Source organism: Polistes fuscatus, unplaced genomic scaffold (assembly GCF_010416935.1).
Source record: "Polistes fuscatus isolate 324 unplaced genomic scaffold, CU_Pfus_HIC Scaffold8, whole genome shotgun sequence".
NCBI classification, from domain to species: domain Eukaryota; kingdom Metazoa; phylum Arthropoda; class Insecta; order Hymenoptera; family Vespidae; genus Polistes; species Polistes fuscatus.
Genome location: NW_025113162.1, coordinates 3,436,862 through 3,498,632, shown reverse-complemented (window position 1 = coordinate 3,498,632; position 61,771 = coordinate 3,436,862). Strand labels below are relative to the sequence as shown.

General features: G+C 34.7%; 4 protein-coding genes across 5 annotated transcripts; 1 reads left to right on the top strand and 3 right to left on the bottom strand.

Annotated features, from left to right (window-relative positions):
• Positions 1-4,212: 4,212 nt before the first annotated feature.
• On the bottom strand, positions 4,213-38,765 carry LOC122524744 (arylalkylamine N-acetyltransferase 1-like). 2 transcript variants are annotated; one of them, XM_043647161.1, is made up of 5 exons: positions 38,308-38,765; positions 37,693-38,198; positions 37,201-37,445; positions 36,378-36,496; positions 4,213-4,385 (listed from the first exon to the last, which is right to left on the bottom strand). In XM_043647161.1, exons 1-3 carry the CDS (start codon positions 38,443-38,445, stop codon positions 37,253-37,255), a joined length of 837 nt encoding a protein of 278 aa, XP_043503096.1. In that variant the 5' UTR covers positions 38,446-38,765; the 3' UTR covers positions 4,213-4,385; positions 36,378-36,496; positions 37,201-37,252. The 2 variants fall into 2 exon arrangements, with proteins under 2 accessions (XP_043503096.1, XP_043503097.1); XM_043647162.1 differs by lacking the exon at positions 4,213-4,385 and having other exon boundaries at positions 35,000-36,496.
• An 855-nt stretch (positions 38,766-39,620) lies between these two features.
• Positions 39,621-42,234, bottom strand: LOC122524743. Its single transcript, XM_043647160.1, has one exon. The coding sequence runs from the start codon at positions 41,838-41,840 to the stop codon at positions 40,947-40,949; it is 894 nt and encodes a 297-aa protein (XP_043503095.1). The 5' UTR covers positions 41,841-42,234; the 3' UTR covers positions 39,621-40,946.
• A 9,622-nt stretch (positions 42,235-51,856) lies between these two features.
• Positions 51,857-52,582, top strand: LOC122524941 (histidine-rich glycoprotein-like). The gene has a single exon (XM_043647461.1). The coding sequence runs from the start codon at positions 51,857-51,859 to the stop codon at positions 52,580-52,582; it is 726 nt and encodes a 241-aa protein (XP_043503396.1).
• A 4,740-nt stretch (positions 52,583-57,322) lies between these two features.
• Positions 57,323-58,138, bottom strand: LOC122524940 (histidine-rich glycoprotein). Its single transcript, XM_043647460.1, has one exon. It carries the CDS (start codon positions 58,136-58,138, stop codon positions 57,323-57,325), a length of 816 nt encoding a protein of 271 aa, XP_043503395.1.
• Positions 58,139-61,771: the final 3,633 nt, after the last annotated feature.

Genomic DNA, 61,771 nt, shown 5'->3' with positions numbered 1-61,771 from the left:
TAAATTGGAAATCTCCGATGGAAATATTCTATTAAAACGATCGAGAAATCTATATCTCTTATGAAAACACAACGTGATGGCTGTTCATTGATTTTGAAAAATCCACAGGAAGGTAAATATCTATAGGCGCTGAAAACAATCTGAAAATTTGCAGTACACCCGATCTCATTTACATCGATCGGTTTTCGTTTTTCACATATTCGAGTACGAGCTCGAGTTCGCATGCATGCCTCTACCTACGAATTGTATATCAGTCTAGATGCAATACTCTTTCGCAGTTGTATCCCATGCCGACACCGTTTCGCGTATACACGAAGCTTAACGAGTTTTGAAAATTGATGAGCCACCGCTCGTGATTATTGCGGCTCTTAACAGGACTCGAAACAACATTCGCTATCGAGTCGTCGCTAAAATTCAACATCCGCACCGTCACCTTCGTTAAAAGCATTAGTTACGCTTACGGGGCAACTTTTTTATGAAACATATTTTAAAAAAACCAAACTATTCGGAATAAAGGTGATGGTTGTAGGATGGAGGTATAAATATTTAAACTATTAAAAAGTTCTATGCAATTGTTTCGGAATATAATCGATATGTTAAAAACAATGAATGAATTTACGACATTTTACTTTTCAGATCAAGTAAAAATTCCATTAATAATAAGAGTACAAGTCGTTGAATAAGTTTATCGACATATTGATTGAGCCTACTATTTCATCTTGTTAGTTAGAAGTTCTTTCTCCCTAAAAATTTAACCGAACTTCGATTTATGAATAGTTCAACTTTTGACCTCTTTACCTATTCGACTCCACTCTATTACTTTTCGTCATTAATTCTTTAGCGAAATGAATTCGATAGGAATTCTTAAACCTCATTATAATAATTGAAAATTGACTTTAACAAATCTTTACGTTCACCGATATCAATTTTCTCTCGATATATTAGTTTTGAAAATAAATTAAGTACTACCGATTTAATTTCAATAGGTGCTTGAAAGAAAGTCTTTTTCCATAGAGGTTCGTTGTTTTATTGTTCACGACGAAATAACACATTTTCAGGTCGAGAGAGAGACATTAGTGCAATGTCGGACGATAAAAATTCGTTACACGCATAGATCGTTATTGTATCGCGTGCGTGTCGTGAAAAAACACATTTCTTTTTTCCTACCCACCATTTTCGTCGGCTGTCCAGTGAAAACGTTGATGACACAGCGTAACGATTAATAACGCGGGCATCGAGATTGATGGCCGTAACGCAACGAGACACTACGCCGGCGAATTTGAGAACCTGAACGATCATTTCGCGCTGAAGAAATAAACTGGCGCTTTTTTACGACGTTACAGAAGGCTATTTCTTTGTTGTGTAGTCAAATGAGATTGCAAAAAGCCACGCCTATGGTGGCTTCGTTTTTTCTTCTATTCATATAAAAAAGTTTTGATTAATTGTCCTGTGAAAAAAAAACGGACATATTCTCATCGTTCACAAAAATTCAGGATTAACTCAAAATTAATCGTCAGTCTTTTACACTTTAAGCGCATAAATATGGATAAACATTTGAGATCCCCCGTGCATGTTGATTTCTCGGATTAGAAAATTTGTTTTTCTTTTTTTTTTTTTCCTTTTTTTTCGAACTATAAAATTTAAGAGAATGTAACCGGAGTGTTGAAACGTTGACGAATTCTAGAATTATCGATTTTTATCAATGAAACAAGGCGAGCTTTTGTATTTTGTATTTGCAAAAATAATAAACAAAAGAGTGAACTGAATGGAAATCTTGTGGAATAAAAGCGGTTAGCGGTGTTACTGTATCTTTTTTTTTTTTACGTAAGCATAAACGATAAACGATGATGAAACGAGCAGCAAGAGACGAGTTCGTGTTGGACGGACAAGAGAAACCAAATTTTAGCGCGAGTAACAAAATCCATATGCAATGCAAACAGACGAGAGACTTTTTAAAACATGCGAATGGTACCGTTGGTTTTCAAAATGTTATCTCCTACGGTCACTCCATTTGCCGGATTGTCATAAACAACGTGCTTTTCTGTAACAATATTATACGATAAATAAAAAGACAGTGGTACCTAGCGTTTTCCTGCAAATTTTGTTAAAAGACTCGACCGTTCAATTTATTACATGTATACGCGTTTACTCTGACATTTCTTTCAAAAATATTGTTATTATCTAACGTTGAATTCATAAAACTAACGAGAAATTACCTTATTTGAGTAAATATCATTACGTTTATTTTTTGTCTCTTTCATGTAATTTTCACCGATGACAATAGAAACAGAAGAGAGTAGATATAACGACGTTGAATAAAATTCATGCAGGTCGCGTTTACGTTCTATTTGTCCAGGTGCTAACGAACTATGAATTTGTAAAGAAAAAAAGGAATAAATGCCGCGGGGAGGGAAAACCGTGACGGTGGTCAGAAAAGATAGACAGAGAAAGAAACGAGAGTTGGATGGGTAGATAGGAAAAAAGGAGGGGGGAGGTGGGGGAAGAGAAATAAACAGAAAAGACAGGCAGAGACTATGAGTAGGAGGGGTGCGGTGTACGGGAAGGGGAAATGGAAAGGAAGGGTGGATTTGTTCGAACAACGTTTTTCGTACGAGCCGCGAGCAACCGCAAGTGCGGATGAAACTCGATGAATTATTCACCTCTGTTCTTTTCCAACTCTCCTCTCTACTTCGCTCGAATTCTCGCGCACGCGTATCAGCAAGCGAGAAGTAACGAGGAAACTATACGTATGTATATTCGCGTGTATCGACGGTGAATGACACGACTTCGTTTCAGTGGCCAACACTTCCGAACTTTCTTTTCCATCTCATTGAGATCCAAATCTTAATCATGTTAGAAAAGATCGATAGGGTTCAGTTTCCTACACTTGATTGTGAATTTTAGTGAAAATCCAAACTTATCTTCAAATTGTCAATGGAAATAAGTAGAAGGAAGTTTTTATTAAATCATACCTCGTTAAAGGCAACCTTAACTATCATCGATCCTACTTCGTTTTATCTTTTATATAGATAGGTTGAATCGTTTAATAATTATTGAAACCTTGAAAATATCTCTAACTGTTAGAATTTGGAAGAAATTTTATATTAACATATTTTAATTTACATTGTCTACGAACTTTGACTAAAATGATGCAGTCAATATTTCTTATTTCAACTTTTATTCGTGTATTTTATCCTTTATCGTACTATTTATTAAATATTATTTGAGATATATTTCTTCTCAATATAGAATTCAAAGAGAAAGGGAAAGAGTGGGAGAGAGGGGGTTGAGTTCGGACGATAACGCATAGATAATGGTAGGAATCGCGCGTTCGTGCGTAGTCACGCTCGATTCCGCGTGTAGTTCGAGGAGGTGGGCATCCCCGATTTATCCCGTACGTGCAACCTGACGACCTGTATTAATAGTCGTCGTCAATCAGAGAAGGTCCCTCTCGACCGATGGAATGCGATTAATCTCGATCAGCTCGTCCACTGTGAACGTACGGATTCAACGCTTAACCGAAACACAAAATTGAGTTGGTTGTTTTCGAAAACATACCGACATCGGCATGTTCTTATTCGCGTATAACTTTGTACCTGAAAACAAAGAAAATAGTATTTGTATCTTAGTCAAATTTTTACTAACTTTTAAAACGATGTTTCAGTTTTTTTGGTTTTTTTTTCTTAATAATTAAATACGTATATACTTACGTACGAGTATAATTTTACTTTTTATTCTGATTTCCACGAAAGAATTATAATTTCTTTCGTTCCTAAGTAAGAGAAGAACTTTCGAAGAAGTTCGTGAAAAGTCCAATGGAAAGTTCTGGAATCTTCTAATTGAAAAGCCATCTCTTCCCTCTGATTCCTTAGCCTTGTTATCGAGGTTACCGATAATCCTTTTCATATCTTCACCGGCCAACCAAGACGACGACGAAAAGCTCGATCATATCTTAGAATCTTGAGATATGACGAAAGGGTTCCATATTAAAATCTGTTAGAGAGTACTTAGTCTCTTCAATCGACATGAAATAAACGGACCATGGAAGCACTTAGCCCGCACACTTCAAATTCGAAAGCTGATTAGGCTCGATTCACCAAAATTATCCCTGTAATCCGTTGCAAGTCTGGATTAAAGGGATCGCATTCAAATGGGATTTCGAATTCGAACATCTCAGCGTTTCGTTTCGTTCTTCTGATCTCCCTTCTCTTCTTTTTCTAAGCTCCATCTTCTTTTCCTTCCCTTGTTCCTTACCCCAATCTCTATCAAAATTCTCGAGGGGCCACAGATAGAGATCCATTTGTCATATTCTCGAGGATTCCGAGCGCGAAAATGAGACGCCGGTGAACGCCTTCTGGCACATGGCTTGAACGGCTTCTGTGATTCTGAAGAAAAGAATCTTCTTTGAGATGGAAAGAGTAATAGATAGATAGATATCTAAGAAAGAAAGAAGGAGACGGAGAAGGAAGCAAAAAGAAGGGATTCGTGCCAAGGTAAACTAATGAGTTACGTGTCGACGAATTTTCCTTCGAACTTCAAAATCCAATTACGGATATATGATATCTACAAGTTTTATGTCTGCATTTTATTTAGAAGAATTTCTTATACGTGTGAGTTAGAATCCGAAATAATCTTTTGGTAGTACAGTAATAAGAAAATTTCTAATACTAATTTAAATTTTTCCTGATTTGCTAGCTGTGTTTAATACGTAGAGAGACATATTTATACTATTGGATTGGCAACTAAGTGAGTGCGGATTTCTTGGTTGGCAACTAAGTGAGAATGGTTACCTTTAACGAAAACCTATTGAAAACACAGGCCCCCGGGGCCTTTAAAAGTTTAAAAGACTTCCTCTTTAAAAGTAGGAATGAAAGTGAGAAAGATTCTGGAGGAGATGTTTCTCTCGGTAAACAAAACGAAACGAAAACAAATCAACAAATAATGAAAAACATCGAGAAAGTAAATATTGTTTAAATTCTTAACTGATATTAAAATGTGCTGATCTTTCGGTTTTCAAATAAACAAGGGTGTTTATTTTAACAAAAATCTACTGAGAAGCGGCCGCTGGCTTAAATTGGCACATTTTAAATTTATTTTAATAATTTCTTTATATATGTAAAATTATAAAAATTATAAATTTATAAAATTATAAAATTATAAATTTTTTATTTTTTATTTTAATAATTATTTCTTCGTAAGTACTTATTTATAAAGATATAGAGAGATATATAGATAGATAAAAAAAAAGAGAGAGAAAGATAGGTTCCTCTAGGACTTGTAGGTTTCTATTAAAGTAACCATACTCACTTAGTTGCCAACCCAATAGATGAAGCATAATTGTCTTTAATAGTAAGCATAATCAAAAAAAAACAAAAGTTACTAGTCATTTAAAAAACTAAACTAAATTTATTGTTAATAAAACAATGTTAAACAATATCCGGCGCTCGTACTGAAAGGATTTAGATTGAACCCCCACGATGAAACGTAATAATTCTAATTCTTATTACGGAATTATATTATTTCCATATTTATTGAAATTTTTAAAATGACTTATTTACATGATACATATTAAATTCAATTAAAATATTATTCATCTTTTACTTTAATCTTTCATCCCATATTAATTTTATTACGTTTTAAGAGAAATTGGAAAGCTGTTTGAATAATAAATCAGATTTTAACAAAAATTATAAAAATAGGGGCTACTATCTTTACCTTTATATAATATTTTCTATAACTTTATGATTTTGTGTTTTTCACGACAATTTATTTCTTTTGGTAAAGAATTATATATAAGCCGCTTTTGTACAATAAAGCTGAAAATCCTCCTACGTGGACATTCGTTTTTCAATGGTTATTCGTATTACGCTGTGCAACAAAATGTTGTCCGTGAAAAGAGAATGGTTACATTTTTCAGTTAACTATGAAACTTTTTTAAAATGAATTATCTATTATTTTAAATTAAAAATAAAGAAACGCAAGATTCTTTTTTATCAAATCATGCATAGTAAACAAAAGAATGATCAAACAAATTAAATTCTTCGATTAGACTTTCAAGTTCGTTTTCAAATCTTGGTCAAAATAAAACTCGATTCGCGACGAACGGAAGAAAGCACTCAAAGAGAGAGAGTATAATCAAGATGGTCTAATGAGAGACGTGGCATGAAATTTTTATTTGCATCTCTTTTACTTTCCCTTTCTCTTGCTCTCTCTTCCTTTCTTTCTCTCTAAAACTGAATTACAAGAACGAGAACAAGAACGTTCCTGACATTGAGTTATCCCAACCAGATCCACCCTTAAGTTTTCTTCTTTCTACCCTGAAAATAAGATGACGACGTACTTCTTTTTGTATATCACCCATAAAAAGGAGGACTGCGGTATTATTATAAAGTTCGTATATTTTTCCATGTATATTACGCGAAATATTTCTCCATTATCGTTTGACGAGACTTAATAATTAAGATATTAAATTTTTCGTAAGAAAATGAGATATAACAGAGAAGGGGAAAGAGAGATAAAAGATGTTGCTCATTCTGCATGCTTACGTGAAGAATACGCAATAGGACTATACATCTACTTTATATAGCTTAGCTAACTTCTCATTAACCCAGATATCTTGGCAAACAAACCAAACTTACCGTACATTCTATACGGCCAACGCGTTCAGTATCGGTGTACTTGCATCTCGAGCATACGTATTTACGCCATCGTGGATTTGGTGTCCCTCCTTCCTTCACCCCGAACTCTTTCACCCCACTTCTTCCCCTTTCTCTCTTTACACGAGTTCATGTGCATTACTGAGCGTATTCTAGCATAAAATATAACTTCCTAGTTGAGAATTATTTGCCAAGCAACTTTCCCTTCCCTCCCCCCACCCTCCCCCTCCCATATTTTTCCTCTGTTGCTAATTAAGATACCAAGTGACTACGTACACAATCTACATAGATACGCATATGTATATTACTGCATATGAAAGAGGATAACTTACTGAAATAACAAACTCTTAGTAGAATAATGCACATTTAACAGCTTTGTCTTCTTCTTCTCCTTCTTCTTCTTCTTCTACATTTCAAATTTATTATTTTACATTAAAAAATCGAATAACGTGCATTGATAGTGGGTAATTTAAATGTTTCTGAAATACTGATTTATGTTTGCATAATTCTTGACACGAGCGATGATCGGACTTAGTTCGTGTCATCGATTTTATCCGATCCACCATATTCTAAATCCCGTGGACAAAGTTTCGTTCAATCATGTGTTCTGTTTAGATTATAAGTTCTATACTAGTTGTTGGTCTTTCAGATCCTGAGTCTGCGTAGATATAAGGAAGATGAATTCTAAGTTTCCGAATCTATATTTGATAATCCATAAGTTAGATTTCAATGTGTACATTTATCTTATATATGAAATATTTTTTATATTCTTTAGATCATGAATCATTTATCATCAATCAGCTTGACGGTTCGAGAGCTTCCAGTAATTTTGAATCCTGATTTGTTCCTTATTAACATAGGAAAAATTGTAAATAAATTATTTCCAAAAATGGCCGATATCTGATTTCACAGAGCGATCGAAACGTTTTTTAATTTACCACGAATTCTCTCTTGGCAAGCCATCGAGTCGCCAAGGACAAAACTAACAAACTGTGAGATGACCGCAAAAGAAGGGAAGTAGGGATGGTTCAGGGAGAAACGCTAAAGTTATAAACTATAATAAATTGTACGTAATGTAGGTTAACGCGACCAGTGGAAGAATTATCAGCCAAATTTACGACGAGCTTGTTGCCAAAACCTCCATCGTAAAGAAAAGAAGGAGCAATCCGTGTGACTGGTAGGATAGTATCTAACCGCGACGATAATGGTTTCCTAGAACGGAGTAAAGAGAGAAATAGAAGGGTATCTAGACGAAAGAAGCTTGAGGAAAAGCATAAGACGCGCCCGCGACAACGAAGAAGTTAATTTCCGAAAGAGGATTCCGTTCCGCAGGAAACGTTTTGTAATCCCTAACAAAAGACACTTGGGCCGTTGCCCCAAAATCTCTCCCCTTTTTTTACTTTCTACATTTTCTGCATTGATTGTTGGATAAAAATAAAAAAAAAGAAACAATAAAATTTTAGAATAGATATTAAGTAACAGTTGAAGCTATTTAATACAAAAACAAAAGAAATTTTAATTTAATTATGATAAATATGAGATAAACAAATATTTAATTTAAGATCAAATATTTAAATCGTCAATGAAATTGAATAGATAATGTCTATGATAAATAATAACCTTTAAAAAATATGACCCCATCAATAAGCTAGATTATATAATATCTGATAAGAATTATTTGTATCTTAATTGCTCTTTAGTCATAGATTGTTATATCGGTAAATAAATGAGAAATAATTGAATAAATCTATGCGGTATTTGAATAATTCACGTAGGCTTTGAAATCCTGCTTGATTTTAATGCAACGATCGAAGCCAGCCGAGCATTAACGTTATTATATCTAAATAACATGGGAAAAGCTGCGAACCGAAACAGGAAATAAACGCGAGAATCGATCACGCCATCATTGCTCGATAGCGCACGTGATTACGCGTAATACTCGCAGATAATTACGCACAACATCGTGTTTGTCGTTCGCTTAATCAAAGATTAAAAACATTTCCACCAAATCGTTTCTTCCATGTTATTAATTTTTTTTACCTTCCATCCTTTTTTCAAAATAATGTCTCGGGAAAATGAACCGACGACAAGATGACCAACGATATCATAAAAAATAATTATTAAATATTCCGTTCGCGTGTTGATCATTCGTAAAAGAAAAGATTATTTTACGTTTTGTTATTTTTCCTACGTTTGGAAACTACCACCGAGATATATTATATATATGTATATAATTGGAATTAAAAAAATACGCAAAGATAATAATCATAATACCCATCTGACAAGTGGATTTTTCATGTTAATATATATAAAAAAAAAAGGCAAAAATAACAATATAAATGGAATATTTACATTGTAAAACGCTCCGAAATAATGCGCGTAAAATGAAAAATGTTAAAGAAAAATAAATCATGCTCGTTGAATATTTATGTGAAAATTACACGATGTGTACTTAAAAATAGTGGACAGCCAAATAAAAACGCTTTGATACTATTTAGAGTTAATTTAGGAAAGCATATGAGTAGAAAGAATTTAAATGAAAGAAAAGTAAAGTTAGAGGGAGAGAGAGAGAGAGAGAGAGTGGGAAAAACGATGAAATACAAAGAGAATATGAAAGGAGAAAAGATTAATCGACTGAAATAGAGAAAGATAAAGAAAGGCAGTGTCAAATATGGAGAGAGGTTGAAAGGAAGTGTGAAAAAAGTAGATAGATAAATAGATAAATAGATAGATAGAGAGAAATAAACGTAGTAGTCATTGTACATAAATAACGAAGAACTTATACGCGTTAGCAATAAATCATACAGCGACCACGTACAACAAAGAGACGAAAAAAAAGGAAAGAAAGTAAGAGAGAGAGACAGAGAAAAGGGAGAGAAAGATCATGTTGCGTGCTACAAACTCATTTTTATATGCGACTCATCGATGGCTTATTCGATGGCTATTTCAAATATCGGATTTCAAAATAACCATACGACCGACGGAGAGTCAGTCCGAAAGATCTGAAAAATTGGAATTTTTTGATATAAATCACGATCCAATTGAATTACGAAGAAAAACTCATCAAACGGTGTATTTTTTTTTTATATTTCTAAAAGTAAAATTAATCATCATGAAAAATCGTAAATATAAAAAAATTAAAATTATCACTCAACATCAGGAACATTCAGCCAACTTTTATCGTGTGAATCCATTGCAATTTTTTTCTCTATCTGCAATCCGTTTCCCATACGTCTTTCTCTCCATTTCTCTTTTTTCTTTTTTCATTTTTTATTCTTTTCTACTTCCGTACATCGTCATCCCTTCTTTCGAGTATCCTTAAATTTTGTTTTCATGGTACAAGGGTTGTATGGTAACCAGAATAAAGTCGACCAACTTGAAACTTTCTTTTGGAATATACCTATTTTGGTTGAGAACTTTTTCAAGCTTCTACGATGCCACTTTCTTTTCCTCTATTTTTTTTCTTCTTTCTTTTATTCTCGTACTTTGTTTCAACATACGGTGGCAGGGTCACACGAAACACGTCGAACTTTATATTGTCGGTCATTAAAAATGATGCACGAGCTTCGAGGAGAAACACACCGAAAGAATGGTGGTCGTAGAAAAATCGATTCTAGCAACATTGCAAGCTCGTGCCGAATCGCAATCTCTATCGATGCCGGTGTCTACTCCGAACGTTGGTACTTCGAGTGCCGTACGATTTAGTTTTTTGCGCTCATAAAATAAGCGCCGTGCTTTGTTTCAAAGCACACGCATATACCTACTCAAACCACCATGCCCTACAGCCACGCCGCACTATTAATCATAACATTTTTCCCCCAAAGGTAAAAGCTTCCAATGAGATGCAAAGCTCTATCAAATCGCATTCTACGTTTCGAGACTTAATGATTATAGTCTTGGGAATATGAAAATAGTAGTCTCTCAAGAAGTTATCTGAATTTGAGAACTATTATTTAATTAATTAAAACGTTTACATCTTTATTATATATATCTTTAGACATTTGTTTGTCCCTACAGTTTTAAATTCATACGTCCATTTTGATTTTGAATTGCATTGTTTTGATATGGATTTGCAGAAAATTTACATCTTCGGATAGTTTTGCAATTTTGAGTAAAAAGATTATAAATGAAGTATCATTATTTATTGGTGAGTTTTTGAGAAAACAAATTTTAACGATACTTCATGATTCGATAACGCAGAAAAATATAATATATGCGTATTTTGTTCTTGTTTTTTGTTTACAATGACTCGATTTTAAGAGGCAGAAATTACCTCTAGTTTTTCATCATATTTTCATATTTATTATTGCATTTATAGTGAAAACATCGTAGATAACCTACAGGCTATTGTCTTTTTGATAGAGAAATATTTTGAAATCGGTTTACGCTAGGAAAAAAATCCGTGACATTTTTGAAGCAATCAAAGCATGCGAATAGTTCGGAATTGTTTAATTGACATGCCACACGCACTGTCTGCACGCTTTGATTGCATAGTCAAAATTATGGATAGAGGTGGAAAAATAGTTGTACTTTTTTTTTGAAATAACGAACAATCACGGAAACAAAAATCAATCATCTAAACGAACTAAAGTTAGATTTTCAATATTTCAAGTGATCCCAAGGAGGATCTTTAATCGATGCACCGATCCAGTTAAATCGTTTCAAGATGATTCGAAATTCGATGATCTCGATGAAAGCTTCCTTTTCTCAAGAACAGTAGTAGTTGGCTACCTGGGCTAGAACATGAAACTATGAAAAAGAAAATGAAGAAAGGAAGATGAAACGCAAGCCAAGGAGAGAAACGTTTTATTCGTTCATTAGTCACATCGACCAGATTGAATTCCTCTCGTGTCTTCTTCGAAGCTTACGATCCTGGATAGAACGCGATGGTAGTACGAATGCTAGAGCCGGAGGTTACGAGAAAATCCTTCGTCTTCTCCAGTTTTACGGGCTATAGGGTGAAAGCTAACCACCACCGCTACCAACACAACCCAAGATGGAAATCGATTTTTCCAAAGATTTTCATTAGCTAGGCTCCTAGGTTCGTTCTTCTTTCATCGACACTTTCTCTTAGCCTCCTCCTCGTCCATACTATCTACCTTCTTTCTTTTATTCTGTTTCTTTCGGTCTATAAGTTCCGAGAGTGACGCAAGACGAAGGTGAACGTGACGCTTCGTAGATCGATAAACCCAATGCATTGTTATAGAAAAGACGATAACGCCTTCGAAACCGATTCTTTAGAAACTGAATAGACTGAACTATGCATCGATGGACCAACCTTCTATTATCCAGAATATAGAAGAAATTTAAGCTTTTTATGAGCAACTTTAAGATAAATCTTACCCGGTGTATACTATCGAACAAAAAATAAAAAGTATTAATAAAAAAATATACGATATATTAAATTCATTAAATTTTTCTATTCGTGATTTTTTTGTTTCATTTTTTTTTACATTATTTGACCGTTGATCCACGCGAAACATATTTTATTCTTTCTTGTGACATATTTCTTTTTAAATAATATTTAGTGCAATATATAATAGTAAGAAAATTACTGTGTTGTTTTTGAGTGTAGCTAAAAGCAACTAGTAAATTACCTTACGTACGTTACGTTTTACGCAAAAGAGTATGATCAAACAATTTAATTTTCACTTACGCGAGACAACCTTGTGTAAGTTATTTTTGCACAAACGACGCGTCATAAAGTACTTTTTTACGAATTTTCACGATATTTAGTAGTTTGTAACCTTTCAAAAAACTATCAAAAGGCAACCGAACGAAGGGAAAAGAACATGGGTTGGGGGTTCGAAGACGAATAGGCAATGATGAGGAGGGAGAGGAGATGAAGGAAAAGGAGGAAGAGTAAGCAGAGGAGTAGGAGGAGTAGGAGGAGGAGGGGAGAAAAAGTAGAAGCGACGTTTGAAACACAGAGAGCCGCTAAGATGAAAAGTTCGGCCTTCTTTCCCTTTGAAAAGTTCGTCATCCGATTACAAAACTTTCCCTGGATACTCGCGCGGAAGAAAATTCTAGAAGCGGCCACTGGAGGTAATAAAAAGGCGTACATAAACGCTCAAAGATATTTACATGATGTTCCTAATAATAACCAGAAACTTTCAACTTGTAAGCGTTGGCGTTCCGTAGTTACCATCAGAAAGAGACCGTCTTTTCATCAAATTCCCAAGAACGAGAAGATGAAACTTTACGACTTTGTGTCTTACTTTTTGTCGATAATAATATGAGGCGAAATAAATTACGTGAAATGGCTTACTTCCATTGCGAATGGAATATACAAGAGTATTAAGAAATGTCCCCTTCATTATTCAATTATTTCATGGTCTATATAACGATTCTTTTTCGTGGGCGTATTTTTGGTTATGCGGAAGAACATATAGATATGATAAATATCTACCTCTAAATTATTTCAAAATATCTTTTGCCTCGCTGAAATACATAGACTACCAAGGAACAATAAATTAAGATAAATTGCTAACGAATCTAGAATGGAAAGAAATAATTAGACGATAGATCGTTAGAAGGTTTATATGATACATTGTGAATGAGTTACTAACGACGTATCTTATATCAGAAAGAGTAATTAAATAAATGCAATCGTTATTAGAACGCTCATCACTAATGAACGAATTTTGTCTTCAATTGATGACGTCGTATTCGTTAATACGAAGACAATATGTTCTAGTGATATCAAGAAACAGCGGTTGCGATAGTAAGCTAGATTTTGGAACGACCAATGTAGACCAAATATTTCCAGCTGACGCCTTTATTGCGCGCAACGTCACGTATGGATTAAAACGCCCTTTACGCGGACGTTAACAGTCGCTCGTAAATCACGTCTTTTATAAAAGGCAAGACGTTGAGACAACCCTTCGTACCTTTTTATTTATGACAAAGTAGCAGATAAAACGTAGAGAGTCAAGAAGAAGAGTTTCGGATTAAACGTGAAAGATGAGATTTTATACGATTTCATCTATCCTTAAGAACCTTCATTTTTTTTTCCCAATAGTTTGATATTTATATGCATCTTATTTATGTCTAGTATCTAATACCGTAACAAATTATACCCCTTAATAGAGAATAAAATAGTTCGTAGGTTCGATTCAATCGAAAGACCGAACTATCGATCGTCCGCAAGCTCGACCAATATTAACAGTCTCTAGGAAGCAAGCTTCCCAGCAATTAAAACCCGCCGATAAAAGAGCCATTACATTCAAGTCGACCGTTCTCGATCCAAATCCGTAATTACCAAGAACGCGTCGCATACTATTGAACTTGGTACGTGGTTTCTTTATCGACAAGGGTGACAGAAACAAGAAAAAAGAAACAGTAAAGGAGATGGAATACACCCGACTCAACGAAATGAACAAAAAAAAGTCTTGAACAGGGAAAAGGGTTAAACGGAAGGACGAGATACTCCTTTTCGAAGTAGGATGTGGACGACGACAAGGGGCTTCGTGGTTTTCGTGGTCGAAAAAAAAGGGGGAGAAGAAAAGAATAGGAAGGAAGGTGTACTGGTGGCTTTTCATCCGATATATCGAGCCACGGTGGCCACGACCGAACACGCAAGACTTCAAGCAAAAGGAAAAAAGAAATAGGAAAAAGAAGAAATAAAGAGGCTACGAAAGAACTGAAATATCAGAAGAATAGAGTCAATTATTTCTTTCTCTTTATTTTCTTTTCTTCTTTTTTTTTTTACTTCATTTCTTTTTCTCAATTTTGGCAATACCGATTATCATACTTAAACGAACGTTCTGAACGTATTTTGCATTGAACTGGGGATTTTCATGATTTTCCTAACTTTTCTATCGAAAGTTTCGAGTGGAAAATATTATATTTGCTTACCTACCTATCTACCTACCTACCGTCCGTTTTCGATTACTACAATTCAACCGTTTTTCTCAACAACTTTTTCCCTAAATTTTCTCTTGTGTTCTCTTTCACCCGCTAAAGTGACTTCAAGTGGAAAATTTTTCGAAGGTAATTAACGGAGCTTTCGACCTTCTCGGTAGAAGTTTCACGATTTTTATCATGCAACTACTGTAATACCTTCCGTCGTCTTCGTTCATTACAAACCGTGTATTTTTACCAAAATACAAGAAACTTGTGAAATTAATTTCAGATAACGAATGAAAATTAAAATTAAAAAGAAAACAGAAGTTAATTGAAGAGCAATTTTATTCAAGTATTTTAGTTACTTTAATTTCCCTTCTTGGATATTGTTACTTTAGTTCGTGAAATCTTTTCTCTTTATTCATTCCCTATTATTAGCTGAATAAGATGGATTCACAATTCATTTCTAATCCTTTCGTAGTCACACATATAGAAATTTGCCCGCGGCGAAACGGACCGTCGTCCTTTTTGGCACTACCGCTCACGGATATTTGGTATCTGCAGCTGACTCTGCACAAAAACGTACTCTAAATAATTCACATTTAATTACTGTTCTCCCTTTATTTTCACGAAGCGTAACACACTCGAATTCGCAATGAAAAGCAAATCTTGCTGTTTCTCTCTCTCTCTCTCTCTCTCTCTCTCTCTCTTTCTCTCCTCCTATTCTCCTCGGCCTCTGGTCGTCTCTCCTTTCCAACTTTACGAAGAAATTCTCTGCCTTCTAAATGTACTCATTGACTTTATGAATACAGATATTTAACAAATAGTAGAACGAAACAATTGCATCTATAATTAATAATATTTAGGCATTTTATTCTATTGTTAAGGAACGTGAAATTTTCGTAACGATAATAAGGCATGAGAATATTACATTGTCAATAAATCAAATATAAATGTTGATAGCCTTTTATACCTGTATAAAAATGTAAAGAAGAATAAGTATTCAGGACGATAAAATCGAAAGATATTTAATGTCTTGATAGAGATATTAGCATTTTTATATGTCGCAGAATAACGCTAGAAAAAATGACTGTACATGTAAAAAGAAAAAAAGGATCGTATCGCACTCTCCTGTTCGATATACATATAATATGATTTCCCACGGAAATGAGTTTTGCGTCACGTTTTCAAGCTACTCTCTTTCTCTCTCTCTTTCTCTCTCTAGACCGGACTCGTTGTTATCGTTGTCGCGAAATCTCCATATCGAAATTCCGTAAATCGTTCGACAAGTTACGCGCGGACCTATACAAAATATGTAGATCTGCTTGGAGGATAATGTTTAATGACTGTATTTCGTGTTTATTCCGTTATCTGATTTTACACGAAGTTTAACGGGATATTAGTTTACAATCAGTTGGAAGGATCGTACTAGTCCGCCGTCTGGAATATCCTGTATCTGTCGCAGTCAAAGTTTCCGCCATTCCAACGTGGAATATGCATTCTATATAGACTAGACAATATGCATGGGAAACCCAAGAGACGTTCTCTCTTTCTCCTTCTCTCTATCTCTCTCAACGACTAAGTTTAAATGCTTTCAAGGTGTTAGTTCTGACCCAGTTTTGACGACGGGATATTGGTTTTATCCCACGGGAGATCGTCAACGTTGGATACTTTCCGCTTTGCTAGACACAATAAAGGTGCGCGTGACATTAAACGTTTAAACTGTCGAACCGGTAAAAGCATTTTACGATAATTCGAAAACGTAGTTTCTTTCATCTTAGTACGTCGACATCTGAAGACGCTTATGCAATATCATCATACAACTTATAGAATCTATATACTAGTATATTATTCGAATATACGTTCGACAATGCATCCCTGTGAAAGTAAAATATACGATGTAGTTAATATGAACGAAAGAATAAATGGACGATCATTTTGATAGGTGCGAATATTTACAACAAATACACACATTCGTTTTTCTTTCTATGCAAGTATTCTTTCGACATTTTGAAATCGCATGAATCCGCGTTTTTTGTAATTACAAAGCTCTACTCTACTCTCATTGCTAACTCTTTTATACCAGCACATAGAAAAGCTCACTATGTACAACGGCCGCAACTTTAGCACGAAACACGCATATTTCGAATACGGCTTGTTAAAAGTTTGCTGGTTAAACGGAAATGGATTTTGCGTCGAGTTGTAGGCGAACTATGAAGCTACCGAGTAAGCGAGCAAGCAAGCAAGTACGCGAGTGGGACTAGGAGACACGAAACCACTTCGTGATCTCGACTCGCACATCTGCCTCAAACTCCGCTCATCATAGTTTGCGAACGAGTAAGGGAAAAATAAAAATCAAAGAAACAGACGGGAATAAATTCGAAGCAAAAAAAAACACACTAAAGTGTTTTCTACAATTTTCTACGATTTTTCCAGCCTGACTTTTAGAAATGCACGTGACACGTTCTAACGACAAGAAAACAAGATAATAATTTGGGAAACAATGCATACCCGACTATTTGAACACTTTTCTCTTGGCTGTTTCTCCTATCTCTTATATCGAGAAGATTTAAATTCCCTGCACTTTTTTTAGGTTTCTTTATTATCCTTAATTTTTGAAAATTTTTCTTAAATAACATTATTACATCGGTAAACGCACTCTCTCTTCTAAAGTACAAAAGGATTTAGAAATCAACTTGATAAAGAAAAATCTAAGAAAAATTGCAAAAATCAACTGTATGAAGTTTACTTAAGTTTTCCGAAAAAAAAAAAAACTTTACAATCTCTACTCTAAAGTTTAGATCGCGGTAAGAAGATTGAATTGATCATTCGCTCGGTTGCTTGACATACGTCTAGCGTCCGCCAACTTTTACAATCATTTTTACCGTCGAAATAGTCGCGTTTTTATCTCGCACAATCTCGGGGACAACGGTAAAACAACGCCGAACCACTGATCTCTGTCTCTGTCTCTGTCTCAAAGCGGAACATGCTACAAACTTCTTCGTTGCGCTCGAGCGAACGAGCAACGAAGAAACGAAGATAAAAAGATAGAAAAAAAGAGAGAGACAGAACTAGATAAGGGCTCTTCGCTTGAACGAATGATACAGGGAAGCCGTATTTTTTTCCATCGAAAGTGACAGAGAAAAAGTTGTGTTCACGGAGCATCCACCGGACCTCGTGCTCGTAAAATCCTTGTTGAACGACGAGATTTATTCGTGAAAAAAGAAGCTGAGAGAGAGAGAAAGAAAGAAAGAAAGAAAGAAAGAAAGAGAAAGAGAAAGAGAGAGGGAGAGAAAATAAAGAAGAGGGGTTGATGCGCAACACAAGGATTATCATATTTTCCTCGACGCTCGAAGCTTGAGAAAGTCGACCGAGATTGTACGGCATTATCGTTCGCGAAAAAGAGGTGACGAGGAAGAAGAAGAAGAATAAGAAGAAGCGGGGAGGGATGCTGGCGGCGATGTTAGTAAAAGGGGAGAGGGCAGATGGTAGAACGAGGAAAACAGAAGAAGATAGAAAGAACTAACAAGCAGCCACAAGAAAGGGATGAAGGTAGAAGAGGTGAAAGCTTTTAATGCACCTCTCAAGAGCCACTGGCACGGTCTTCAAAAAGAGTAATCGCCCGGGAATGGCCTTATGATACTATGCCATGTAACATCTGGCTAACTATTTCAAGGTTTAGTGAGTTTTCAACTCATATTAGAAAAACAGGAAATTGTTTTCAGAAACGTGAGAGATAGTCAAGAAAAATAACACAACATGGAGGAATATAAATAATTAAAGGTGTTGGAGGTATTTTCTCGAATTTAAGCTCGAATAATAATCGATCCTATTGTTTATTCTACTACGTAAAACCAATCGATCTTGACGGTACGCGCGAGAACTTAAGCGGAATTCGATATATTCCGTAAAACATCGTCCCTCGTTTTTCATCTCCGCTTCCACAGTTTTTTCTAATCATTTGTCCATTTTATCTTTATCCTTCGCACCGCGTTTACACGGTCAACTGTCAAAGGGCAAAACAGAACAATATTTGAAATGGCGAAAAACAAGTCAAATATACATTATCGACGAAAAAGTTTGGAGCAAATGGAAAGAAAAGAAAAAAGAGAAACGAAACTTAAATAGTGTTATAATTGAGATCAAGACATATCTATGGTATATTATTACAACGGAGAACATTTTTATCGATCTTACAACTCGAGGACGTAATTTGTACGTTTAGAAAAATAAATTTCTCGTTTTAAGACGAAAAAATTCATTGAACCATATTATGACTTGTAGAATTCGTTCTATTCTTTTTACGAGGTTATTCAAACAACGAACGTAGTGAGATCGATAAATCGTACTGCTCGAGGAGAATTTTCTTTTCCATTTCTTTTTAGGCTATACGTTTCCCCCGATGCAGGATGAAACAATAGACAGGCATGGGAATTGGCTGTAATTATGGAAAGACGGCGCGACGTGGCGAGTTGATATGTTTGCGCAGTAGCTGGTCTTCAGCTCATTCAAGAAGACCCCTTTGTCGAATGAGCGCTGTTTAAACGATAACTCGATTAAAAGAACCAAGCTGAACCGAACAACGGCATTTAATTAACAAAAGTGCTCGCCGAAAGTTTTACTGCCACTCTCGGCCCCGTCTTCTCTTCTCAGCATCCTACCATCCATTCCCTTTCTCTCTCTTTCTCTCCCTCCGCTCTCTGACGTCACTACCACCAACGGCTATCCAAGGGAGAAAAACGAGAGGAAGAAAGATAGAGAAAAAAGAGAAATGTAGAAATAGAGAGAGAAACGGACGCTCTTTCCCAATTCTCAGCCCTTTTACTTCCTGCTATTCCGTCTCTTTTCTTCTTCTCTTTCTATCTTTTTCTGTAACCTTAACCCGCACCCTCTTCTCGCACCACTGTCCCTTCCTTCCTTCGGTTCTTCCTTGTCTCTTCCGCCAACTGCCAGAGAATAATTGCGAGAATGTATTTAGTACCACGGAGTAGTCTCACTAGGTTTGCCTTTCTTCCTTTTTCTCTTACCCTCTTCGTATTTTATTATTCTTCTTGTCTTTCTCTTTCCCTCTGACCTCGCCATCCGTCCTGATTCCTTAATGTCCGTTTCCGTTTGAACTTCGACAATGTTCGCGTTAATTTCACGAATTCAAATATTTTTCTCTTTTCTTTTCGTCGCCCCCGTCGTTGTCAGAGCAAATCGCGACACATTCTAATCATCAAGTTCAAACTCACTCATCGTAACTTCCTGTAGCTGTTAAATCGTTCATTAAAATTTCATGATTTTATATACACATATGTACATTTATTATTTTTATAATACAATAAAATGGAATTTATTACTTAATACAATTACTCATTGATTTAAATCAGAATATTTATATATCGTGTAAATTTAATTATTAATTTAATTTCGTTTCGCTAACTGTTTCATTACGAATAACAATTCGATTTGATTGATAAACAAAAAATAATATCTATAGATGTATATTTCGATAGTGAATAGGATAGTACGTCACTATCGAATTTAAAAGACCGTTCCATATAACGGATGTTAACTCTCCAAACGGTTTTCTCGAATTTATTTCCACTGGGATATATGTTGTAATGAAACTTTTTGCATCGATAGGTTTTCACGCTCGAGCGATCAACGAACAATAGGAGAGAATAGAATTGTTAAAAAACTTGCAACCCAAATGGATACGTTGTTTATCGTAGAAAACTTCGATTATAAAGATCAATAAATTCGATCAAAGATCTTTTTTATTCCGACTTGTAATATTTATAGGAATTATTTTAGAATGTGATAAAAATCTATTATAACATGCATGCATGTATGACAGAGTGTTGGTAACAACGACGAAGATGCCGATAATTAATTACTCCAGTTATTTAATATTCAAGGAATGGCGTTATTATCATAAGACGGATGAGATAGTAAGGAAGACTACGTAGAGACGACGATCTTCTCCAATCTTCATCTTTCTGCTTGGATCATCGTTCAGATTAGACGACTAACAGACGCTCGAATATTAAAGGAACCTCATCTACTGAATTCAAACGAGTAGAATCAGAGAAGTCTAGCTCATAAAGTAAGTGTCATATTCAGAAGCATCCAAAAACTAATATCGACTATAGAGAATGAGCGGATACGGAACAAAAAGCTATCACCGAACTACCTGGATCATTGTTCAGCGTTCGTATACCTATTGATCATTCAGAAGAAATAAGCTTAATGAACTTTCAAATTGTATGCCTTATATCATTGTTATCTACGTATATCATATCTATAAATAATTATTGATCACTGTAGTCGAAATTATTAATCTCTTTTCATAATCTTATATCCATTGAATCCTCCTTTTATACCGTTAAACTTCGATATTTTTCAAAGTAAAAAAATAAGTATTCAAAGTAAGAAAATATCGAAGTTTAGAAGAAAAAAGTTCTTGCGAAGTTGTATCATCGTTTGAAGGTGCCAATCTTCTACTATTAAAGCTTTAGTACGTTCGTGTCACGCAAATCGTGTTATTGAACTCTTCGGTTTCCTCGACGTTCACGCTAGATGGAACGGAAGAGGATGCGTCTAGCACGACAATTTCAACGAGCAACAGCATGCATACATGTACACACGTCTTCCTCGTCGTCTATTCCTGGCTCGCTTAAACCTTCCCCACATCGTCTCACACTCCTATTTCCGCATAAGCGAGTCCGCAAATACGTCGAGGACTCATGTCGCAGAGACGCGTCTTAAAGCTCTTTGAAGTTCACCAGAAAACAGAGAGTGTGCGTATGAGTGAGAAACGTAGAGAAGACATTAAGTAGCTAACGTCGGCATGTGGTCCTGGCATCAATGAAAAGAACGGGAGATGAAATCAAGAAATGCACTCGCACATCGATTTGTTTGCTCTCGTTTCTAGCAAAGCTGTATACTCTTCATGAGCTACCCTTTGGTTCCTTCATCTCGACTCATCATCTCTTTATCTCTCTTTCTATCTCCTTTTCTTCAACTTTTTTTACCCTCTCTCACGCCACTGCCGTACACTCGATCCTTTTCCGACCTTTTCTCTTTGCCACCTCAAGTGGAATCCGATCGACGTAAGAATTCTACTTAAACCACCCTCCATTTCTTTTCACTCGTTTCTTCGATTCACACACAACGTTTCCACTTTCCTTCTACCCTTATCTTCTTCTCACTCTCTATCCATTCCCCCGTGCCCCCCCCCGTCTTTTCTTTCACCCCTTTCTCTTCCTTCGTCTCTCTCTCTCTCTCCCTTTGTCAAGAATGTCAGGGAATAGACATTCGTCGTTGGTGTCGCGCTCCGCTGCGTTTAACGTTTCCTACGACGTTTCGCTATTGTGCAGGAAATCCCTATATTTCACATGAAAAAATGTATTATCCGCTTGGCCATTCTATCCTACAGATATCCTAAGTTTTTATGACTTATAGCACGACGTTGACATTTCATTTTAACAGATATTTTATTGTTATATTGTATAATTGTTATGTATACGTAATTAGAAATCGTGAGGAATTAATTTGAACTGTTGTTTAATAAAGATAAGATACCTCGAGATCAGAACAGCTACAATTTGCCGTTTATTTTAAGTTGTTCGTTTAACAAAGCGGATAAATTAGAAAATTAGTAAGGCATTCCTTGCATAATTTTAATCATTTAATCTATTTAATCATTCCTCACCTTATTTTGTCTCTTTTAAAATGCACGTGTCTCGCTAAGAAACTATGAGACCGTTTTATTCTCTCTCTTTCTCGCTTCTTTTTATTTTTTATCTCTCGCAAAACATGCATTTCTCATAGTAAATACTATCATCATCTTTCTTAGATTTCTGTTAAAAATAGAAGGATGTATTTCTTAGTAATATTTACCTATCAAGAGTGGATTTCCTATTAAAACTGCGAAAACTAGTTATCCGAGGAAGTTATTTTGTATACGACTGTGTTCATGTACACTTTATTTAAAATTCAGGAAGTATTTTCGTATTTTTCACAGGCTTCTTTTCCATTAAATTATTCCGCACGTTATAATTGTCTTCCGTTCATTTCCGATCTCTAACTGCGTTAAACATATGAAATGAAATGTAACCGTAAAGTAGATATAGAAACGAAGTTGTGGTGTTGATAGTGATGATTGTTACGGAGACAAGTATAGGAACGAATTTCACTTACTCATCTTCGCAAATACGCGTTCAAGATTCTAAAGGCCGATGCAACTGACAGGAACGGAGATGTTTCTTGCGAGTATTTCAAATCCGAACCACGTACACCTGCAGCCATAAATGACGTATAGTGGGAGTTCCTTCAACATGGGACTGAGTTTTCCTTTCCATCAGTCTTATGTTATCCTTCCGTGTTTATCATACAGTGAAGTGTTATCTTGTCTGACAGAAACTTTTGTATGTAGTAAAAATAGTAGCGCATCTATTGTAATAAAATTAATCAAATAACGTATGCAAATTATTAATACTTTTACGAAGATAGATTATATACTTGAAAAGTATTTTTTAATATTGTACAAACTTTATATTTTTTATTTTTACTTATATCAAATGTACTTAAAGGTAATGTTTATTTCAGAAGAATGCATAGCACATAAGATAGAATATAAATTATAACAAAAGTAATATCGAGTTCCATGGTCTTATCACGTGGAGATTGTTGCTTCATGAAACAACTTCCTCGTTCTTTTTCGTCTATGTTAATATATTTCAAACTTTTACTTATCAATTCTAGCCAACGATGTTGCAACGACTCCGAATTTGGAATTTTCACTTTAACGACAATGCAGAATCAAATGATGTTTGTTTCAATTATCATAATTAAATTTTTAATTCTTTCAATATAGAAATAATGAGATCTTTCAATTAACAAGCCCTTATTTCTTCTATCCTCGAAACGTTTTTCTTTTCTTCCGTGTTGTCTTCAACGTCTTTCCTGATCACCAATGGGACACATATAAGCTTGCGTACGTACGATCTATGAGAAACTTTTCTGTGGCTCCTTTTAATTCGTTCGGGGATTTCCTGCTTCGAGTTCACTTTCAACTTCGGTATCTTGCTGCGCGACACACACTCTCCGCGTTATGAGGAAAATTAAACTTTATTCCCTTCGGTTTGATGCAAGATTCAAAGTGTTCGAAATAAGGCGACGGTAATTCTACTTTTTTTCATGAAATTTTAACTTAATTTAGAATGAATTATGAAATTCTTGATAAACTTCATTCCTCTTAAGATATTCTAACTCAATTTTTACATATCTCGACATTGAAGTATTTCATCCTTTTTTACAAACAACTTTGAAACTTCTGCTTCATTAAGATTTTCCATTTTTTACATTGTAGTTTTATTATCTGTAAAGCAAATCAATTTTACCAGTACGTTAAACTGAAAAAATATGCAGAATATCGATTATATTCTGATGAACGAATTTGCAAATGAAATTTTATTAATCGCTACGGTGATTATTCCCTCTCTCTCTCTCCTTTCTCTCTCATTCTTTGTCTTCCATTGTTCCCTATCTTTCTCTTCCTTAAGCTTTATGTTATATTGCAAATGAACGAGCACCAGAGATAAAAGCGCGTAGGCGTCCAGAGCGTCCTTTGCCAGGAAACTCGTTGCTCACGCTACCGGTGGTCTTTGATTTATTCAAAGGGTTCTCTTTGACAAAGAATTATATATATATATATATTCTTATAAAATAGGGAATTTTTTTAAACGACTATAACATATCTTCCGCAAAGCGGGATACCTATATTTAGGTATTATATTATTTTATCAAATAATCATTTAATAAGTTATTGGATTATGCTTTGGATTATTTCTGCCGATTCTTACGAAAATTATTAATTAACTAATGAAAACCAAGAACAAAGGTGAAGTTAGATAAGAAAGTTGAAAGACAGAAAAATTCCAGTAAGCATCATCGAAAGAATTCGATCTGACAGAAAGTAAATGTTGATGCGGTTAATTGACACAGGCAGTAGTTCAAACTTAAAATCGAAAGAGCCGTTTTCATTCATTGATTGAAATTCCATGGTCTTAACTGAAAGGCAATTAACTTTTAATCGAGAAAGTTCGAGGTTAGCATCTCTTTGAACTCATCGTCTTTCTCCCTTAGCCCTCATTCCTTTCCTTTCTTTTCGTTTCCTTTTTCTTTCTATCCAATCTCCAGATTTTCTCGAAGAAAATTTCGATCACTTACAATTAGTATGATTTGTAAATTCGATCTTATTTCAAATACAAACGATTTATAGTATATTATCTATCGATCAATACTGTTAATATCTTGCGATCTTATTAGAGTTGTATTCTGTTATTATCGAAATTACTTGTTTTCGATTGATTAGATTTTCTACTATTGAAAAACTCTTTCTTTCTCTTTATTTTATTTTCGACGCTAATCAATATTATTTTCTCTCAAGCGATTCAAATTGTACAAAGTTCACTACAATGTTACAGTATACAGACGTAATTTATCAAAAATTTATTGTTTGTATTGTACGCTCGAGTATATGAAGTAACAGAGAAAGAAACTTTTATTTCCCAGTGGATATACTAGTCGTACCTGTTCAATTTAGAAAAGAACTTTATTCCATATTTCTGAATCATCAATTTTCTTGAAAATCGTGAAACAATTTAAAAACATTCCGTCAATAGAATTTTGATATTCGAAATACTATAGGCTTTGAACCAATGCAAATCGTTTTTTTTGAGAGATTAAAAGAGAATGCTGATCCTTTTACAATACTTGTATATTATTTATATTATTAATTTTCGTAACAACGACATGTTATTTCAAATATAGAATTATTAACGCTTAAATAATTTCTAGTTCTCTTATGGAAAATTTTACGCAAGATCAGTTTCTCCGATAAAGATTCATCGTAGCGTAAGCGTAATTAATGAAACAAACCCACAGAATTTCTCATGTCTCGATCCAAGCTATATAACAGCCGGTAGCAAGTAAACGATGTATGCAAGTATTACCACGTCAAAGCTGTTAAATTATATTCTCATCGTAGATGGTACACGAGAATCATCCACGTTCTTGTCGCAACCTACTGCAAATGCAATTAATTGTTCGTAATATATCAAAAGCGCATCAATCTACAAATATTAATTAAACTTTAATTATTTCAATGATTTATAGTTCATAAGAAATAAATTCCGTAGCATTGTTTTTTCGAAATATACCTATAACGTTTTATACTTATGAATAAAAATTCTAACACATTACAAACAAATGATCACGTCAATCGAAAAAAATATGAGAATATATTTTATTCTCCAGTGTTATTTTATACTCGGTTACTGCTGGTAATAAATCACGTTGGCATTTGGGAGACAAAGTATTACGTTTCATTGCATCGATGGAATTTCCAGTATTTTTAATTTTCGAAATCTTGTTTTCACAAATTTACGCACATATATACATATATATAAATATTCACACAGCTGATAATGATGCAAAAATTAATTTCACATAGTAGGGAAAAAAGTTCCCCTTTAATTTACTACAAATTATTTTACTCATGTGAAGTATTCGAAACATAAATTACTCTCGAATAAAACAGTATTTCTCAAGAAATTTTTTCGCTAAAAAAATATATATTTTTCCAAATTTCATAAATCTGAAAAATAGAACTACACATTTGAATCCTTATCTTTTAAATGAGACTTTTATCATTGAAATCAGTTAAAAATGGTGTTTGGTGTACTCTGCAGTGGAATAATAACAGTAGTAAATAATATAATTAATAAATAATAAATTCGGTTAATATTAAACCAACAGCTAAATAACAGTACATTCGTTTAAACAATATTACGTTTCTTAAACATTAGATACTTTCATCCTGCTATTGTCTCCAGAAGCAACAATTTCCACGCGGTCAGATTTGGAAATATGATATTATTTTCGATATAATGTTTATCATATTTTACATAATATTTAGCTATTGCATTTCTTTGCAAATAGCTACTACTTTTTATATAAATCGTACAAACAAATTATTATTAAAATCTTTATACATATTTCACTTCCCATTAATAGGCTGTTTTTTTTCTTATTCCATCATGTTTTAACTTTCCATTGAATTTTCATGGATAAACCAAGCAACGATGAATTCGTCTAAAGATGAATCGAAATAATCAAGTACTCGAACAAATTTGCATACAACAAGCGGCTCGACCGTGCCTCACTGGGTAGTTGAGCCCTTTGAAAGGACTCCTGATTGCATGTACCCAACCTACACTCCTCTCGAACAACACGTTCGCATTCACGATCGTTAATAGACGTTCGTATAGCGTAGTATCACCGAGAACGAAAAGGCCGTCGAAAAAGGATTCAATCGTAAAGGTTACAGGATGAGGAAATGGAGGTCGGTTAAAGAGTGGCCTTCGTCATCGCCACTTAAGCTTTCAGCGGATTTACTTGCGTAGAGGACTGACTACTAGTGGGTCTGCTCCCTCTAATTCGATGATCCTATTGATCATCCCTTACAATTTCGTACCGACTTCTAACTTATATAGTTTTTACTCCACTTTTACTCGGTCCATCTTCAATTTGTTTTTACCCCACTTTCTCTACTTCTTAATACTTTATTTTTATTTCGATCTTATTTGTGAACTTAGTATATCTATAGATAATCATAGGTACTCCTTTGCTCTGAAAGCAATCGTTGAAACTGAAATTTATAAAGTTGATGCAATATTTAATCTATTTTTATCTTTCTCTTTCTTTCTATCTGCCTTCCTATCTGTGAGCTATCTTCATCAATATACGTGAATCCGCAGATATATACTTAAAAAGTTTGGTAATCTCGATTGAAGTACTTTTTGCAAGACCATATATATCCGGTGCTCCATTCAGTAGACATTTTGAGAAAAAATTTATACGGAACTCGCGTTCGGGACACCTCGAAATCGTGTTATTTTCTGTGGAAAAACGTGAGTAGATTTTTCTCCCGACGCCAACCACTGTGTTTTCTTCACGGCCATTCTTCTTATCTCTAAGATTTATTTTAATTCGTTCCTAGGTTCTTCTTACACCTTACGAAGTCCGAGCACGCAGCTGCGGGATAATTGCGGATAGTGGACAAAGAGATTTTCGTGCGACTCTTCTAAACGTACAGACGCTTTCCGTGCTACTTTCGTTATTTTCTTTTTCTTCATTGTACCGAAAACGTCACGAAAAAAACAAGAAAAAGAAAAAAGAAAAGAGATAGAAAGAAAGAATAGAAAAGAAACCAAGAAGAAAAATTCAGCAGCGACATATGCTCCCCGTGACAAACTCGAGGCGAAGTTTCTATGTGTCCTAGAAAACCGTGAGCTTAAAATTTCATGAGATTATTTCTATTCTACGAGAAAGGAGATACATTTCTTTGCGTATTTAATTTATAATATCAGGAGAGGATGACGGGAAAAGAGAGAATACGAGATGTCTGTTGATATGAGGAAGAAGAAGAAAAATAAAAATAAAAAGAGAAAGAAAAGCAAGAAAGAATATTGTCATTCCAATGGCGTCGTATTGCGCGTGTAATTGTCACGCAGCTTCGGAAACGGACAAGGTAGAACGGAGCGTGATATAAATCAACCTAGAAGGATAGACAGAGATAACACAAATAAAAAGAGATAATAGGAGTGAAAGAGAGAGAGAGGGGGGGAGAGGAAGAAAAAAAGAGGGAATGAATAAAATAAGGGAGGACTGGTGGAAGAAATCAAGAGACAGAAAAATAGACAACACCGACAATGTGGAGTGGCATGGATAGAGTGACTGAGGGAGAGAAGGCTTTAAGATAGCGAAAAGGAAAGGGGTGAGGAGAAAAGAGGGAAAGGGTGGGACGTGAAGAAAGTATTTTCATTAAAGTACTGACGGTAACGGAAGGCGTATAAATAGCTCTTGACAAATATGCTTCGATGCTGGTAGTATAGAAGAAAGTTTCTCTCTTTTTTTCTCTCTCTCTTTCTCTCTCTCTCTTTTTCTCCTTCTTTCTCTTCTTCTTCTACTTCTTCTTCTACTTCTTCTTCTTCTTCTTCTTCTTCTTTCTATCCCTTTCCTCTATTTCCTTCGACCGGAAACTCGCGAAGTACCCGCTCGTAAATATTTGCCATTACATTAGCGCGAGAAAAGTGAATCCAGCATCGGCTCCCGTAATTACATCCGCGCGGCACGATAGCTTCAGCCAGCTGAGAAATTGATTTTTCCAAGTGTGTTATATTTTTATTGATTTTGGTGACGCTAAGAGGTCTGCTGAACGGAAATATCGAAAATCAATGTAGCTATTTATGTATAATAGAAAATATAAATATGTAATAGTGTTATTATGAATATTTTCAAATATTTAAGTATTATCTATTTTCCTAATGAATTAATATCGAGTATCATTTCGGAAGGATGGGTACGTAAGAAGAGACGAGCCATGATACTAAAGATATTGTTATATGTTTTAGATACATGGCCGATGTTTTGCGTCACGAAAGCCAATTACCAAGAGGATTAATGCCGTTTCCGAAACGCTAACAAACGTGCCCCTGGAAACTCTCCAGAGCTATGCGAGCTCTGCCAAATGCGTTAAACTTCATTGATCCATAAATTACTGTGCGAACACATTTAATCTTTATAGCTCTGACAAAAAATTAGAGAAAATGTATGACTGCTAAAAGTTTGCAACGCTGTGATGAGTACTGTAACTAATTTTTGTTTATCGCTTAACATCTGCACATTTTGTTGATTTTTCTTTCCTCCTTTATAATCCCCCTTTCTTTCTTTTATCAATATCAATTCTTATTATTATTAAGTGGCGTTGGAAACTCGAAAGCTCATTGCCGTATATACCAAATCCCGCCAGTGTTCTCGTTTCTGAGCGCGATCTCTCCATTCGCGATCCTCATATCCCATTTCCTTAATATCCCTCCTAATATTGTCCTCCCATCTACTCCTTGGTCTACCCAATGGTCTTTTCCCATTGGATATATCAGTAAGTATTTTATACGCTGTTCGTTCCTCACCTATGCGCGCCATGTGGCCAGCCAATCTTAATCGGCGTGATTTTATGACGTTTATTAATATTAATAATAAATATTAAAATGGAGATAATCGTAAACTCGCTGGTGTTATTAATTTTTATTTAAAACTAGGTGCCATCTAACGGCACATAATCGCTATTCATCGACGATCAATTAAAACGTAAGTTTCCATGCAATCGGAATTTATCGTTTATTGGATTGCTCTCTTCACTCCATTATAATTCTTCATCATGCGATATAATCCCAACAATATTTTATGTGCTTAATCATGAAACCAATTCTTCGGTTAACGTAATTTAATATCTCTGATTATTTTTATCCGGATTAGTCTGCTCACCTTTTATTTTCGTGTTTTCACAATTTTATTGAGAAACATGAGAAATCGGTTCGTGACATAAAATCAATGATTTATATAAAAATGTATAGACACGAATACAATTACTAATATTAATACATTAAAAACCGTAGAAAAAAAAAACGATTAAAAGAATATTCTTCGAGATATAAAAAATAATAGTATGGTGAATACATCCACGATATAATATCTTATTATCCTTTCCTTTCTTAAATACCACGTTAAACAAATGAACTCTAAAGGATATAAAAGGTATATTTCATCGTCACAAGAGAATAAATAATGTATTCGTGAGAATTATAACCATCATTATTCATAAATGCTATGTAGCAAATAGCAAGGTAATAACAATACATTATTGCATAGTAAGTTACAGTATAAGTAAAGGGAGGAAAATACACAAAGGAACAATTAATGAAATATTTCGTTTATAATTACGTCAGTGCGACTGTCCGAGTTTAAGCCGTTGTAAAATCTTAATAGAGCTACAATAGGGAGAAAGAGAAAGAAACAATGAAAGTAAAAGAAAGAGAAACGTTAATCGGACGTTTATAACGCAATGCCACAGCTGTCCGTATCGCGAGGTCTCATAGAGACACCTGCATGAAGTTTGCAAGCTTACCGCTCTTTGAATACTCATACACACATATATATTTGCGTGAATATAAGAGAGAAAGAGAGAGGTAATGGTTGTGCGAGTATCACACTAGGCGATTACAACACGCGCGAGTGCTCACAAAGCCGAGAACGCGAGCTTTTCATCATCGTTTCTGCTTCGCGGATTATGTTATCTCTCGAGCATGTGATATATCGCACGCGAAAGTGTTCGGCGCAAACATAATAAACTGACGAGTTGTGCCGCTATTTATGGCGATGAAAAGCCGTACGAGGAAAACGTTTAAACAAATCAAACTTAAATGGATATGATTCTTACATCGATAGAATTTTACTAAATTATACCAACCTACCATGTAATTTACCATGAAATCTTTCAATGATAACGAGGAAAGTTTTAATAAGAAAATTGACAGAATTATATCGGACAAATTGTGTTTTTTACTTTAATAACATTTCTATTAAAACAACAATTTTACTTACTAATTTAACTGACAGATAAGCTGATTAGGTACTTATTTACTTATTAAAAGAAATATTCAAAGAGAAGCTTTTCTAGAAAGACAATCTGACGTTTTCTTTCATTATAGAAGATAACGAAATAATTGACAAGTTTTCAATCAAGTTTTTTCTTGTTACCGAGAGAAAGAGAATATATTATACGTTAAAACAATTTATCTTGTTTTCAACCTTTTTTCCGGATAGATTGACACAACTGCTAAATGAAAGATTGAAATACTGCATAAGATTCGATATCCGTAAAGCGTATTGGTTGAATATGGACAATTCAAAAACAATTTACGTGTGATACTGAACACGTCTGTCACGTCTGTACAATTTCGAGAATAGGAGTAAATTGATGTAATGGACTTTGCTGTTGCGGTTCGTACTTCTCCGAACCCAATTTCGGTAGGTGAAGTGTTTTCCTATTTTCTCTCTCTCTCTCTCTCTCTCTCTCTCAGTCTATTTCTCTCTTTTTCATTTTCTCTACTATTCCATCAGCCCTTCATTCTTTTTCATTCTCCTTCTGAATATTGACACGCGTATATGCGTGTAATTTTATTTGTTGATGTATTACAAATATACCATTTTATAAATTTGAAAATTTTTGTTTCCGTATTATAATAAATCAAAAATATTTGTATATAAAATCAGTACTATTTTATTTCAAATTAAAATTATTAGTATTAATAATGTTAATATTCGCGTAAAAATTGTATATTGTTTAAGTTAAAGTATAAATTTGTATTATAAATACGAGCCATTAAATAAGGAAGATCGTAAACGTAACTAATAAAAAAATTGTGTCCCGATGAGAAGAAGATCTTAAAAAAATAAAATGTCGTTCTTTATATAGATAAAGGTTTTTCTTGATTACTTCAAAAGAATATATTCACCGATTCGACTTGGAAGCGAACAGTCGGAATATGGCGAAGAGCTTAATGTATATAGAACAAGAATAAAAAGAAAACGAAAGGGAAATGAGAAAAGAAAAGTAGAAAAATACGATAGTAAAAGAAAGAAAAGAAGAGAAATAAAATAGGGATAAGAAGTTGGAGTATTTTAACGGAAATATGTCTGTATGTAATAATTTCGACGATTTTCATGATTACACACGTCCATACGTATGTACTTATACGATGCTAGGGATGAAATGGCGTATTCGAAAGCGTTGTCGCCTTTCGCGAGGAAACTAGACTCATATATCTTTCGTGTCGTAGATGTTCTTGAAATTATTCCCATAAGAATCTTTCAACGCATTCGGAAAATAGAACGAATAATGAATAAAATTGTAAGGGAAAGGTTGGTAAGAAAATAAAGAAAAATAAAAAAATAAAAGCAAATCTGCGACAGATTGAGAAAAAAAAGAAAATGAAACTGACAAATCATGATTGATGACATTTAATTAAAATAATCCAATCGTTAAGGAAAATCGTTAAATTACCATTGCCATTACCGAAAGGATTAACATTTTCAGAATTGTTGTCAAAGTTGTTTGCTTGTAAAAGTGTCGAAATTATCTGCCGACAAGAAAATTACCTGCGCTTCAGTAGAGATTGGCCGGACGAACTTCAGCCATCTGCAGCTGGTATGCAACAATCGTGCTCACTGCGTAGAATAACATGGAACTGCAACATTTGTACAAATGTTCTGAGACTATTCGTATTCCCCAAATTCTCTCTCTCTCTCTCTCTATCTCTCCTTCTCTAACTTCTTCTTTCAAAACTTCTAGCGCCTCTTTTCTAAAACAGCCCCTTGTATTTACGTGCACGGCTTAGATCGTCCTTGTCGTCTTTGGAAAATAAAAGGAATGAGTAAAAAGAATAAAAGATAAGGGCAGATAGTAAGGAATAAGAAAGGAAATAATAGAACAGAAGAAAAAGATACGTAAGAAAGAGAGAAAAGGAAAAGGAGAAAGAGAGAGAGAGAGAAAGATCCATGTAGGAAAACGGAAACAGTCTTCCAGCACGAACCATAAGACAGCGAAATCCAATTCCATTGCCGGTTAGTGCGTTGTCCGTTGCACCTGGAGACACGTCCGACGAATCAACGAGGTTTATATCTTCGACGAAGTACAGGAAGAGAAAGAAAAAGAGAGATGAAAAAGAAAATCGTAAGAGTATCCGGACGAAGGTAGAACATTTATTCTTTTCTTCGAAACAAGTTTCCTTTTTTTTTGTCTTTTTTTTTCTTTTCTCTTACAAAAAAAGCAACATGTTATTCAGATAAACCAAGAAATCAAGCAGAGCTTTATATAATAAAAAAGGAAACTTTTTTAAATACGATCGATTATTTAATAAAATTGATAAAAATACTCTGGAGAAGATAATGAAAATTGTTTAAGATTTGTTAATAATAGATAAATAGCTCACTTGAAACCTTTTTGAAATGTAAAGAACTAAAAATAGTACGGATTTCGTGAAACGATACGCTGTCAGACTTTATTCGAGAATTCTCTTTGCGTTCTACCCTAAGTATTGCTCGTTGAGATACCGACCGAGAGTTAATTCGTTGATTTCGTTACGCGGCTAATTTGACTGAAACTTGGGCCAGTTTGAAGAGACCAAATTAAAGGTCCTTAACGTTCTTCAGTTTTAAGTGACGCTTAAAATATGATTTTCATTGGTTATTTAACCTCAGTAAGTAATATAATATTTGCGTTAAGTGTTATCAAACTTTCAAGAAAGTGCTTCAAAGATGTTACGAGTTACAGATTGTATAATACTTTTTTAGAACTTTAATCAATAGAATTAAAATGCAAGAAAATGTTTACATTATTTCCTAAGGAGTATTCGTTAATTAAAATCCACAATTTAAAGTAGAAGAATTTCGCTTGCCAATTCAATTCTATCTCGCAATTTCTCTACATGCATGATCACATGATATGGACCGAAGAAAGAGAAAGAGAAAGAGAAAGAGAAAGAGAAAGAGAAAGAGAAAGAGAAAGAGAAAGAGAGAGAGAGAGAGAGAGAGAGAGAGCGAGTGAGAGAGAGAGGAAGGGAGGGAGGGAGGGAGGTATCCAGCTGATGGTAGATAAGGGCGGATGTCTCGACTCAAACTATTTCAATTCGGCAAACAATTCCCGATGTTAGACGGGTATTACTAGACGCGAACGTGTGCTCTTAGAATTGCACCGACGAACGAACGCTTCGCGTGTAGGATTGGAATTATGCAGATTAAGCGCCTTCACACCGGTTTCTCAGATGCATCGTGATCCTTACTTCGTCCATTAAACTTCAAGACAAGCATCGGTTTATGTTCTTTGCAGAAAAAGTGATATTTATACTTATTAATATTCTATTCATTAGTACAAAGATTAAATATATTTTACAAATATTAGAATTTAGAGCAATGTATTTAAATTTTTGTTAAATGTACTGTCAGAAAATTAAATTAATAGAGAAAACCATTTAACTTGGCATTTACATTTGTTACAAAAGGTTAATGTAACTTTGACTTTGAAGTCGCTATAATCAGTTTATCTCATTCAACAATTATATATATATATATGTAAAATAATAAAGATTAAAAGAGACGTCAAAATGAAATTCCATTTATGAAGCAGACATTTTTATCAGTTTCTGATTTTCGTTCTTATGTACCTGCTTCGGCAATACGTAGGTATACTTTCATTTCGGTGCCGCTGTTTTAGTTAGAGCACAGATGTCGCGATTCCATAAATTTTGCAATACATTTCTATGAGCAAATATTTTTAATAATTTCATTTCTAATAAAATGTACAATAATTAAGGATTCCTTCGTACAAGAATATAAATTAATATTCCTTAATTTATCAGAAATACTTTTTTAAATAAGTCTTATGTGATTCTTATACATTACAATAATTTAAACAAACATATTATTTGAAAAATGAATTTCTAGATATAAAGTACAATAAAAATTGAACATAATTCTATACATTCTAACATAGTGTTTTAATTCATAGAAAAATTAAAATAAACAATAACTCAAGTTAAACATTCAGCATTTTATAACAAATGTATTTGAAAATTCATGAATGACACAATGTATTGTACCTCGCAATAGTTTCATACGGGTGTTTTATAAGACTACTTGGAGAAGGGGTTAGTAGGCATTAAATGCATTTCTACTGTATGTCGAATCAAAATCAAATCGAGTTTGATACGTGGTCGGATAGCTGTTTCAAAGCAGTCAAGGCAGCTAAGGCGACGAGAGAATCCTCCAACCGAGACGACGTCGCACACTCCTAACTTACCTCGAAGTTTCTCAACTGTAATTCCGACTCGATAGTTGCCACGGTATTACGGAACTGCGCGTAGCTCTTCTAACTCCATTAATCATTACAGTTTCAAGATCGGCAGAAGATACTTTTTGAATTGCATCAAGATAAGAGAGAAAAATTGTTAGGGTGTGGTCTGTTTGATAAAGAAAAAGAGACAAAGGGAAAGAGAAATTTAAAACAATTGCAATTGTTTTCGCCTCCAAAAATAATTGAGTTCTATATTCTGTATTCTTTTAAATGATCATCGTACGTTGATTAAAAATATCATTTCAATTCTATCTGATGCTTTTATTCGGTCTCATAAAAATGTGCTCTTCAACATTTGAAATGAGATGTCGACAGACTGTCATATTGACCTAGATGATTTCTTAGAAATCTGTTGAACGATAAAAGACTCACTGTAACGTGGTGTTAATGAATTCCATACCGCAGGTTATTCTTTATCCTATCTGAATAGCGCTGACTCTTACATACATGAATTTTGAGTTCGAAAAGACGCCCGTTGGTAGCTCGAATAAAGTACAAAAAAGATGTTTTACCGTCACGACGTTAAGTCTCCCGTATAGGGACATCTCTGGCCTATATAAATTCTCAGAACTGTGTGTGTTCTCGGCCACGGCAGCATTTAGAAAATAGGTCAGTACTGTCGTTTAAAGAAGATGGATCGATATTCTCTATCTTCTGAAGGGCGTATTTTAATAACGAACAGTCATCGACAGAAACCTACTTGTTGATTTTTATGCAACATCGATTACTGATCTATGCAGGCATCTAAAATAATATACGATTTTTTCTAAAGTAAATTTTAAAGTATCGTAATAAAGATCTCATACGTATTGCAAATGTAATATACCATAGTTTAAAAAGCGTAGCAACGTTTTAACGTATTTATCAAAGCGTTCAAGTTTTATTTTATATTTCTTAAATAAAATTCTTTGCTTTTTGATATAAATACGTCAGAAACACAATGTTTGTTCGTTGCACGGCTTGCACGAATTCTCTCTTTCTCTTTCTTCCATAAACTTAGAACGAAGTTGACGAAATAAAATATGAAAAGTACTGGTATGTAAGTATATAAATACGTAGACAGGTATACTCACTGGATATACCACCAACGTCATTAATTTGCGTTTAAACTGCACCTGAAGGTGGCCAGGAAGTGTTAGACTGCCTCCTGAACGAGTCCGCGTACACACGTCGTACGAAGGGTAAGGGTATCCTAATAAATCGTTGGCTTTAATGGATTTTAGTTAAGACCAAAGTAAAGACGACGTACACACTGGAGCACAGCGCGTACAGAATTTATCTCTAGTTGCACCGATGATGCATGCGAGCAACCCCCTCCCCCACTCGAACAACCCTCTCGTAAACACGCCCGTAGAGCCCCACTATTGCGGGCACTTCGCATTACGCCGATGTATTTCGCTCACGGCACCAACAATTCCACTTTATCTTCGAGCCAAGAGAGGGCCGAAATATCCTTCTGAATTTATTCACCGTGCTGGATACCGACGAAAAGTACAACTTTTTAAACTTACGCGTTTCATTCATTCTAAACACCTATTTCATATATTTTATGATGCCATCTCTAGTCAAATTATAATCTTACGGTACGTTGTAAGAATGTTAAGTTATTCGTTTTTTATAATAAATTTTATGGTTTTTATAAATAATGAATAATAATAATCATTTTTTCCAATAGAACAAGTATAATTGAAAATATATATAATTGTAGATTCATATTGTATTATACAAACGGGTGTTAATATCGATAAATAGCATTGACTCTAAATCTAGGAATTGTACGAAATGAATAAAGCACATTTTCAACTCGATAGACAATAATCCAGATTAATAATATGTTTTGAAATCTTTCGAAATATTATATATGATAAAATAATTGTTAATGATTATTAAAGATACCTGGATTGTTCTCCAATACAAATTATCTCTTTTCGTTCTCTATCCTTTGCTATTACTTTGACTTAGAGCTTTTATATGGCAAATGGTATGCTTCAAGAAAATTGACACGATCGACATAAACCTCGATCCCCGTATGAGGTTCTTGTATATGTTGGAATACCATTTCGCCGTTCTTGACGTATCGACAAAAAGGTATCGTGCAGATTTTATTCCATCCGAAACCTTGTGCGATTCTAGCTGTGTATCTACATAAAAGAACGTACATAGAAAATACAAAGAAAATATTTCAAATTCGGGAAATAATATTTTCTTTTATGAAGTAATTATATAAAGGAGCAAACGTTGAAATAATAAAAATAACTTGAATTTGGAATTTCTACTTTGGAAATAACATATGGTATTTTAGTTGAACGAAAAAAGTCGACGATCCGAAAAGAAATAACCATAGTTCGATACTTTTAAAATGATCGATATTACAAAGGTTGGGCTCACCTGCTGCTACAGTCTACACGGAACAACCGATAACTACAGTCTCGTGCGAGATACCAACTCTCTTCCATGAGCTTCTTGGCTATACCCATTCCACGATATTCTGGATCGACCGCCACATTGCTGCACTCAAACACCTTGTGAACGCAATAACGATTCCAGACATCTGGCTTACTACACACGTAAGCGAAGAACTCTATCAGATCGCGTAATGGTCCCTTTTCCTCGATCCTTCTAGCATATTCCATCATTTTCTTTGCATCCCATGGGCACGAGCAAGTGTTTATGGCAGCACCGATTATATAATGATCTGAATTCTCTGCGATTATCGTCATACCGTGTTTCATTAGTTTCTGCGTGTAGTTTATCAAAGAAATTAATGATGGATCCTCGCTAATCCCAATATTTACACAAGTTGCTTCATATTTAAAATAAGCCCCACACATAAAATTTATTACGTTTTCATAATCAATTGGCATTGCCAAACGAGTAATATAATCTATAGATTTCTGGAAATAGAAATGATTATTTTTTTGAGAATTAAACATAGAAACGAAATAAATTCAAAGAATCGTTTAATCAAGTAACGTTATCTTTATTCTTTTAAATAATACTCACAGAACAAATGAATTCTTTACCCACTTTCGATGCATTAAAACGAGATTGAGAATATCGAAGTTTTTCAATACTCCGAAAAAGTTTGGCGCATTGGAAAGTTGTAGCGCTGGTGATTAATCTTGAAAGTAACGATACCATATTTCTCTATATTTCATCGTCGATCTTCTGTGAAAATCCTTCGCTTCGTAAAATAATGCATAAATAAAAAATAGAAGCTTGCTCGTGTGCACCGAGTAAAATACCGATAGACGTTATATATGTATCAAACAAATAACCGAGCCATATGTGTGAACGTGGTTTAATATCTGTCAACTATAGCGATACTTTGTCGAACTGTAGCCACAATCACGCGGGTTAAACTTTTCACGAACTAATCCTGTGTGCTTTGAAATTTGATAAATACTGCTATTCCATCAAATTAAATTTTTTTAATTGATATAGTTATATAACAGTTTATTTAAAATTATCCAACATTAACATATGAGGATGGGTTGAAAAGTTTTGAGCCTCAGCAGAAAAAAGAAATTGTATTTTTTTTAAATAAAAGTGAGTTTGACAGAACAAATAAAATGCTAGACTCGAAACTTTTCAACTAACTCACGTATATTCAAATACGTAAATTTGATTGTAATAATATTGTTTAAAAAATTGACGATATTATAAAATTAATAATATAAGCCATATGATATCGCAAAAGTTTATAATTCTTGTTATCTCTTTCTCAATTCTTTCCAGGATGGATTGTTCTTCATGCGGGTGTCCGTGAGACAATAAAGTCTCGCATCAAAGTGATCGAGCCCTCAACATTGCTCGTTCACGTGAAATCGCACGAACACTTCTCGACCATGTTATTCTCGGATAAAACGAATAAAAAGAGAAAGATAGCGAAAAACGACACACGGAATGCTCACCTCCCCTTTCTCCTCTTCCTTCTTCTTTACGCTGGCTTACTCGGAGAAAGATTAACGTAAGATAAATTGCATTTCTTTCGGAAATCGATAGATTCGTTTGAAACGACGTGATCGAAAAGATTTCAACATGTTTCTTGTTTGCTTCTTTTTTGTTCAACAACAGATACAGACGTTTTGTGGTAATTTCTTTCATGTTGTATCATCGTACTTATGGTTAAATATACTTAATGCCAATAAATACTTCGATTAAACATTAAATATTAAACAAAATATTGACACGCGATTGATTTCAAGCAAAAATGAATGATAAATGATTAGATAACATATTGAAGAATATCATTTTATCGGAACAAATTTGACACTTAAATATTTAACCATAGAAAGAAAAGAATATTAGCAGGCTCGTCTTTATCATACTTTTATTAAACGATAAAGTTTAAGGTTTTAAATTCACACTTGTTTACCCGTTGTTGTCGTGGAACGTGCGCGAGCGTCCTCTCAGTATCTGCAAAGGCGGACGATAATTCAGGTACGGCTCTATTCATTCATAGCCGTTGTGCCAAGTGATATGGCTGGCAGCAGCCTGCAGACTGGTGCACCTGATTTATGTATTCCAAACGCGTTCCACAACCTACGACGTACGCTCATCTATGCACACAAACAAACATACACGCATATACATAAACACGTGGACGTACTCATGAGCGTGCATGCATACACGTAGATTGGGAAAAGGAGGAAAGGGAGGAGTGTGTTTGGGGTTGCTGCGGCTTATTGTTGATGAATGCACGGAACCCGAGCTCACTGAGCCACGAAGGGAATGGTACCTCAGTTATCCTCATCCGAGTCAGAATACAGGGGGGATGCGCGTATACCCATATGCGCGCTCGCGCGTGTTACCTGCTTGAAAAGCTGCCTCCTCCTCATCCTCCTCCTCATCCTCCTCCTCATCCTCCTCTTTCTCCTCCATCTCCAACGGCCTCCTTTCTCGTCCAAGCGAGCGACGCATCAATTATCACCTTTTATTCGCGTCTGAGCTAACCGCGACGAAAAATCACGATTTATTGCAGCAACAATGGCGAACATTATTAATATCCATTAATCAACGTAACCATCGTCGGCAAATCACGTTGTTCACCGTGGGAAACGTAGTCGGGGGTTGCTCCATGGTCGTTATCAAGGAACAGGACAATGCGTCAAGATGAACCTGCAATCCGATCGAGGTATTGTCCCCTTGGGAATGTATCGATTATCGATACGACTCTGCTGTGCTCTTGATTTTATTTTACACCGGCAACGTAATTCCTTAGAAATCGATACGTCAAAGTAAATTTGTCAGAAGGGAGAAACATGGTTACAATATCTTTCTAATCTTTGTACGTACAATATGTATCTTTTAAAACATTCTAATCGCTTACTACGTACGTACATACTATGAAATACATTCGTCGAAACTTTTCTTATCAAACAAGAAGAATTATAGAACACATTTTTTAAGATTTATCATTTCATTAATCAACATGGAAATATTATCTAATAACGTACCGTAAATAATTATGAATTTCTTCGATAAACAAGTAACACGTAAATCTACGGTCTATTCTTTAATCGTATGCACAACGACAAACAATCAAATACACCTTATTAAAATACATCGAACGGTACTTTCAACCCTCAACAAGTCCAGCTTTTTTAATTCGTCGAAGGTTATGAAAGAAGCCAGTAGACTTAGCCAGTAGTCAGTAGCACAATAGGATGACCTTGGACTTCTTCCTTGACCAGAGACTTCGGTCCTCCCTTTTTCTTGGCTTCGGCCAAATCGAAGGCTGAATCGTGACTGGATCCCTTCTTGTAGACATGCTCAAGAGAACTATGTTTTTCGCCGTATCTTCCGTGTTTCTTGAAATGTCCACCTTGATGATCATTGTCGTAAAAATCCGAATTTTTGTTGTGTTCGTCCTTGTGATAAACGCTATGAAAGCCTTCAGCTTTATAATCCTTATTGCGATTGTCTTTAATCCCGTAACTTCCATTTTTCTCGTCAAAAACCTGATCCTTCCGATCATTGAAATTGTTCTTGATCACGGTATGTGCTTTCTTCCTACCACCGGCTTCAGTATAATCCTTTTTCTGTTTTTCTTTTCCCTTCACGCCCTTTAATCTATTTTCAAATTCAACCGCCTTCTCACGACCATTCTCATTTTTTAATCCTTGAGATGCTTGATTGAAAAGCACATATCTAACACCGTTATCATAAACACTCCTTGAATTAGTAGCCATAACTTGTGGTTCTCGAAAACGAAGTTCCATATGATCCACGCCCGGTGGTACAACACCTTTAAAATTAGGTGGTAACATTTCAGCGTCTGGTTCCAAAGTTAAAGGTGAAAGAACATTCTCTACCTTCGTATTTTTTTTATCTCCCGGCTGGAAATCGAAATCTTCCAAACCGCTGTCGACGCCAATAAATTTAGTTGGCGACAAATCTTCGAAGATATAATCGGTAGAAAAAGATTCGAGATCGGATCGTGTTGTGTGGTCACTTTTGTTCACCGGATATGTTGAAACGCGAACAACGGCGACGCAGAGAACGTACCACCGCAACCCCCAGACGTTTTTCATTCTCCTTTCTCTATGTCTACACCTAGCGTGTCTAGTTTATCGTGTCTGAGATAAAACAGAAGGTTCTATATTTCTTTTTCTTTCTCTTTCTCGAGCGTTTGTGGTTAGGGAAAACGCAACGTCGACGTGACTAAGTATTTCTCTCTCTCTCTCTTTCTCTCTCTTTCTCTGTTGTTTTCTTTCTTCTTTCTCTTAAATCTCGTTGCGTCTACTCGCGGCGTTTCGGTTCTCGCGTTGAAATAAACTGTAATCAGTGTGCCATGTGGCGAGCTCTTTTATATCTCCTGACCGATCGGTGAAACGCCCGCGCACGATTGGCTCTCGTCCAGAACTGTTCGAGTACATCTGAAAGGACGGTACTTCTCGGGACTAGTGATGCTATGGACGAACTTTGTTCTCTCCGATTTTGCGCGACCCACCGAGATGTCTCTCCGTCGCCTATACATTCCATTCAAGGTCGTCCTACTTTACTCGATCCGCTGAAAGTCGAACAGTTTCGTTCGACTGCTCTCAAATGTCACCCCAACTCTTGAAAATAAAAAACTCCCAAGCCTACACGGCGGGCTTCGTTCTATCCGTTTGAGCTTTTATTATAATCCAGCCTTGACACATTGAATATCACATCAAGAAGATATTATCTTGTAGTTTTCAAACAACACATCAACACATTTTGATATCCTTTAAAGTTATACTATTTTAATGACTCGAATATAAGTTTTCTAAAATTACTTCTAAGATATTTTTATTATTTTGTTTTCTAATCGCTGTGAAAGATTAACTTGAGAAACATGTGTGATTCCTTTGTAAACTCATCTCTCTCTTAAATCCATACGTATTATTAGAAAACCATCAATAGAATTAAAATGTTGAATAACAAAAATTATGAAGAAATATCGTTGAATATGAGATTAAGACATATCATAGAATCGTTCATCCGTTGAAAATAACTATCGATCGACGCAAAAGCGTGAACGAATGTTGCGCATACGTAAGATATTATTATCCCACCACGTTGAATCCAGCGTGACTAAAAGAGTAACACAATAATATCTTTTCTCGACATAACAGATATATATATACATATTGATCCGACCGAAATTTGAGTTCCCTGTCTAAATGAAATTACGCAAATTTGAACGATTCACAGGAATGGTCACGATAGGATAATTGCAGTGTCAATAACGCTTTGTTCTTGAATTTATATCACTGACCGTGGGATACTTAGGTACATAGAAAGTACTTACGAGAACGACTACTTTTGATTCGACGATCGAAGGACCTTAGTTACGCATAGGTATATAAAAGCTAGACCGGTTACTAACATGGGTGCCAGAGTAAGTTAGGCCACCTTTGGTTACACCTAACAATTCTCGAGTTTGCCCTGTGTTTATCATGATCGCGATAGCAACGATACTTGCATTAATCCTGATCAAGTTTAACAATGGAGCACCAACGAAAATGGAAAGGATGGCGATCTCAAAAACGAATATAACCGACTTGGAATCATCTGCTACGGGTTATACGTACGAACAAGGACAAAACTATCCCGTAACCTACGTTCATTACACCAATTATGGGAACGGACGTTACTACGATACGCCATTGCCAATACATTATGTCGTCGATGGTAGTGGTAAGGGTGCTGTTGCACCTGTTGCTCTGTCGGTTCCTCAAACTGCAGCCCTCTATGAAAGGCCTGTAATCTCTTATACGAACGTAGGACAGAAGCCGAATCCCTACATGCAACAGCGATTGCCTTACGTAAAGACGGGTAACAATCACATGGAAGCTCAAGGTGTCTACGTTGTCCCACAGAAACCCTTACCACCTTATTACGTGCATTTAAGTAATGAGAAGGTAGTAAAAGGAAAGGATGGCAATCAGGGTCATGCCAACGAGAAAAGTAACGAGGACATTAAGGAAACCGACGATGAAGGCAAGGAATACAACGATGAACATGAAGACAATGATGAGAATAACGACTATGAAGACGACGATGAAGACGACGATGAAGACGATAGTGGATATGACGATGCTCACAAAACGCATCATTCCGAAGGATTTAAGCATGATCATTTGGGACATTCTCCAAAATTATATAGTAAGGATCATGGTCATCTTGGAGATGCCGGATCTTCTTTTCAAATCGAAGAGCATTCATCTAACGGGAAAAAAGGTGATACTGCTCGTAATAGCTATGGCCAATTTGATGAAGAACAAAAAAAGACGTATGATTCAGCTGAAAAAGCTGGTTTGTATATTGCTCTTAAAAAAATTGAACCATATCGTTAGACAGAAATAGAATATAGACGAGATTTGTATTTTGTAATATTTGGTTCACTTCCAAGTACTTTGTTTTTCCAGGTCACTACAATCTTAGGGGTGGGCAGAAAAAAGAACACATTAATACATCCGGTGCCTACGGCCAACATGATGACTTGAAAAAGGGTGAGGAGGGTGCTAAACGTGAACATAGCTCGTATTATAAAAAAGGAGGAAAGACTAGTGGTTTCCATAAAGTCTATCATAAAGACGAATATAAAAAGAACACCGACTTTTATGATGAAAACCACAAAAACGGACAGTTCAGTAAACACTTTGCTTTCGATCAGCATAATAATGCAAAGGAGGGCGATTATAAAAAGGAATCTCATCATGATTCCGGTCTCGATCAATGGGATAAGACGAAGAAAGATGATTTCAAGAAAAGTCACGATGTTAGTCGCAATCAAGAACATCATTCCGAAAAAGACGAAGATTCTTATCACAAAGATTACTCTGATTATTCGAGGGAAGGTGGAGAACGAGCTGAAAAGAAACATGGATATTCTAAAACTCACGATGATCATTGATATGTAAATATTTATATATTTACTCTATTGTTACTGTTGTACGACTTGCATTTGGAATAATATAAGAAATAATATTATGCACCATTTGATTTCATAAATTTCTCATATTGTTTAATACTAAGTAACATCGCAAAAGTCTATCCATCTATATGATTTACATACTTAACAAAACAAAAAATATAATCTAAAAGTAATAAAATGTTTTTTGATGTACAACGTACATAACTAATAAATAGATCGTCACTGAACATTGTCAATCATAGCTAACATTTTTGCAGTGCTTTGTCGATACACATAACACACGAAATTCGTCGTATAGCCAGACGAGTCCTATTGCAAAGTATTCATCAATCAATTAGCGTAACACCGAGGTGAGTAACTGTCAAGTAAGACAGTGATGTAATACCGTCTGTTATACATTCCCGTTGTATTCTACATTCTAAATTAGAAATAGTTCATTCTACGGATTAAAAACAATGAATCGTGTATCGATCGGAAGCTACTTTTTTGAAATAATGTCACGTTTACGGTTAATAAATCGAACTCTACCATTAAAATAGCGGATATGCAATTTATTTTCGAAATCAAAAGGGAAATATGGTGTAATAAAATAATCTATCTAATTTTACGTATCGTATTTGGTATTAATTATTGGACATGATATATCCTATAAAAGAGTCAGCAGATCAAATATATTTACAATTAATCAGATACAAGTAATTCAATCTCCCGGAGTTTAATTATCTAAACCAAATAAAATAAAATTTATTGACGGAGTTATGAAGCTTAATATTTATTATACCGTGAGTGTAATGTGTTTGTTAGTATGCGAAGGAATTGAGGTTAAGAAACCCGAAGGAACTAAGGATATTTCGGAAAAATCAATACCAAAAGATTCGGAAACTTCAAAAAGCGAGTACGTGTTTAATAAAAGGGGAAATGAATTTAAACTATATGACACAATTGGAAACCACGGAATAAATGACTTTGAACTTGTTAACGAAAACGATAAATTTGGAAATTCTGATTTAAATGTGGCTAACTCAATTTACAGGTTTAAATATCCAACTGCGTATAAAATAAGAAATATCGGCAAAGGTATTCATTAAAATTTTGTTTTTTAATAAATATCTCTTGTAATCGTTTTAAAGTGATTTAATAATATAATGAAATTGTAAGGTATCATTTTAATCGTAGTAATCGCTATACGTATATTTACGTCAGGTACCCTCGGTGCGGAATCGAATTTACGACGTTTAGGTGGACAGGATAGTAGCCTTGGTAACATTGAAGGATTCGATTACGATGGAAGCGATGGATTTCGCATTAAAGGAAGCCTTGCTCGCTCACGATATTATGGTTTACCAAGACAAGCAGAAAATTATAAGGTTTCGAGGAGCAAATTGAATCTTGATGGTACGAATATCAGACTACATTCTAATTTAGGAACTGACAATTTAAGGAAATCGATTGGAATACAAAATGTTCCATATAGTGGTACGTTCGAGAATAATCGTCGCGCCAATAACTTCATTACACCAGATTTAAATTTAAGAGACATAGCGAGCGGAATAATTAATGACAAATATAATTTCGCTATCAACGACGTTTCGAATTATCAGGATGAAAAAGAAACTGAGACCGGCGAGAAGCTCGTCAATAGATACGAAGTAACCGAAGATTTCGATAAAGACGAAAAAGAAGCAATCGGGAAATCTTATCTTTCTCAATATCAAGAAGACCTTACTGAATCAAAAAAGAACAAGAAAGAGGAAAATGTGAAATACGACAAAAATGAATCTGCTGCAAAGGAACTGTTGAACGAAAGTCATGGAAAAAACGGAATTCATAAAAAAGGTCACAAAACTTCGGGGTTTCATAACATTTACCACAAAGACGAATACAAAAAGGATACGTCCTTTTACGACAACGAGCATGTCGACGAACACGAAGAGAGTTATGGCTCAGAGAACAGTGAACACGAAGAAGCGGAAGGTGGACAAGAAAACATCCAAAAGTTGGATGCAGGATACCACGAGAACAAACAAGCACAGAAGGAAATATTTCTCAATGGACATCAATATGGTAGTGCTCAAGAACACGACAGGGAAGCTAAAGGAAAAGAGCATTACGTCGAGAATGCTGTATTTTTAAAAAAACAAAGTAAGGAAAAGGTTAACGATGATTCGTCGCACTTAGAAAACCAATATTAATTTAATTTCTACCAATCTATCAGTTTTTTCTACATGATTTTATTTATCGATTACTTTGTTATATAATCTACCATCAATTTGCAGAATAATCCTAATCATTATTAAGAATTTCAGTATTTTATTATTTTCATTGAGATTTCAAGTAGTTTTATTATCTTTTTGTAATAAATAATTACTGCTTACTTTTTTCCCACGTAGATATAAAAAAATTGAAACTAATAGGCAGGGTGAAAGTAACGATATATATTAATAGATTAGTATATGATTGCATCAAAATCGTTTAAATTTGCGTGACAGTATTACTTAATTCTCATACACAAAAGTAATTGACTATATACAATTATTTTTATTTCAAAATGAAAGTTTGATAAGTAACCTCCTTTTTTCCTGCTTGGAGCTACAAAACAGAACGGCTGATTGATATAACGAAATAATATTTTGAAAGAAATATCGATAAAATTTCATGAAAAATCTTTGTTTAAATGTTTATCCTCTGTGTATCTATTGTTGCTCGTGAATACGGTTTTGATGTTCTACGTAAGAAAACATTTATTTTGGCAATGCGTAATTACAAACAATAAGTACAGCTAGGAACAAATGTAATGCAACAAAGAACAATAATAGTAATTGTTTAGATTCAATGTCCATCTTTAAATCCCCATTTCTTGTGATCCTCATGTTCACCTTTTTTGCCATGCTTGGAATGATGTTCGTAATGCTCGTCGTGTCCACCTTCACCTTTGTGACCCTTTTCATCGTGATGATGATGTCCCTTCTCGAAGTGACCCTTTTTGCCGTATTTATCCTCATGATGACCGTGATCGTGATGACCCTTCTTGAAATGACCACCCTTTTTATGACCGTGCTCGTGATGGTGACCGCCATGATCCTCGTGATGACCGGAATCGTGGTGTTCGTCAAAGAATTTTTTGTCCTTTTTAAATTCATCTAGTTTATGAACTTCGTGATGCCCCTTGGTGCTATGACCCTTGCCATAGTGGCCCTTCTCATGAAATTTATGGCCCTTCTCTCCCTTTTCACCTTTATGATGCTCAGCATAGTAACCATCGTCATGGTGATGATGCTTCTTGTGTCCTTCATCCTCGTGATAATGTCCCGAGTGTCCCCCTTTGTCGTGGTGTCCCTTTTCACCCTTTTCGTGATGATGTCCGCCCTTATAACCCTTGTCCCCCTTTTCGCCGTGTTTGCTGTAATGATCGGCAAAATGCTCTTCACCACCACCCTTCTCTTCATGATGGTGATGATGAGACGCAGCTATTTCCAAATCCAACACATCTCTCCTGACTCTTTGGCTTTCAACCAAAATTGAGTGAGCGATCGAAATCGTTATCAGACAAATCACCAAAGCGAAACACCTCATCGTATTGACTGAATATTCGCTATATTTGCCAGCAGCACCCACCGTGACGACCCGTTTTGCTTCGGCGCTGCACTCGATGTGATAAAGTCAAGCGTTACTCTCGTATTATATACAAGACGGAGAATAATCGCCGATGTTAGGGAAGAAATAGCTCCTTTTCTTCGTCGATTAGTTCGTTGCGAAAGTTACGTCTCTTTACCCTGCTTCAAATCGTAATATCGATTTCAAGCAATCCGTCTATCGTGAACGTTATGTAATCTCGATCGAAATCGTCGCCACGCTTGCACAAATATCTTTTAATCCGAGATTTTCTCCTCTCGATCTATCTCAAACTTTCCTACCACTATTTTCTTACTATTCCAACGTGACTTAACACATTTTCTTGAAATAACAAATTGCACTAATATTGAAATTAAATATTTATCTGATTACTAATCGTTAATACTTCTGATTGAAACATTTACATTTAATAATAAAATTATTTATTTATGCGATAAGTAATATTTGAATTATTAGCAAAAATAAGATTATTTACGGTAATAACGCCGTGAAATTCTAAGATAAAACAAAATAGAAAGTTTATCGAAAAACCATTACACGATCGAGGTATTATAAGTAAAAACAATTTAATTATAACTTATCTTGGATACATAATATTCGTAAGATTATTAGACATTTAAAAAAAAAAGCGATATTGAATTTTTTGAATATTTATATCATTCACAAACTATAATTCAGATTGAAAGGTTATGCTTTCTTTTGAAAATACATTGTATGTCTATTCTATTTTTAAAGAATACTTGCCATCAGACTGCAAAGTACAAACCTTTGACGTACTTATATGATAAAGGGCAATACAACAATATTATGAAAAATGTAAGTTATAAGTTTAAAGCTCATATCTTATTCCTTTAGTAAGTCCAATAGTCTCCTGTACAATACTTATATCTCGAGCTTGGTTTTAACCGAACGAAATAAAGAATTATATTGCGGAAAGCTTCGAAAAGCCTTAGCCTAAGAAAGCACGTTCGCCAGATGTTGGTGGCGCTAGATGGTAGAAAAGATTTACGAAACTCGAACCTCGCTTTGTGAACAAGTCGATGAGAAAGAACGAAAGTGATTACGTACGAATTCAGGAGCGGAGCAACAAGTATATAAGCTTAGGTGTGGATAAGCTTGGTCAGTCGTTCGTACTCGTTGGTCCGTCAAAGTACCAACAATGACTTACTACGTGTTTCGGATATGTCTGACTTTCTTTCTCCTCTATGCGATCGTCGATTTCTCATCGGCAAAAAAGGTGAGAAACGAACGAGATCTAGAAGTAGCTGCTAGCCATCACGGTCATAAACACGAGTCTGGTGGTGGCCATGAGCATCATGGACATCATCACGAAGAACACGGAGAGAAAGGAGATAAGGGTTACAAGGGTTCACATCATCACGATAAAGGTGAACATGGTCATTATGGTAAGGAACATCACGAAGGACATCATGGTGAACATGGTGGACATAAGAAGGGACACCACGAAGAAGACGAGCATCATGGTAGTCATCACGAGCACGAGCATGGACACAAGGGTTCCAAATTTGGTCACTCAAAGGGTCACAAGAAAGGAGAGAAAACGCATGGGTATCATCATAAAGCCCATAAAGACGAATTCCACAAAGAACATAAATTCTATGATGATTATCACAAAGGCGGACATCATGAGAAACATGGATCCCACCATGGACATCACGGAAGCAAAGAAGGGCATCATAAGAAAGGTGGAAGTCACCACTCCGGTCATCACGAGGATCATCATGGAAAGAAGGGACATCACGACAAAGGACACTTTGATGAAGATCATAAGGGTCATCATGGAAAGCATGGCCACGAGGAACATTATCATCATCACGAAGATTATGGGAAGAAGGGCGAACATCACGGAGGAAAGTCTCACGGATTCTCAAGTGGCGGTGGCGGTGGCGGCGGCGGCGGCGGTGGCGGCGGTGGTCACGGCGGTGGTGGTCACGGCGGTTATCACCACTAATTATCATTGCAACAAGTTCATTCTATTGTATTTTGAACGCTGTTGCATCGTTAACATTGTTTCTCTCGTTGATTATTTGTAAACTCCTTCGATTCCTAATCAATCTGAATTGTTAATTTTAGTAATTAAAATATAAAAGAATTACAAATCATATATCGCATATATTTTTCTTGATATAAATTTCCAATCTAATTTTATATTATATATACACCCACTATCCCCAATTTCAGAATAAATCTTGAGAATAAATAAAATTACTGATTATTATTATGAATCTATTAAAGAGCTAATAATTATTTTTAAAAAACTATATATGAATATATGAACGTTAATAATTACATGAAAATTCACTTAAAATTTTTCTGCTTTCTTTTCCATTTTTAATATTGTTACGAACATTCTCTGATTGTTTATATTAAATGCTACATCAATCGTTAATCTCCTATTTTCTTTAATGTATAGTTGTTAATAATTCGTTTAACTTAATTTTCAAAATTGAAGAATAATATGGTAATGTAATATTAATAACAATGACAAATGTATTAAATAATTATAATTAGTATATAATCAAATTTTTTGTATTGACCTGTCTTAATTACAACGTAGGCTGAGTTATTACAATATTACTCTATATTTTGGATAAATAATCCTCTATAATCATTATAATTATGACAATATAAAATATTTATATTTAATGAGAGTAATAAGGATAATCGTCATTAGTACAGTGGCACGATACGCATATCGAATAGCGAATCCAGTTTAATATTCTCCAGCACGTATGATAATAAATCAACTAATACCAAAAACTAATTATGCCAAAGCACGCACAACAAATTATGTTACGATAACGGTATGTGAAATGGTTTAACGTAGTAATTTTGAAGAATCAATATAAATTTATTTGATCTATTTCCATAATATCACTTAAATATTAAAACAGAAATTGAAATAATCGACCAAAAGATTGTAATTATTTTATTAACTATAAATATCGATTATGATGAATAATAATAATAATAATAATATCGAAAGTAAAAATATTATTTAAACTAATTTCTCTTATTTAACGATCGGTATTATTAATTATTACAAAATAAAGTTGATTATTAAATATTAATTTAATTCAAAATGTTATAAAACATTGATTGTTAATTATTTTAAAAAATTGATCAACCGGTTACGTATAAAATTTCTTCAAAAAAACTCGGTGAGATTACTTTGTTTCCCCGATCATGAGAGCAGAAAGCAACTTACAAATGTATCAGAAAGAAGAAAGGACGATCTCTATATAGCGCAACGAAGAGAGAAACCGAAACTATTCGCTCCCACCACAGGAACCTAGCTGAAAACACCACCACTGCTGTTGTGGTTTACCCACCTCCATCTGCCAATACATAGTTCTGGACCGGGTACGAAACGTATAAATTAATCGGCCTGGTATCGAGATCCCATCCCGTCACTTGCATCAGCTGGGTGCATTTGAACTGGCAGTGGGTTACCTTACCAAATATCAACCATACTGCTAAACAAGCAACATGATCGGCTTGCGGGGTGCTCTGATAACAGTGGCCTTTTTTGTCACATTGGCCCTGGCGAGAGAAATTAGTGACCTAAAAGATTTAGAGACAGCTGCTAGCAAACATCATTTTGAAAAAGGTGGCGGAGAAGAGCATCACTCCGATCATTATCATAAACATGGTGAAAAAGGAGATAAGGGATACAAAGGTTATCATCATCACGATAAGGGAGAAAAAGGTCATCACGACAAAGAGGGACACTCGGGACACTTTCACGAAGACGAAGGACATAAGAAACATCATCATCATGATGATGGTTATTACGGAGAACATCATAAAGGGGACAAAGGTGAAAAGGGACACAGCTTTCACGAGAAAGGACACTACGGTAAGGGACACAGCACCAAGGGTCATCACGAAGTGAAGAAGCACGATGAATTTAAGAAGGATAAAGAATTTCACGACGAACATCACGATTCCGGTCATCATGAAGGTCATGGAGGTCATCATCACGAGCATGGTCACAAAAAAGGTGGTCACTTTAAGAAAGGACATCACGATCATGGTGATCATGAAGATCATTACGGTAAAAAGGGCCATCACGAGAAGGGTAGCCACCATCACGATCACAAAGGTCATAAAGATAGTGGTGGACACGATGAACACTATCATCACGATTCTCATTATGGTAAAAAGGGTGGTCACGAAGATCACAAAGATTGGAAATACAAACACGGCCATTAGGAAAGTCATCTAATTAGGAGATACCACCAGCTGTTCTTTCACTCGATCTGCTGTTCTCCTCAACGTTTTCAACGTAATTGTGCTAATCCTGTACAATTTTGTAACGGAATTCAAATGATATTTTATATTTATATATTGTTGATTGTTAATTTTGTTAATTAATACGTTTATAATGTTCGCTTAAAATAAATTGTTTTTGTTAGAAATAAAACGAACGTCCCAGAAATATCATTAATCGCTTTTCTACTTGTTCTTAATCGCAAGAAAGAGCTACGGTTAAAGTATTATTTACACTTCGTTGGTGTCATAAAATTCCTTTCCAACTAATCTTCCAACTATCTCTGTTATATAAAATAGTAAAAAGATTATTTCAGAGGTAGGATCTTTTTCTTCACGCTTAAAGATAAATACTTTCACTTTATTCATTCGTGTAGAAATGTCTTTGAACTCGGTTGAAATAAAAACTATTAACAGGACCTGCATTCTCAAATCTCCTTTCATATCTCATTTTATATTTCATATTCACACACTTTTACCAACATTTTACTTAAGCGAAAATAGATATCCACATACGTTTAAATATGCATCAATATAACCACAAGAACGCATGGACACGCTTGAATATTACACATAAATAATTGAGATCTTTAAAATTGCATTATTATAAAATAACCATAATATAACAATGGACAAATTTTTATTGTAATTAAAATATTCCGATAATATTGAATAAAATTGGATATAATTTTACCGAATGTTGTAAGTAAGCTTTTTCCTTACATACACCGAGTAATCTAATCTTATAATATGAAAAGAAAATCAATATAATGATCGTTTAATTACGAACTCGAACATTGCTCTTATCATTCGAAAAAACAGGATCTTGGTAAAAGCATTGTTTGAAGGATCGCATTCGTGTAAACTATTGTAGCATACTTGATGTTCCCAGCCGTTCGTTTTAACGATGACGAAAAAGCGGGTACCCTCTATTGTTTCGATCTACTTTGCACGTATGGGTTGCCGGATTAATTAATGTAATTGGAGTGATTCTAATACAAAGAAAAATAAGCAAAAGGAGAAAGAGGAACAGTACACTAAATGCGTACGTGATATGTGATATGAGAGAAATGTTAACCTCGCATCTGCTATTATCTTTCTATATATAAACACATATGTACATATATGTACAGTACATATACCAGATCAGTTTTATCTTCAACTTATGTAAGCTAAATAATGTAACATAGATGAATGCAATTTAAAAAACAAATACAAATAAGCTAGATTACTTATTTACATCTTTTTATTTTAACAAGTTAAAAATAAAAAGAACGTATTACAGTTTCTCAGTTATCGTACGTGTAAGTATCATGCATAGAAAAAGTTTAAAATGCAATTTTCATTTTTCACAGCAAATTTTAAAAGCTTGGATATTTAAATTTCCAGTAAAAATAATGTATAATGTTTAAATCAACCATGTATTACTGATGTGTTTGATAGACGATTGGATTAAATGACAAACTAGTTTCAATGAAAATCGTTATATCTCTTTGAATGCTATGACTTTCAGACGAAATTTCTCAGAGAGAGAATAATGGCTATTAATTAACAATGCAAATAGCAGTCAGTTACTAGTCAGAAGCAGCAATCCCTGTAAGAATCTCTCTCGTTCTTGCCTAGTATCCTAGTAGTGGATGTCCTGCCACTTCCCACCAACTTCAACCTACTCTTTGACTCGTTCCGAGTCAGTAACGTTCTCTCACTTTCACACCTCTGACTGATCACCTTCTTTGAACGTTAAAACGAATTGGATTAGCTTCATAAACTATGATTAAAAATTTATCAAAAGCCTGGATAATAATCTCCGTTATTTAATAGAAATTATCAATATATTTATATACTTGTATTATCAATTTAAAAAATAATTATAGTAATTACGGAAATGGATTAATTGATAGTAAAAAAAAATATAATAAAAATAATCATTAATAAAAAATAGATCATAAAATTAATTTTATCCATTTATTAACTTATCTTTGCTGTCATTATTATCGCTATATAAATTCGCTTTGTTAATACTTCTTTACTAAAAATTAACACGCAGCTTAATATACTAGAATTGTAGAAGAAAAATAAATGAAAGAGAAAGAGAAAAATAATAAGACAATATAACTCACTTAGTAAAGGCAGTATGCAAATCCTACGAATTCTTGAAGCTCATCGTCGTTGTGCCCTTGTCGCTAAAGGAGAAACCAGCTAGACGGGGTAGTTGATATCAGACAATACAGCATACCGGCGCCACCGTCCTAAGCTCGTCTTATATAAGTAGAAGAACCTTTGATAAAATTTTCACAAGGCGGCAGCAACCTTACGAATAATAAACGCGTCCGCGTACTAGAGCAGTGTAATGAAAATTGCATCGTGAAGCCGCATAAGGCAAGCTCTTTTGATGGTCGTGAGCTCGCGGATTAAATACTATGGCCAAGCTTAACTTGTTTATACGCTGCCCTTTCTTGGTTATCTTAGAATGTGCGAACTAGCGCGTACGGATATATATATATGTATTTAATATTGCATAAAATGATATAGTAAAAATTGCTAATCCCTCGATTATTACCTTTTTATTTTTATTCCAATGTAAGGTCGAATACTTTACTAAATTTTTAATCTAATTGAAACTTTATATATAATATAATATAATAATTTATACATATGAAATCAAATTTAGCTAGATATAAATAATATATTTACTTATGCATTGAAAAATAATAATAATATCAAATCTGCACATAAATTATTCCAAATATAATTATGCTTACAAATTAATATCAAATTGGATTTTTTTATTTAATATAGAAATGGAAGATTATCGGTCGATAAAATAATAATAAACGATGTGTAAAATATGCGCTCATCAAAGTTATGAGAAAGAGAAGTTATATAATATCACGTTTCGCTTTATTTGCTATCCCTAGTTAATAGGTCGTACCTTCTCTTTCTCTCTTTTGCGTTATTAGCACCAACATTTCCGATGCAGAAGGCGCCAGGGATTCGAATTAACGCGAACACGTGTTTTCGACGGTTACACCGGCTGCCCGTTCGCATATCGACATAATGTGTGTGCATGCTCAAACGTGAATAACGAATAATGCATTCACTAACATGAAAATATAAGAGACAAGAGAAAAAGAGAAAGAGAGAAAAAAAAGAGAGAAAATATATCTGAATCGTACAAACATTTAGATATATCGTAACAGCCGCGTCAATTTAGCAAAAAGCGAATACCCGAGTACTCTGCTCGTATATAGGTCGAAAAAGAGAGAGGAAACAAAAAAATATAAAAGGGGATAGGAAATACGTGAGAAAGCTTCGTTGGTCATTTCCTACAACAAAATTCAAAATTCACAATTGTAACCGAACAAACCAAACGCAGAAAATGTCGCCGTATCGCGATTGGTATAATATGTATAATAGATTATCGGGTTTGTATCCTATTGTGTCGCCTAGACAAATTTTTAAATAAAAATCCTTAATATCTCTTTCGATGCGGAGTATTATTTTTATATCTCTCGTTCAATAATTTTATAACGACTTTCTATTCGTTCTTAGCGAGTTAGGAAAAGATTTCTATATAATAGATTATTAATTATTTTAAGACCTCTATTTTTTTATGTTAAAGCAAGAAAGAAAGGAAATAATTACTTATCAAGTATTTTCAAGCGAATGATAAAACGTATGTATTTGTGTACGAATAAATCTATATTTAGAAAGAAAATTAATGAATTTATCACGGTTTTTATTGTATTTTAAAAACGTATCAAGTATCGACTCGATTTTTTGTTAACCACTTGTGAAATTTCATTTTAGAAAGGAAAAAAAATCAAGGAGATGTAAGTTCGATCCTACAATTTTCATCCAATACAATCCTTTTATTGCGGTATGAGTCCTTAAAAAAAGTAGCAAGAAAACTCGTGAAGGAAAACGTTGGCAATAAATCACGACAAACCGATAAGGCTCAATATCGTGTTGCCGTTTGAACAATAATACAGCTACTCAGACAAATATAAACCATAAAAAAGATTACTTGTTCCATTATCAAAAAAAGTTCAAAGAGATAATTGCTTATATCCTTAATGTATTTTAGATTTACTTAAACCATTTTTGTTGACTAATTCGTATGAGACGAAGAATATAAAAGTATTATTTTCAATATCTTCACAATAAGATCATTATAAATTATTATTATAATCATTAATTTCAAATTATTAAAATTGATTTAATTAAAACAAATGTTAAAATCAACGTTTAATAATATTAAGTATAAACTAGATTATAATACAACTTTCAATTTACATTTGCATAAATATTTAAAAACTGTCACGTTAAATACATTCCATATCCGATTATTACTTCGAACTCTTGTACCTTTATCATCTTTGATCGGCTTAAATTATTCAAGGTTTTAATAATTAACTTTTCCATGTTCAAAAAAAAACTTATCGCAGTCCTTTTATTTCGACAGCAAATGTCGATAAATTATTATTTTAATTAAATAATAATAGTATTTGATTAAGCAAATGAAGTGACCTCCATTCATATATATAATTCCTAGTTCCTATAATTTTCATTCGTAAAATGATCTATATAACTAACTAAAAAATATCACATCTGTCTCACACATTTTTCGCTCTCAAAGTTAAGAGTCTCTTTAGACGTTTTACTGTTATAAAAACATTAATTTTAATGTTCCTTTTTGAAACCATACTTCTTTCCAGAATGATGATCACCCTTCTTGCCATAGGAATCATGATGAGCGTGGTGCTCTTCGTGTCCGTGCTTGCCGTGATGTCCTTTATGTTCCTCATCGTGGTGGCCCTTGTCGTGATGTCCTTTTTTACCATGATGATCCTCCTCATATCCCGAATGTTTGTGTTCGCCCTTCTTATGATGACCTTCCTTCTTTTCATGATGTCCATGGAAATCACCATGCTTCTCGTGATGACCACCCTTATGATAATCATCGTAAAACTTGTGCTCTTTATGATACTCATCTTTATGGAATTTGTTGTGATAACCCTTGGTCTTGTGTCCTTTCTTGTGACCCTTTTTCTCTCCGAACTTGCCACCTTTGTGTCCCTTTTCTCCCTCGTGATGCTCACCGTATTTCTCATCTAAATCGTGATGACTTTTCTTATGGCCACCGTGTTCCTCGTGATGTCCGGCATGATGTTCTTTATCGTGTTTACCATGATCACCCTTATCGTGATGATGATGACTCTTGTAACCTTTATCACCCTTTTCACCGTGCTCCTCATGATGATCGGCATGATGTTCCTGACCACCACCAGACTGGTGATGATGTCCATGCTGTTTGTGACTCGTTGCAGCACTTTCTAGATCATCTTTTAGTTCTATATGGCTTTCAACATCCCTTATTGGAAAAACATGTTCCTCCAAAACCTTGGCCTGCAAATCTTTTGCTTGACAAATCTTCTGAAGTAGAAAAGTGCAATAAAGAAGGAAAATAATCGGTAGGAGTGTCTTGATGCTTGTCATTTTGATATCCAATCACATTCGGCTTCAGCTACTGACAAGCTCGAGCTCGACTGTTCTCACTTAAATATCGTTGGATTGTTACTTCCGTCACGGATCGACCGTTTCCGATGAATTTACTTTCCTTCGTCCGACCACTGAAACTACTTGGTTTCTTCGTTCTACGTTCTCCGATTCTTTAAGAATCAACGAACGTGCCTTCGTAAACTCGACTTCCCACTTCACACTTTCTCTCATTGTTGATTACTATTACTTATACCTACCATTCGTATACTATTTGAAAATAATCGGAAATCATATACTTTTTCATTAAAATATATGACGTATTTTAAAGATAGATAAAACTCTTATAATTATTATCTCTTCCAATAAGATTTCTTATTACAAATATTATAAATTGGTATTAGAATAAAAAGCAATGATCAGTGAATATATTAGTCCAGTAACTAAATGTAAAACAATAAGCACATAATTACGGAAGTTTAACGTCTATCGTCTATGTTAAATTATGGCAATAAAAATGTTTTTATGCTTTTTATAGGTACTTTTAAATTACTTCAAATCGTGAGTTTTATAAAAACAATCATCTCTTTGACAAGCACGAAGATAGTGCGTCCAAGCATTACGTTCTCGAAACGGAGAAATACTAATTTACAAAGAATGATGAAAACGACTTTCTATCGTCTCACTTTTTATTCGATTTCTTTCAAACGCTGGCACAATACCACAGAAACTTGTGAACCACATCGAATCAGTCTTCTTGCAATAAGAAATCTCACGTTTTTATTATAAACGATCTTATCCAATATAATAAACGTCGATAGTTCAATAAAAAAAATATGCAATTATGACGGCTGTTGACATGAACAAATGGTTACTCGTAGCTGTACACGTTGCTACGTAATCGTGTTGAAATATCAACGATTTTGCTAAACGTATCTAAATAATTTGCTACAAAACCAGCTATCTGTAACACCCGGAATTGTTCATTGTAACCGAAAACCAATCAAAACGCACTGATAAAAGTCAATCGGAAGAGTAATTGAATTTCCGACTAAATGGTACTCTTTTGATAACCAACCATAATGAATTTAATTTTAATAGCTTGTTCGACGCTGAAATCTAGATTCTAAAATACATCTTAAGATTAAGTCAAATTGACATTACTATCTTTTCCATTGTTCTGAATATTTTCAGTCAATGAATCCATCCAATTGCTTTCAATTCCGTTCGCAATTCTCTCTACATTTGCAGTTGATTTTTAAAAATCACATTTTAAGTCTTTAGTTTTATTTTTCTATTAACAGACAATGAAACATTGATAAAGTCATAAACCAAAATTCTTCTATCAAAATTTACGAATATCAGAGAACGAGCACTTTAATTTTTCCGATCGGTAAGCATTATTCATTACTTTTATTTTCGTTATCGATTTCTATCGAAAATTATCTAGTTAAAATAAAATATAAAAAACACATTATATTTCATTACTCGTTTCTCGATTATTTCTTTCTTCATCATATTGATTTATCTTTAAAATTATATTCTCCTAGAACATTAATAGTTTTTATTACGCTATAACGATATTCTCACGACACGTTTCCCTATAGTTGGTACAACGAAATGATAATGTCTAGCAAGACTAGGAAGGAAAGATATTACCGTTATCGTTCGACCGAGGAAGGGAAAAATTGATTCTCAAAGGCTTCGTAAAGGCCGATAATCGAAAGGGTATATCGAAGCCATTAACTCGCTGCAGCGATCACATTTTCTTTTGCATATCGCGTCGCGCAAAGGCGGAAGGACGTCGAACCTGTTCTCCATTGCAAATTGTACGAGCTGGTCGAATTCATATAAAGATAGAGAGATAGGTAGATGGATAGATAGAGAATTGGAAGAAGGAAAAGAAAGAGGCTCTAAAACAGTGTGATCGATAGCTTTCTCGGCTCCTTAAGACCTTATTTGGCAACGCCTTAGACGGGAGATTGGCTCGGATCGGTGGCGTTGGCGCTGCATAATCAAGATAAAGATTGGTTACTGCACGAGCACCCTATCTCGAACCCTTCGAGGATGATAGGAGAACCGAATGTAGAAAGAGAATCGAAAAATAGTAGAGGAAGAAAAAGAAGAAGAAGAAGAAGAATAAGGAAAAGAATAAGAAGAGAAACCGGGAGGCCAAGGCTTCTGCCAAGTTCGATTTGAACTCGGCATCTCTTGTCGTAACGGAGATTAGATTAGATGGTGTTCGCTTTGGACCATCCGGATGAAGAGGGAGACTGCTTTGTAAGCGGATCCAAAGACGAGTGGTAGAACGTCATCGAGACAATTCTCTCCTGTTCGCATTCTTACCCACCCTAACCTTTCCCCATCTCGTCATCTACCCTTGATGTTACTCAACGATTGTTGCCTCTCTATAAACGGAGACCTCAAAGTTTTTACAAAAATCAATGATAATACCAAGTTGAACTAAATTATCGTTCCTTAATACAACGAAGAATGAAGAATACAAATTGTAATAGCTTTTTTTGTAAATATACATTCATAATTAATCCGCTTCTCAAAAATTCTGATAAGAAGAAAGGCAATACACGTTTCTACGATCTTCGAATTGAATGCGTATAATCGTTTCATCACCTATAGATAAACCAATGTCAAATTACGACGCGTAATTAAATCCAAATATCTCTTTTAGAGATTTGTTTAATTACGTGAACCCTTTCCTTTCCTTTCCTTTTCTGTCTATGTAGCAATGCCACCAACAGTAACCCCTACGGCAGCGTCTCGCGGGGTGTGCAATCAGTTGATGGCCCAGTAGAGAGAACCCCAACCCTTCTCAACCTCTCGTCCTAACTACCACCCTTGCATTCAAGTCCAACCGACGGCTCTCTCACTCTCTTTCTCTCTCTCTCTCTCTCTTTGTCTTTCTTTTACTTTTTCTCTTTCTCCCACGCTTACCAACTTAACCATCCTTTACCGCATTTTCGCTAGATGAATAAAACCGACGGACTGTGCGTCGGTGAACAAAGGAACTCGCGCTACCTTCTGGGCTGCTAATGAAATTGTTTCCTAATTTAAATCCTGGGAGAGCCGCGACGTGGGTTCTATTCTACGGTCAAGAGCTTCCATTCAGCCTACAACCTTTTCTCGAGAGGGTTACGGATGCAGAGGAATGATGATCGTGAGTAATTTCGCGTTCCCCTTTCTCTCTCTTTCTCTCCCTCTCTTTCTCTCCCTCTCTTTCGCTTTCTCGGTTTTTCCCTCTTAAAAATATAAAAGTAAACGCAACTATTCTAAATACATCTTTTATACTCTGTTGTTTTACTCCAACCATACATCTTGATGTCCATTCATTCATATCACTCTGATAGAAAAATTTTATAATATTGATTGAGGTAAGGGCTATAAGAAATATTGTTGATCTTAAAAATGAAGGATTTTAAGACGATTGAAAACTAGGTTAACGACCTAACGTTGGGTTGAAGGGAAATCTAGCACCGCCACTCATCGTGATAAGGCAAGTCGACGATCTCCGTAGTAACATTTCAAGTAAACCCATTTATTTGTTTGTGCCCAGGAAATAACATTTATCACAAATGTCTTGTAAGAAATTGCTGTGTCATTTAAGTTGTAAATTAA

What these genes read in the sequence shown, in the direction of transcription:
- LOC122524940 (XM_043647460.1), bottom strand. Translation starts at nt 58,138, where the DNA reads ATGACAAGCATCAAGACACTCCTACCGATTATTTTCCTTCTTTATTGC.
- LOC122524743 (XM_043647160.1), bottom strand. Translation starts at nt 41,840, where the DNA reads ATGAAAAACGTCTGGGGGTTGCGGTGGTACGTTCTCTGCGTCGCCGTT.
- LOC122524744 (XM_043647161.1), bottom strand. Translation starts at nt 38,445, where the DNA reads ATGGTATCGTTACTTTCAAGATTAATCACCAGCGCTACAACTTTCCAA. An exon ending in GTAAAGAATTCATTTGTTCT is followed by an intron (nt 38,199 to 38,307) that starts GTGAGTATTATT and finishes TTCTATTTCCAG; the next exon opens with AAATCTATAGATTATATTAC. An exon ending in CGTGTAGACTGTAGCAGCAG is followed by an intron (nt 37,446 to 37,692) that starts GTGAGCCCAACC and finishes TCTTTTATGTAG; the next exon opens with ATACACAGCTAGAATCGCAC.
- LOC122524941 (XM_043647461.1), top strand. Translation starts at nt 51,857, where the DNA reads ATGATCGGCTTGCGGGGTGCTCTGATAACAGTGGCCTTTTTTGTCACA.